At 44.5% G+C, this 72,089-nt stretch overlaps 1 protein-coding gene across 2 annotated transcripts; it reads right to left on the reverse strand.

The window, feature by feature from the left end:
- Positions 1–38,766: 38,766 nt before the first annotated feature.
- LOC140725337 (ciliary rootlet coiled-coil protein 2-like) lies at positions 38,767–57,992 on the reverse strand. 2 transcript variants are annotated; one of them, XR_012098321.1, is made up of 3 exons: positions 57,875–57,992; positions 51,430–51,580; positions 38,767–38,934 (listed from the first exon to the last, which is right to left on the reverse strand). XR_012098321.1 is itself a non-coding variant. In XM_073040682.1 (3 exons), exons 1-3 carry the CDS (start codon positions 57,917–57,919, stop codon positions 45,281–45,283), a joined length of 318 nt encoding a protein of 105 aa, XP_072896783.1. In that variant the 5' UTR covers positions 57,920–57,992; the 3' UTR covers positions 45,188–45,280. The 2 variants fall into 2 exon arrangements, 1 of the variants encoding a protein (XP_072896783.1); XM_073040682.1 differs by lacking the exon at positions 38,767–38,934 and adding an exon at positions 45,188–45,402.
- Between the last annotated feature and the right edge of the window lie 14,097 nt (positions 57,993–72,089).

Consider the following 72,089-nt stretch of genomic DNA (forward strand, 5'->3'; position numbering starts at 1 on the left):
GATTGGCGTATTGCTCATGTGGTTCCATTGTTTAAAAAGGGTTCTAGAAGTAAGCCTGGCAATTATAGACCTGTCAGTTTGACATCAGTGGTGGGTAAATTAATGGAAAGTATTCTTAGAGATAGTATTTATAATTATCTGGATAGACAGGATCTGATTAGGAGTAGCCAGCATGGATTTGTGCGTGGAAGGTCATGTTTGACAAACCTTATTGAATTTTTTGAAGTAGTTACGAGGAATGTTGACAAGGGTAAGGCAGTGGATGTAGTCTATATGGACTTCAGCAAGGCCTTTGACAAAGTTCCACATGGAAGGTTAGTTAAGAAGGTTCAGTCATTAGGTATTAATGCTGGAGTAATAAAATGGATTCAACAGTGGCTAGATGGGAGATGCCAGAGAGTAGTGGTGGATAATTGTTTATCGGGATGGAGGCCGGTGACTAGCGGGGTGCCTCAGGGATCTGTTTTGGGCCCAATGTTGTTTGTAACATATATATAAATGATCTGGATGATGGGGTGGTAAATTGGATTAGTAAGTATGCTGATGATACTAAGGTAGGAGGTGTTGTGGATAATAAGGTGGGTTTTCAAAGCTTGCAGGGAGATTTATGCCGGTTAGAAGAATGGGCTGAACGTTGGCAGATGGAGTTTAATGCTGAGAAGTGTGAGGTTCTACATTTTGGCAGGAATAATCCAAATAGAACATACAGGGTAAATGGTAGGGCATTGAGGAATGCAGTGGAACAGAGAGATCTAGGAATAACAGTGCATAGTTCCCTGAAGGTGGAGTCTCATGTAGATAGGGTGGTGAAAAAGGCTTTTGGAACGCTGGTCTTTATAAATCAGAGCATTGAGTACAGACGTTGGGATGTAATGTTAAAATTGTACAAGGCATTGGTAAGGCCAAATTTGGAATATTGTGTACAGTTCTGGTCACCGAATTATAGGAAAGATATCAATAAATTAGAGAGAGTGCAGAGACGATTTACTAGGATGTTACCTGGGTTTCAGCACTTAAGTTACAGAGAAAGGTTGAACAAGTTAGGTCTCTATTCATTGGAGCGTAGAAGGTTGAGGGGGGATTTGATCGAGGTATTTAAAATGTTGAGAGGGATAGATAGAGTTGACGTGAATAGGCTGTTTCCATTGAGAGTAGGGGAGATTCAAACGAGAGGACATGATTTGAGAGTTAGGGGGCAAAAGTTTAAGGGAAACACGAGGGGGTATTTCTTTACTCAGAGAGTGATAGCTGTGTGGAATGAGCTTCCTGTAGAAGTAGTAGAGGCCAGTTCAGTTGTGTCATTTAAGGTAAAATTGGATAGGTATATGGACAGGAAAGGAGTGGAGGGTTATGGGCTGAGTGCGGGTAGGTGGGACTAGGTGAGATTAAGAGTTCGGCACGGACTAGGAGGGCTGGAATGGCCTGTTTCCGTGCTGTGATTGTTATATGGTTATATGGTTATATAGGCTGGTGGTCTTTGGTGGTATTGCCACCGTCTTCAGCTGGTGGGCTGCCTGAGGTTTGGCAAGAAGCGCCCCCAAGCTGTGACAGCCAAGCCCACAGTCGGCATAGCCCAGACACTAGATTCCAGCACTGAGGAAGTGGAGCCGGGGGGCAGTGCTGCTCACTCTGGACTACCAGTCAATAGAATTTACACTGTGGATCTGAAGCCACAAGGTTAGAAGCCAGAGTATGGAGCAGGGGTATATTCAGTCAGAGGATGGAGGAAATGAGCAGGGGATGTCGTCACAGGGACTGGCAGATCGAAGTCCTGAACTTACCCAAACAAAGACAACTGAATCAGTGGACGAACATGAGAAACGAGAGGAGGAGAGGGAGGAAAACGACAAACGAACCATCAGAGATCAGGAGGAAAAAAACAATGAAGGGAGGCTGGGGGGTGTGTGGGGTGACTCCACCAATGTCCAAGTGGGCAGGAGAAGGGGAATAAAATTGAACAAGAGAAAGAGATCCCTGGCGAAGAAGATAGTTGGAGAGGGGAAGGAAATGAGGAGGTGGAAGACAAAACTTCAAAGGGAACAGGTCTTTCTAGGTCAGAGAAGTAGAAGGGGACAATGGAGAACTCGCAGAAGAGTTCTCAGGTTTAGTGAACCAGTGCCTGAGGCTCGGTCAATGAAAGGAAAATGGAAAGAGCAATCCTTTGGCCCTAGCAGGAACACATAAGACTGTGAAGCGAATGAAGGTAAAACTATTAGTTTAAATAGATGTGTCTGTGTGTACGTGTAAGAGTTTGAGAATAAATGTATAGGCACAATTGCTGTATCAAGTTTTTAATGTAAAGGGGTCTGTGTTCCAAAGACTTTGAGGCTCTAGAATATCTAAGTTGTAGAAGGCTACTGATCAAATGCTGATAACTGGGGCTAGTATGGATGACATCATTGAAATGATGGGTCCAAGGGCCTGATTCTGTGCAGATCTCTCAATGACATGTCATGACATTACAGAACCTTTGTTTACCTGCAGTCTCCCACCCACCTTCATTATCTAACTGCCCCTCACCTCTGGTACGGGGCAGTAAAGAAGCAATTAGTGCAGCACTCCACAGGGCCAGCGATCACCAATCAGGATACAGTTCCACTGCTCTCTGTGAGGAGTTTGTACATTCTCCCCAAGACACCATGGATTTCCTCCAAGTTCAATCAGAAGCTTCGAATTTCCCCACTTCCTGGTATCGGCTGTGCAGAGGAGATTCACTAAGATGCTACCTGGACTAGTTTAACCCATCCTCATGTAGTCTTATGAGGAGAGGATGAGCACGTGAGGGCTTTTCCCTTTGGAGTGAAGGAGGGTGAGAGGAGACTTGAGAGGGGTGTACAAGTTCATAACAAACATAGATCGAGTGGATAGCCAGAGATAGTTTCCCAGGGTGGGAATGGCTAATACCAGGGAGTGTACACAGAGAGAGGAGTGTGTATGGAACCACCTCAGGGGTGGTGGTAGAGGCAGATACATTGGGGAAATTTAAGAAATACCTGTACAGAGCACATGAATGATAGAAAAAGGGAGTGCTCTATCTGGGGAAAGGGTTATATTGATCTTAGAACAGGTTAAAAATTTGGCACAATACTGTTGTTCATCAGGAGTCACTCCTGTTGAAGGGTTTCGGCCCGAAACGCCGTCACTACCTCCTCCCATAGATGCTGTCTGGCCTGCTGAGTTCTGCCAGCATTTTGTGTTTTTATTTATTTCCAGCATCTGCAGATTCACTGCCTAAACTGTACACAGTACTGCAAATGCAGTCTCTCCCACTGCAACAGAATGCCCCAACTTCAACACTCAGTGTGCTTTCTCTGACGACAAAGAAAGAGTATTAGCTTAAGCAGTTTCTTCTGTGTCATCAAGCATCCACAGCTCATTAAGTGGTGCAAGAAGCACCCATGGGTGGGGTGGAAGGGTGGCAATGTGCATGCGCTAATATCTGTGAGCCTGGGGGTTGTGCAACCTGCCTGGTGGACTGGGACATCCGGGGGAGAAAGTGAGAGCAAGGGTGCCCTTCCAGGCTGTAGGCTCACACAGGTGCTTGTAGAACCGATTCCTGCCCCGTGTCCAAGGGTCAGAGTTACTCCAGCCCCAGGCTCTTGACAGGGTGCACTCGGGCCCAGTTAAAAATGGCTAAGGCAGCAACAGTGTTATTCACCACACCACAGTGAGGAACACACTGACCCAATCTCCACCGATCCTGATGAAGGGTCTTGACCCAAAATGTCAAACATCAACTGTTCATTTCCCTCCATAGAAGCCACCTGCTATGCTGTGTTCCTCCAGCATTGTGTGTGTGTGTGTGTGTGCGTACTGCTCAGGATAACAACTCTCCAATTCCTTCAGCATTCCACAGGCAGAAGAACTTTTAGACGATATGATCCACATGTTGCAATATTCTCCTCCAAAGCTCCTTTGTCACACACACACACACACACACACACACACACACACACACACACACACACACACACACACACACACACACACACACACACACACACACACACACACACACACACACACACACACACACACACACACACACACACACACACACACCTGTCTGCAGCATTCATCCTGATGGAGGATGTTGGCCTGAAGTGTTGACTCTTTACTCCTCTCCATAGATACTGCCTGACCTGCAGAGTTCCTCCGGCATCTTAGGGCACCACAATAGCAGAGGGGTTTGTGCGATGCTGTTGCTGCTCGGTCAGGGATGGGGGGGCAGGGAGAGGGCAGGTAATAATTCAGAGTTCAATACCAGTGCTGTGTGTAAGGAGTTTGTATATTCTCCCTGTGACCATGTGGGTTTCCTCCTGTAGTTCAAAAAAGGCTGATTGGTGATTGGAAATTTTCCTGCGGTTAGGCTGGTGTTAAATAGGTGGGCTGTTGGGCAATGTAGCTTTCTGGGGCAGAAGGGCCAGTTCTACAGAGTATCTCTAAATAGATAGAGTACTGTGAATAAATAACTTTGTGTGTGTTACTCTGAATTTCCAGCTTCTGCAGAATCTCTTGTGCTTATGAATGTGTCTGAATCTCTTGTTCTGATCTCTGCTGCTGTTTTGCTCCCTCCCTTGCAGTCTCAATTAATGATATCAAGGAGCTGAAAGCTGGTCATCAGACGCAGGGAATGCAGCGGAATGCCACAGACATACCAACCGACCAATGCTTCAGCATTGTATTTAAAGGCAGCCGGAAGAACTTAGATCTGGTGGCCACCAACGCCGACGAGGCCAGGGAATGGATCCGTGGCATTTCAAAATTAATGGAGAGAAACAACCTCATGAAGAGGAGACAATGGCTGCTGAAGCATTTATCCAGCAGTGTGCCACAGCACAGAGCCAGGGAGAGAGCACCAGGCAGAGCATCAAGTCCACCCCGAACCCATGTAGGAGGTCAAAGGCACCTCTCCATCTTACAATACTTCTCTGTTTACTTACCTATGTGACCTTTAGTTCCCTCAGGCCCTCAGCCTCCACAGATTCCATTAGTTACTAATTTTTTTTCAGTATTATTTTAATATATAGTCAATCTTTAGGTTTTAACATGTTATAGGTATTATAGGCTAAACTTAATTTTATAGGTGTTTATGAAATATAAAACTGTTTTTAAGCTCTGAATGAGATACTTTATTGATATAATATTCTTCCAATCATCAACAAAAATACACAATATTTTGTTTTTATAACCAATGCTGATGGTGGATGAAACCCTGTTTGCAAAATACAACAAGCACTGCATTTTAAATGAGTAATGAATCCTCTATGTCATCCTACCATCAAAGAAGGATGCTTCCTTACACAAGCTATGATATTTTCCAGCGGAATTTTGTTTTTCAAAAATAGTTTCACCTTTTGTATCTGTCTTTAACTGTCAGGAAAAAAGCATTTCCTCACTGGTGTAATCTCACGTGAAAAAGTATCAATATTAAATATACATGTAAAAATAAAACTAGCTTTTCAGGCAGGTTCTTAGACAGTGTCATAGAGTCTGAGCAAAGCACAGCACAGAAACAGGCCCTTCAGCCCATCTAGTCCATGCCTAACTAAGCTACCTTCTCCTATCGATCAGAGAAGATTCACAAGAATGATTCCAGGAATGAAAGGGTTGCCATATGAGGGACGTCTGGCAGCTCTTGGGCTGTATTCCCTGGAGTTCAGGAGAATGAGGAGGGATCTCACTGAAACATTCCAAATGTTAAAAGGCCTGAACAGATTAGATGTGGCAGTTATTTCCCATGGTAGGGGAGTCTAGCAAAAGAGGACCTGACTTCAGGATTGAAGGATCAGAGATGTGGAGAAATTACTTTAGTCAGAGGGTGGTATGTCTGTGGAATTTCTTGCCATGAGTGGCTCTGGAAGCCAAGTCATTGGATGCATTTAAGGCAGAGACAGATAGGTTCTTAATTAGCCAGGGCATCACAGGTTATGGGGAGAAGGCAGGGGAGTGGGGATGCCTGAGAGATTTGGATCATCCTGGTAGCTCATTCACAATCTCGCAATCCTAGACCCTAGGTTTAATCCTATAAACCTCAGGCGCTGTCCTTGTGGAGTTTCTGCATTCTCACTGTGACCATATAGACTTCCTCTGAGTGTTCCAGCTCCTATTGGCTAAACTAGGTCAAATTCTGCCGATATCAAAGACAGTTATTCCTGACCCTCCTATGGAATTCAGCTTTTCAGTGCCTCTTTGGACCAAGGGTGTGATGAACACAAGAACATTAGAACTAAGAGCACAAGTAGACCACCTGGCCTTTTGAACCTGCTCTGCCATTCAATAAGATCATGGCTGGTCTGGCCATGAACTCAGTTCCACTTACCACCCTTTTCCCCACAGCCCCTGCTATGCAAAACTCTGTCTATCTAAGTCTTATGTTACTGGGTGACCATCAAATCTTATTCATTATCGTTAAAAGCGTACTTAGGCATCCATCTGCATGCTTATTGTGAAAACTTTAAAGACTTGAGCTTTTACTATGTTACGCTCAGAGGACACACCAGTTGAATTTGATTTAAATGAGCAAATTAGGGAATTGCGTAGTAGGTTTGATGAAGCCATGGCAACCATAGATACATTAAGCAAAAGGTCCTATGTATATGGCCCAAGGGAAAAGACACATCGTTCCATTGATGGGGGTTGTTGAGAAAGCTGGGAGGCCTGTTGATGACTTTATTGAAGAAGTACAATGTGCACTTCATAGCAGAAATTAGTCTGACCAGGATCAGTATGACTTTGTCATGTCCCTGCTCAGGGGTGCAGCCTTAGAGGAAGCACGTATGCGCAGTGATGCTGAGGAAGACCGGCTGATGACTTGTTCACCTATCTCAGGGAAGCTTTTAGAGACAAGCGTAGTGCATCCCAGCTGTGGTCATAGCTTCTACAGTTGCAACCAACATGAGGGTAAAGATGGAAGAGAGTTTTCACATGCCCTAGCCCAAGCTCTTAACTTGATACTGAAGTACTCCCCTGATGCCGTGACCAATAAGAGGGTGGTACAAAGAGATCAATTTATAGAGGGGATCAGGGATTCTTCCCTCATAAGAGAGCTCCACGGATTTGTGCAGAACCACCCTGTGTCCTCAATGATAGAAGTGCGAGAGGAGGCTCGTCTGTGGCCCTGGGAAATACAAAGTCTGGAAAGTCAGAGTGTAGCAGTAGCCAGGCACAGTGATCGATTCTTGAAGCTCGGGAATCTGAATCTGTCGCACTAGATGACGTCCTTAAAGTAGTCGCAGAGCAGGGCAAAGCCCTTTGTGAATTGACTCGAGCAGTGAAAGATCTCACTGTACAGAGGGATTTTAAATGCACTACTAACAGCAGACATAATTTACACACTAGGTTCACAGAAAATGGGCAACCAATATGTTTCAAGAGTCAGCTGGGAGGGCATTTGGCCAAGAATTGCCCATGGAAGAGGGGTGCAAGGGAAGTGGAGTCTGCATCCTCCCGCCCTCAAGAGGTTGGGAGTCGGGCAATTCGGCGGAACCTCATAGGTACAGCGGATGTGCCACTATCCCGTGACCAGTTGCTGCAATTCGCCATAGGAACATGTCCAGCTGTTAAACTTGAAATAGCAGGTATCGCTCTCCATTGTCTGTCGAACACAGGTCGTTAAGAAAGCACCCTGACCGAGCAGTTCTTTTGAGAACACTTGAATGGAGAGGACTGCTGTCCTGGCTGTTGTCCACTGCTGGCTGGCTTAGTTTAACAGCTGCAAACGGTCTTGATACTCCCTACCTTGGGTATCTAGACCTAGAGGTTCAAGCAGTGGGCATGAAGATACCAAATTGTAGCTTTCTAGTAGTCAGGGATCCCGTTGGCACCGAACCACCTATCCTATCTATTGTAGACATGAACATTATCAGCCAGTGTAGGCAACTTGTCTTTGTAGAGTTTGACACAACCCTAGAAGGGAAGCTGGATTCTGATTGCAGAGATGTTTTCCAGAAAGTACAGATGCACACTACTGAAAAGAAAGCAGTAGTCCAAGTATTGGGAAAAGATACTGAGCACATACCTGCTGGAACTGTAGTAACCATTGCAGCTAGCAAGGCCACTGGTGATGCTGGCAGTGACCATAAAATGTTACTTGAGCCACTTAACAGCCCTTTACCTGGAGGTATTGTAGTCATTCCTGCGCTCATTGAGTCTGCTAATCATATAGTGCCAGTACAGATTTTAAACCTCTCTCGAGAGGATGTATGGCGCACACCTAGGACCTAGCTGGGTATCCTGTCAAAGGTGGAGTGCATAGATAGTGATCAGCAATGTGCAGTAAGGTTTCAGCGGATCTCAGCTGGCATTGATCACGTGACTGTGGGTTTAAAGGAGCAGTGTAGTAATCACAAGTTGAAGTCAATTCTAGACAAGCTCGACATTGGGGGTAGTGAAGAACAACAAGCTCAGCTAAGAGCTTTACTGGTTAAGTACCTGGATATCTTTGCAGTTGAAGAGGAAGACCTTGGGTACACTGACAAAGTCAAGCATGAAATTCAGTTAATTGATGACAAGCCTGTTTGACAGCCATACCGTCATGTTCCGCCGAATCAGTACAATGAAGTGAAAGAGCACATTGCAAAGTTGTTGAAGAAGGATGTGATTCAGGAGAGCAATAGTGCGTATGCCTCATCTGTGGTGTTGGTCCGGAAGGCTGATGGGAGTATAAGACTGTGTAGATTATCGGAGACTGAATCTAAGACCAGAAAGGACGCGTTCCCACTCCCACGTATTGATGAGAGTTCTGATGCCCTGCGGGGTGTGCAAATTTTCTCAACAATAGACCTCGCAAGTGGTTACCACCAAGTGGTAGTAGAGGAGCATGATAGGCATAAGACTCCTTTTTTGACCCTGTTTGGTCTATATGAATATCTTCAAATGCTGTTTGGGGTCTGCAATGGATCGGCGACTTTTCAAAGGCTCATGCAGGGAACCATGAATGACTTAGTCTTCCAAATCATGCTTGTGTACCTAGATGATATTCTGGTGTATTCACAGACTTTCCAGGAACACTTGGAGAGACTCAACACTGTGCTTAAGTGCCTCAAGGAGAATGATCTGAAGGTAAAATTGGAGAAGTGTCATTTTCTGCAGTCAGAGGTCAAGTTCTTAGGACACCATATATCAGCCAAGGGGATAGGCACAGATCCTGAGAAGGTCTCAGCTGTTCAGCAGTGGCCAGTACCATCTACAGTTAAGGACTTAAGATCATTTCTGGGCTTTTGCAGTTATTATCGATGGATTCAGGGATTCTCAAAGATTTCAGTCCTCTGCATGATGTAGTGAATTTGTGTACTAATGTAGGGAGTCCAAGTAAAACAAACTGGCTGTTACAACAGTCTTGGACAGAAGACTGTCAAACTGCCTTTGACTTGCTCAAAGAGAAACTGACCAGCTCCCCCATCCTTGGCTTTGCCGATTTCTCCCAGCCCTTTATTGTGGAGACCGATGCCAGCAATCATGGGCTAGGGGCTGTGTTATACCAACAGCAGGGAGTGGCAAAGAAGGTTATTGCATATGCAAGCCGGCGATTAAGGAATGCTGAAAAGAATGATAGAAATTATAGCAGCATGAAATTGGAGCTGCTTGCACTTAAGTGGGCTGTAGTAGAGAAGTTTCATGGATACTTGTAGGGTTCGAAATTCACTGTAAACACTGACAATAACCCCTTATCGCACCTGAAAACTGCCAAATTGGGAGCAGTGGAGCAGAGATGGATCTCACAGCTGTCAGTGTTTGACTTTGATGTCCAGTATCGTCCGGGTCAGAGCCAAACCGTGGCTGATGCACTCTCGAGGCAGCCATTTGCAGGGGAGCCTGAGCCTGTCTCAGAGGATGCAGAGTTTGATGGGTCTGTGGTGATCTGTAGTTTGATCAATCGTGGCACTGCTCTTGACCTGGTACTGGTTACTGCTGGTCTCAAAAGCTGTAGGGTTAAGCAAATTCGAACCTGGGAAGTGGTACAAGTGATGTAAGTGGTCCAATGCAAGGGAACACTCCAACCCTCCCAGGTTTATTCTAATAGGGACTTGCATACTTTTCAGCAGCAAGACCCTGTGTTAAGTGTCCTAAGAGAGTTATGGGATCAGAAAAGAAAGCTGAGTTGCCAGGAGTGTAAAACTCTGCCTAAACCTGTTTCATCTCTGTTAAAGCACTGGGACAGTATCAGGGAGCATAAATGGTTGCTGTATGGGTAGTTGAGGATGAAAAGCTTGGGGAGTGTTACCAGCTTCTGGTACCTATCAGTTTGAGGAGCAAAGTATTAGAATATGTACATGACATCAAAGCATAGAACTTTGTTGTTGAGAAGCTGATGCTTTTGGGTGGGCATACACGAGGATGTGGCATGGTGGATCAAAAATTGTCCACGTTGTGTGCTAACCAAGATGCCGCAGCCTAGGATCCGTCCCCCATGAAGTCGTTTCTGGCTTCTAGGCCGCTTGAAGTTGAGGCTGTAGATTTCACTGTGTTGGAGCTGGTGACTGTCGGGCGTGAGAATGTCTTAGTGGTCACGGACGTTTTCACTGAATTCACCCAAGCGTTTCCGACTCGGGATCAAAAGGCAGATACCACAGCAACAGTGCCCTTGAGGGAATGGTTCATGAAGTACAGTGTTCCTGAGGGATTGCATTGTGACCAGGGCCATAACTTCGAAAGTGAGGTCATAGCTGAGCTCTGCAAACTATACGGGGTAAAGAAAAGCCGTTCCACACCTCATCATCCTATTGGCAACGCGTAGTGCGAGCGTTTCAACTGGACCATGCATGATTTGTTGCATACATTGTCTCCAGGAAAGCAGCGCAGATGGCCAGAACATCTACCCAAGTTGGAGAATGCATATAATACGACCCCTCATGCCACTGCCGGGTATTCACCTTACTATCTGTTGTTTGTGGTGGATCCCAACTTGCCCGTGGATGCTCTGCTGGGACAAGAATAGACTGTGGACTGGAAACATGACTAACTAGCTGTACACCACAGCAACTGAGGGATGCACATGCCAGGGCAAAAGAATACTCCGAACAGAAGCCGGCAGAATGCATTGTCTGGCAGGAGGACAAAGTTTCCTGTCTCAAAGTTGATGTGAATGCGCTTGTTTACCTGGGGAACAGACCATTAGGCTGTAATAGGATCCAGGATGCTTGGAACTCGACCGTCTACAGGATGGCAGAGGTACTAGGCAACACATACACTGTGGAAACTTGGGAGGGTGGGCCTAGCAAGAGGGTGAACAGGGTAGACATCAGGCCCTTGAGAACCATCCCCATTCCACTGAATGTGAACAAAAAAGAGATGGTTGTTGGCTTCAGGAGAGCACAGAGCGACCACTCTCCACTGAACATTGACGGTTCCTCCATTGAGATCGTTAAGAGCACCAAGTTTCTTGGTGTTCACCTGGTGGAGAATCTCACCTGGTCCCTCAACACCACCTCCATAGCCAAGAAAGACCAGAAGCGTCTCTACTTTCTGTGAAGGCTGAGAAAAGTCAATCTCACACCCCCCCCCCCTCACCCGCTCCCATCCTCACCACCTTCTACAGAGGATGTATTGAGAGCATCCTGAGCAACTGCATCACTGCCTGGTTCGGGAATTGCACCGTCTCGGATCGTAAGACCCTGCAGTGGATAATGAGGTCAGCTGAGAAGATCATCGTGGTCTCTCCCCGCTATTACAGACATTTACACCACACGCTGCGCCCACAAAGCTAACAGCTTTGTGAAGGACCCCATGTACACCTCACACAAACTCTTCTCCCTCCTACCATCTGGCAAAAGGCATCGAAGCATTTGGGCTCTCACAACTAAACTATGTAAAAGTTTCTTCCCCCAAGCCATCAAACTCCTCAATATTCAGAGTCTAGACTGACATCTACATCATACATCATTTTACATAGTCTAGTGTAGTCTTGTGCTGTCTCACATAGTCTGGTGTAGTTTTGTGTTGTTTCATGTAGCATCAGGGTCCTGGAGGCACGTTGTTTTTACTGTGTACTATACCAGCAGTTTATGGTCGAAATGACAATAAACTTGACTTAACTTGATGACCTTGATGCACCATCAATAACTCACTCTGAGACGTAAAGGCGAGATATCGGCTTTTATTGACTGGAAGAAGGAACAAGCAGTGATTGACCACCATACTACATCCTGGAGACAGAGAGGCCGGGCTCAGACCTCCACCACCTTTATACAGGGGTCTGTGGGAGGAGCCACAGGAGCAGTCAGCAGGGTCTGTGGGAGGAGCCACAGGAGCAGTCAGCAGGGGTCTGTGGGAGGAGCCACAGGAGCAGTCAGCAGGGGGTGTGTCCAGACAGGTATATGTAGTTCACCACATTCACCCCCCCTTTGTTTTAAAAAGAGTCCCCATGTGGCGAAGTTTCTTACAAGTATATTTACAGGTTAAGTCTAACAGGTGGTCGAATCTGTCACTGCGATCTACGTAGCAACGGCTGTGATTGCACAGGTGCCGGTGGTGGTGATTGCACAGGTGCCGGAGGTGGTGATTGCACAGGTGCCGGTGGTGGTGATTGCACAGGTGCCGGAGGTGGTGATTGCACAGGTGCTGGAGGTGGTGATTGCACAGATGCCGGAGGTGGTGATTGCACAGGTGCCGGAGGTGGTGATTGCACAGGTGCCGGTGGTGGTGATTGCACAGATGCCGGTGGAGGTGATTGCACAGGTGCCGGTGGTGGTGATTGCACAGGTGCCGGAGGTGGTGATTGCACAGATGCCGGTGGAGGTGATTGCACAGGTGCCGGTGGTGGTGATTGCACAGGTGCCGGAGGTGGTGATTGCACAGATGCCGGAGGTGGTGATTGCACAGGTGCCGGAGGTGGTGATTGCACAGGTGCCGGTGGTGGTGATTGCACAGGTGCCGGTGGTGGTGATTGCACAGGTGCCGGAGGTGGTGATTGCACAGGTGCCGGTGGTGGTGACTGCACAGGTGCCGGAGGTGGTGATTGCACAGGTGCCGGAGGTGGTGATTGCACAGGTGCCGGAGGTGGTGATTGCACAGGTGCCGGTGGTGGTGATTGCACAGGTGCCGGAGGTGGTGATTGCACAGATGCCGGTGGTGATTGCACAGATGCCGGTGGTGGTGATTGCACAGATGCCGGTGGTGGTGATTGCACAGGTGCCGGTGGTGGTGATTGCACAGATGCCGGTGGTGGTGATTGCACAGATGCCGGTGGTGGTGATTGCACAGGTGCCGGTGGTGGTGATTGCACAGGTGCCGGTGGTGGTGATTGCACAGATGCCGGTGGTGGTGATTGCACAGGTGCCGGTGGTGGTGATTGCACAGGTGCCGGTGGTGGTGATTGCAAAGGTGCCGGTGGTGGTGATTGCACAGATGCCGGTGGTGGTGATTGCACAGATGTCGGTGGTGGTGATTGCACAGGTGCCAGTGGTGGTGATTGCACAGATGCCGGTGGTGGTGATTGCACAGATGCCGGTGGTGCTTGCACCGGAGACGGAGGTTGTGCTGGTTCCGGCCTAACTGGAGGTGTCAGCCCACTAGGCGTCAGTGATCCCTCACGCGAGGTGCCTGGTATATATGCGTACGAGGCGCCCGGTATATGAGTGTCGTGAGGAGTCTGTGTAGGGCTTGGTGTGTGCGGTGTCACCTCGGGTACAGGGTTCATAGTTACCGTGGAGTGTTCGGGGTAGTGGTCTGCTGCTCCTGTGGGCGCCAGGTCGTGGATGGAGACCGTGTCCTCCCGCCCATCAGGCAAGATCACGTAGGCATACTGGGGGTTCGCATGTAGAAGGTGAACCCTCTCGACCAGCGGGGAGTATTTATTACTCCTCACGTTTCCGGAGCAGCACTGGCCCTGGGGACGTCAGCCAAACTGGAAGGGTGGTCCCAGTGACAGACTTCCTGGGAAAAGAGAATAGGCGCTCATGAGAGGTGGCATGGGTGGACGTACATAACAGGGAGCGGATAGAGTGAAGTGCCTCAGGGAGGACCTCCTGCCATCGAGAGACCTGCAACCCTTTTGACTTAAGGGCTAAAAGTGTGGCCTTCCACACTGTGGCATTCTCCCTCTCCACCTGTCCATTTCCCCAGGGATTATAGTTCGTGGTCCTACTATAGCAATGCCCCTAGCCAGCAGGTACTGGTGCAGCTCGTCACTCATAAAGGAGGACCCTCTATCACTGTGGATATAGCAGGGATATCCGAACAGAGTGAAGAGCTGGTGCAGGGCTTTTATGACGGACATGGTAGTGGTGTCGGGCAGGGACTGGCAAAGGGGAACCGCGAGTACACGTCGATAATATTGAGAAAATAGACATTGCGGTCGGTGGAGGGAAGGGGGCCCTTAAAGTCACCACTCAGTCGCTCAAAAGGGCAGGTGGCCTTGACAAGTTGCGCCGTTTCAGGACGGTAGAAGTGCGGTTTTCACTCAGCGCAGATTTGGCAGTCTCTGGTCATCATCCTGATGTCCTCCAGGGAGTACGGCAGGTTCCAGGCTTTCACAAAATGGTAAAATCGGGTTACCCCCCGGATGGCAAAGATGTGCATGAAGGGCGTATAGCTGGTCGAGCTGTGCGCTAGCACACATTCCCCAGGATAGGGCATCAGGGGGCTCATTGAGTCTGCCAGGCCAGTACAGGATATCATAGTTGTAGGTGGAGAGGCTGCAAGTGGTGTCAGTAGCGCAGCTGTCGGCATGGTGCAGGGTGGGATGTGTGGGTCGGTGTGTGTGTGTGTGGTCAGTAGCAGGGTATGTGACGAAGTCCCACCAAACTGAGGATTCCTGACAGAGAGTGGTGGGAGGGGCCAGTCATATGCCATAGTCACACTTTCGAAATGGCTCTGGAAGTCCAGGCCCAATAGCACAGGTGCGCACAGTCGAGACATGACCAGTAGCACAAAGTTCCGATATTCTGTGCCCTGCACCACCAATGTCGCTACACAACCCACCCGGATGTCTGTGGAATGCGACCCAGAAGCCAAGGTGATCCTCTGACTTACCGGCCGTGTCACGAGTCCACAGCATTGCACTGTGTCCAGGTCAATAAAACTCTCAGTGCTGCCTGTGTCAAACAGGCAGTTAGTCCTGTGCCCCTCCACCAGGATGTCCATCATTGACCTTGCAAGTTGGTGTGGGGCGCTTTGGTGGAGGGTTACGGTGGCCAGAGTTGAGCCGTCTTGGTGCCCGGTAAACACCGGTGGGTCGGGGGTGGGGCATGCTGACGCCGACAAAGATGGCCGCCCACATCCGGACATGCAAGATGGCGGCCCCCGTGTCTCAGACGGGTCGGGTGTGGGGCATGCTGACGCCGACAAAGATGGCCGCCCACATCCGGGCATGCAAGATGGCGGCCCCCATGTCTCATGTGCAGCGTTGCCCGACCCCGCTCGTGGTTTAGACTTACAGACCTTGGCGAAATGGCCCTTCTTCCCGCAGCTGGAGCAGGTCGCTTCTCGGGCCGGGCAGCATTTTCAGGGGTGCTTTTCGAGTCCGCAGAAGTAACACAGCTCAGGCTTTCGCCTGGCCGCAGCCGTGGTCCGGTTCGGGAAGTTCGTGGAATCGCGACTGGCAGCGGCGTTGGCGAATTCGCTCGCGGGAACCGGCAGCGGCGGGGTCTGAGGTGTCCACGGAACCGGCAGGGGATCGCGCGACTGGACAGTGTCAGCGTTGTGCAGAGCAGCCTCCAGCGTGTCGGCCGTCTCGATCGCCGAGCGTAAGGTAAGATCGGCATTTTCCAGCAGCCGCTGGTGCACGTACCTTGACCTAATTCCTGTAACAAAGGCGTCTCGTTCTAGCAGCTCCGCATGCTGGTCCGCTGTGAGTGTTTTGCAGTCACAAGTTTGGACGAGTGTCTGTAGGGCTCGGAGAAATTGGGCGCTCGATTCTCCAGGCCGCTGTCGTCAGGTAGCTAAGCGATGTCTTGCGTAGACGGTGTTCACCGGCTGCAGGTACTGTCTTTTGAGGGCGTCCAGTGCCCCTTCGTAGGTCGACACGTCCCTGATAAGTGAATAAACTTTTGGGGTGACCCTCGAGAGGAGAATTCGATGCATAACTGCGGGGTCAGTTGCACGAACCTCCTCCAAGTGTGAGTGGAAGCATGCAAGCCAGAGTTCAAAGGCAAGAGCTGCTTCAGGGTCTTGGGGGTCCAAATCCAATCTTTCTGGACGTAAAACGGTTTCCATATTTTAAAACTTCCAGTCAATAAAATTGATGCACCATCAATAACTCATTCTGAGACGTAAAGGTGAGATATTGGCTTTTATTGACTGGAAGAAGGAACAAGCAGTGATTGACCACCATACTACATCCTGGAGTCAGAGAGGCCGGGCTCAGACCTCCATCACCTTTATACGGGGGTCTGTGGGAGGAGCCACAGGAGCAGTCAGCAGGGGGCGTGTCCAGACAGCTATATGTAGTTCACCACAGACCTACCGCACACAAAGTCATGTTTAAGATGCTCTTAGATGGTCACATGAACATACAGAGAATTAAGGGATATGGTTATTGTGTAGGCATAAGGAATTAGTTTAGATGGGTGTTAAATTATTACTTTAATTAGTTTGGCACATCATGGGCTGAGTGTCTGTTCTTGTGTTGCACTGTTCTCTGTTCTGTGTTTTATATTCTATGTTAAGCATCCCAAGTTCAGGTTTATTGTTGTTATAAGATATATATGCAAAAAGTATAGATGGCATGAAAATGAGCCTTGTGCAGCAGCAGTACAGTGCATTACAAAATGAGGAGAAATATACTTGTATATTTTAAGCAGAGGTTCATAGGTTCTTCATTAGTCAGAAAACAAAGATTATGGAGAATGGGGTCGAGAGGGATATTAAATCAGTCATAATCCAGTCATCAGTCATAATAGCCTAATTCTGCTCCTATGTTTTATGGTCTAATACACTGACATAAATTTAAATTTAACATAAATCATGCATAACTTACATTTGCGAACAAATCACCAACAAAGTAAACAACTTGACAGATTGAAACGGAGTAAAATAAAAAGAAGTCCAAAACAAAGTTCAGTTTCTTGTCTGTTCAAGAAGCTGATCATAAAAGCCCTCAGCCAGGTAATTGATTTTGTTTTAGATAATTAGCCACAATCATTTGCTACACCTTGGGGAAATCAGATTTCTTATCTGCACTCTTGTCTACATTGAGCCATCAATTCTTCATCTTGCAACCACACTTTGAGAGAAGTAACCAGCTTGTGCATACTCTATTGGACGTCTCTCTTTCCAACGCTTCTATAAGCTCTCCAAGTTGTGAACATCTAAGGATCCTGCCTCCTGTCATTCTCACTACCCTGCTCATCAATGGTCTGTCTGTAGGTCAGACTCATAATGGTGTTACGCCAGTAACAAGAGAGGAGCTAAAATAACTCTGCTGTTGAAAATAAAAAGTCCTTGATTCACATCCCAGACTCCAATGGTTCTCTTGGCACGTCCAGCTGGCAGGAATATTTTGATAAGTGAAAGAAACCGTTCGTATTCCTCCACTTCTCAAGCTTGCCATTTGCTCAAACAAACAAATATGCTATCATTGAATTATATTCCATAGAGGGTACCTGTTTGGTCTATTATGTCAGTGCTTGTGCTTGGCTATCGAATTGGTTGTTTTTCCTTTCTAACACTGGAGTTACAGTCTCAAAATAATTCAGGACATATAGTTTGGCATAATGAGTTGAAGAGAATGTAGTGAGTATAAAAAATAATGGTTTAGTATTGGATTAATATCAGGTTGAGTCGGTGGTGAGGAAAGCCAATTCAATGTTAGCATTCATTTCAAGAGGACTAGAATATAAAAGCAAGAATGTAATGTTGGGGCTTTATAAGGCACTGGGGAGGCCTCACTTGCAGTATTGTGCACAGTTTTAGGCCCTTACCTAAGAAAGGAACTGCTGACACTGGAGGTTCACAAAAATGATCCCAGGATTGAAAGGCTTATCATAAGAGAAGTGTTTGATGGCTCTGGCCTGTACTCACTGGAATTCAGAAAAATGAGGGGGGGTGGGGTCTCATTGAACCCTCTTGAATGTTGAAAGGACCACACACAAAATGTTGGAGGAAGTCAGCAGGTGAGGCAGCATGTTGAAAGTCCTTGATAGAGTGGATGGTGGGGGTGGTGGAGACCAGAAAAGACAGCCTCAGAACAGAGGGATGTCCATTTAGAATAGAGATGTGGGGAAATATGTTTAGCTAGAGAGTGGTGAATTTGTGGAATTCTTTGCCACAGGCAGCTGTGGAGACCATGTCATTGGGTATACTTAAGGCAGAGGTTATTGATTAATTGGGGCACAAAGGAATATGGGGGAAGGCAGGAGGTTGGAGCTGAGAGGGAAATAGGTCAGGCATGATGAAATGGTGGAGCAGACTCAATGGGCCAAATGGCCTACTTCTGCTCCTATATCTTATGGTCTTATGGTTTCATATGTATGGTGTTTGATGATCTGTGAGGACTTGGTGGGCCAAAGGTTCTGATTCTGTGCTGTATGGCTCCATGACTGCAAATCTCTCCTCCACCTTCCCTGATCCAAGGAGATAGATCACAATTACTCTCTTCCTTCCGTCAGAAGTAGAGAAAATGCAGGATCATCGGGAATATAGTGTTGAGATTTGAGAGGCAACAGACAGCAGCAGGAATTGAACCCGGGTCACTGGAGCTGTAATGGTGTTACACTAATCACCACACTACTGTGCTGCCCCACAGTTGGACATGCTACGACTTCTTGCTCTAGAAAATGGAGGAATGTCAGATCATTAGGAGAGTGATAACAGTCCTTTCCCCAGGGTAGGGGAGCCTAAAATTGGCAGGTGAGAGGGGGAAGATTTATAAGAGACCTGAAGGATAACCACCTTCAGAGAGAGCAGGGGTTCCCAACCTTTTAAATGCCATGGATCAAAACAATGAAGCAAGGGGTCCATGGACCCCAGGTTGGGAACCCTGACATAAAGAATTGTAGGTATATGGAATGAGCTGCCAGCTTAGGATTTTATTTAGATATTTAAACAGTAACATGGATAGTAAAGGTTTTGAGGGCTATGGACCAATGCAGACAATTGGGACTTGCTCAGGTAGACAACTTGGTCAGCAAGCACGAGCCGAGCGGAAGGGGCTGTTTCCGTGCTGTATAACCCTTTGAGTGACTGACTCTGCCCCTATTTTCTTACGTATGTTCTCCTGTACCTAATGACTTTCATGAGCAATGCTAATTTCTCAGCACGGGCATGGTTTTGAAAGAAGTAGAACTTTTGAAAGAAGTGGCGTCGTTAGGCACCTAATGGGAGGAGCCAACCATGAATCTTACTATCACCCAAGGAGATCACAGATAAGAAGAGATATATTATACTTCATTAAATATCCATGGAATAGGTTTTCAATAAATCTCAGTATTGATTAAATCCATTAAAGCAGCTGGATAAAAGTCATGAAGAATTAAGAATACGTATAGCTATGAAGGAGGTGGCACTTTGAGAGATATTCAGTCTCGTTTATTACCAAGCAGGGACCTTCTCCGAGTGCACCGACTCATGACAGTAGGTGATGCACAATGGTGTGGCATTACTATGATGGGATGAATGGCCTCTTTTTCATGCCATGGATTTGAACTTCGAGATTTTTTGATTTTCTTGGACAACCTTTTTCAGAGAAATTTGTTGTTCCACCTGTCACCCTCCCTGCTTTCTCTGCTACCTAGACTAAACTGCTCCTTCCCTTTCTCATTTCTGAAGAGGTTTCTCAGACCTGAAACACTTTTCGTTCCAGAAGCACACAGATTGTTTCCAGCCATGTAATTACAACTTTTAAACAAAACAAGACAGAAACATGGATCAGAAAGGTTTAGATGGAAATGGGGCAAGTGGGACTAGCTTGAACAGAAATTGAGCCAAAGGCCCTGTTCCAGGCTCTGTGACTCTGTGATTCTATTACTCGAAAAGATGTTGCGAGCATTGACAGGAATTCCTGTTTTTATTTCAGCTTCTGTTTTTATTTTAATTTTCAAGAAAGTTTGTGATAAGATACAGAAAAGATTCACAAAGATGTTGCTGGGACTAGAGATTTTTCAGTTATAAGGAGAGGGGGCTGACAGTAATGTATAGAATTTTGAGGGCACACACGGAGGTTAGTCACATTCCTTTTCCCAGGGTAGGGGAGAGTTTTAAGGTGACGAGAATAATTTAAAGAGCACCTGGGGACAGGTTTTTCACAGAGAGTGTGGTGAATTCTTGGAATAACCAGAGCAATACAATAAACCACATTCCTGGTCTCACCCCATATCCTATGACAAATCCCTCGAACGTAGAGTACTTCTAGAGATTTTATCTTAGGCTTATAATGACACAGAAGGTCGTCCATTAAGTGCATGGTTCCATACCCCCCCCCCCCCCACCCAGGGACAGTAGTCCATTCATCCCATACTCTTCACCCTTGTCATTTATCGCCTCACACACTTCTGGCATTCTTCTTTGAACCTTTTTATTGCCATTTACTGACTTGACTGAATTCTCTGAGGTACAGGTTAACTGATGTACAGCAGAAAATGGCTGTGCTGTGCTGTAGATTTGAACACTTTGATAAGGTCCTAAGCAAGAGGCTTGTACAAAGGAAGGTTATAAATTCAAGGAAAAAGTGATGGTATGAATGCTGAATTGATTCAGCGACAGGAAGGTAGGTGGTGATGTTCAGTTACTGGTTAATCTACTGGGATGTAGGAGGAAATGGCTGCAAACCCATGTGACTGTGGAGAGAATATCCAAACTCTGCACAGACAGTGCCTGAAGTCACTACCTAGGTCTGCCCATGCCACTGAGCTGTGAGACAGCAGTTCTATGGCACTGTTCCATAAATGTAATACCTTTATTCAAGAAAAAGGGGGAACTAAACCAATCAGTTCTCTTCAGGGCAGCTGTCAGAAAAATGCTGGAGTTCATTATTAGGACCGCTAACAGGACAGTTGGAAAAGCTTAACATGGTTAAGACAAATCATGCTACGACAGAAATGTTGCCCTGAATGAGCTTCATGTTTTGGAGATGTGACAGGTAGGATAATATTGGAATTAGAATTGGTTTAGTACTGTAATATGTAATAATATACAGTGAAACGCTTGTCCTGCACTCTGTTCATACGTATCAATTCATTACAATAGTGCTTTGAGGTAGTACAAAGTACAAGCAGGGGTCGGTGTTGGGACCAATTATTTTTATACTGTATCTCAATGATTTAGATGATGGAATAGATGGCTTTGTTGCCAAGTTTGCAGATGATACAAAGATTGGTGAAGGGGCTGGTAATGTTGAGGAAACAGGTAGGATGCAAAAGGACATAGACAGATTAGGAGAATGGGTAAGAAAATGGCAAATGAAATACAATGTTGGAAAATGCATGGTCATGCACTTTGGTAATATAAATAAATGTGTAGACTATTTTCTAAATGGGGAGAAAATCCAAAAATCTGAGATGCAAAGGGACTTGGGAGTCCTTGTGCAGAACACCCTAAAGGTTAACTTGCAGGTTGACTTGGTAGTGAGGAAGGCAAATGCCATGTTAGCATTCATTTCAAGAGGTCTAGAATACAAGAGCATGGAAGTGATGCTGAGGCTTTATAAGACACTGTTGAGGCCTCAACTTGAGTATTGTGAACAGTTTTGGGCTCCTCATCTTAGAAAAGATATGCTGGCATTGGAGAGGGTCCAGAGGAGGTTCACAATGATGATTCCTGGAATGAAAGAGTTATCATACGAGGAGTGTTTGATGGCTCTGGGTCTGTACTCGCTGGAATTCAGAAGGATGACGGGGGGATCTCATTGAAACCCTTCAAATGTTGAAAGGCTTCAACAGAGTGGATGTGGAAAGGATGTTTCCCATGGTGGGAGAGTCTAGGACAAGAGGGCACAGCCTCAGGATAGAGGGGGCACCTTTTCAAAACAGAGATGCGGAGAAATTTCTTTAGCCAAAGGGTGACGAATTTGTGGAATTTGTTGCTACATGCAGCTGTGGAGGCCTGGTCATTGGTATTTAAGGCAGAGATTGTTAGGTTCTTGATTGGACATGGCATCAAAGGTTACAGGGAGAAGGCTGGGAACTGGGGTTGAGGAGGAGAAAAAAAAGGATCAGCCATGATTGAATGGCCCAGCAGACTCAATGGGCCAGATGTCCTAATTCTGCTCCTATGTCCTATGGTCTAAAACAGTAACAGAATGCAGAATAAAAAGTAACAGCTAAGGAGAAAGTGGATGTGTAGGTAGACAATAAGATTATAATGAGTAGATTGTGAGGTAAAGAATCCACTTAGTTCAAGTAGGGAACCATTCACTAGACTTATAACAGCAGGGTTGAAGTGGTCCTTGAGCCTGGTGGTATGTGCTTTCAGGTTTTTGTAACTTCTGCCTGATAGGAGAGGGGAGAAGAGAGAATGTCTGGGATGGTGGGGCCTTTGATTGTGCTGGCTGTTTTACTGAAGCAGCGATAAGATTAGACGGAGTCCATGGGGGGGAGGATGGTGTCTGTGATGTGTTGAGCTGTGTTCATAATGCTCGGCAGTTTCCTTTGTTCGTGGGCAAAGCAGTTGCCATACCAATATTAAAGATTCCAGATAACTGGTACATGTATACATCAAGACAAAGAAGGGTGTGCCGGAGGCAGCCGGTAAGTGTGGCCACACATTCCGGCGCTAACATAGCATGCCCACAATACTCGGCGGAACAACACGGAACACAACAAGCAACAGAAAAACAAGCCCTGTTCCTCCCTCCCACCTACGCACTTACATACACAATCCTTTAACTCCAGGAGAGACCTCCGCATTCTAATGGACATAGAGCTTCAGACTTCAAGCTTCAACCTCTCCAGCGGACTCACGGGGATTCAGACTTAGCTCCGGACAACAAGCCCTGACTCATGGATTTCTGATTTACTCTCGGCCCACAACACTCGGGCATGTCGATCACCAAACGCTAGGCCGCGAACTCCAGACCCGCTAAGTCATGAACCCTGGGGGTGATCGGAACTTGTTCCTCTTGCCTGAACAGAATTCCAGAACTCGCTGACCTGGAAGACCCTCATTCACATCCAACATCTGACCACGAATGTCGCACATCCACATCGCTGGTCTTAGAACGAGGAGCGGCGATTTCGGCTCCACCCTGACCTCTAATAGCCCCACTTCTCAGTTACTAAAACCTAAACTGACCCCTAACTTCCCTCTTCCAAAAGTCCTCCATGCAAACCTGAGAAAATGAAAATTTGAACAAGTAAATAATTAACAAACTACTAAACCTGAGCTGTGACTCAGCAGAGGCTGCAGCTCAGCGGCATCTTGCCTTTTTGCATCCAGATAGGACTCTTTTAATGGTGCATCGATAAACATCTGTAAGTACCATGGGGACATAACAAATTCCTTTAGCCTCCTGGTGAGGCATCAGTGAGCTTTGTTGGCCGTGGCATCTGTGTGGTTGGCCCAGGACAGGCTGTTGGTGATTCTCATCAGCATTGTTAATGTAGACAGGAGCATGTGCACCCACCCACTCACCCCCGCCTTTTCCTGAAGTCAACGAACAGCTCTTTTGGTTTGTTGACATTGAAGCAAAGGTTATTGTCATCACACCATGTCACCAAGCTCTCTATCTCCTTCCTGTACTGTGACTCATCATTATTTGAAATATGGCCCTCTACAGTGATATCATCTACAAACCTGTAGATAGGTTTAAAGCAGGATCTGACCACGTGGTCATGGCTGTACAGGGAGTCGAGCAGGGGACTGAGGACACAACCTTGGGAGTACCCGTGTTGAGAATAATCCCGGTGGTAGTGGTGTTGCTGCCTCTCTCGTTACTCTTTGCAGTCTGTTGATTTAATAGATGAAATACTCTAAAGTCACTCCAAAGGACACTATGCAAGAGATCATAATGCTGCATTGTTTCAGGGACAATAAACAAGCACTATTTGAAATTAGAGGCACAAGTGGCTGCAGACGCTGGGATCTGGGGCACTAAGAAATCTGCTGGAGGAACTCAGCAGGTCAGCAGCATCTGAGAATGCAAAAGCACGGCTGGTGTTTTGGGGCAAGACACTGCATTAGGACTGAAAGTGTAGAGCGGAGGACAGCCTGCATGGAGGGTCGAGGCAGGAGCTGGCAGGTGGTACATGGATTTGGATGAGGAGGGGGGTGATGGGCAGGTGGAGGGGACAGGAGGGGAGGGGTGGTGTTAGGAGACAGCAGCAAGTGGGTGATAGAGAGGAAAATAAAGGGGGCAGGTGAAGGGAGAAGGGTGGAGGTATAGATAAACTCATATTTCGTATTCACATTATCAGATAATAAGGTGGATCAAGGATCAAAGCTTAGGCCTCAGCTACTTACAATCTGCATGAATGAGTTGGATGAAAGGACTGATTGTAATGTATCACAAGTTTGATGCATAGCTAGAATGAATCAGTGCAAAGAAACTGCTGTTGAACACTGAGGTGTGAGTCTTTAGGCTGCTGTACCTCCTACCTGATAGCATCAGCGAGAAAAGAGTGTGGTCAAAATGGTGGGTGTCCTTAATGATGGATATCACCGTCCTGAGACATAACCTCTGATAGATGTTTTCGGCGATGGGGGGAAGATGTCAACGATTGTGTGCATGGTGACTGTGCTTTAAGTAAATGCTATTGATTGATTCAGTGAAAATCTTGCTGGAAAACCAGAGATTTTTCTCCCAGGCACTGACAGGCGTGGAAATGGGTGCACTTTCACTCTACAGTAGGTTAAATTGATGCTCAATTGTACAACAATGGTTTGCACGGAATTTAACGGGAGATCACAGGGCCTGGGGTCCTGCTGTTATTTTAATATGTGCACAGAGTAGTGAATGTGACAAAACTGTTGGTTCTCGATCACAGGGTGCACCACAGATATCGTCACCAGCGACCATTCCCCGGTGTTTGCAACCTTTGAGGTGGGCGTGTCAATACAGTTCGTTTCTAAAACTGGTTAGTAGCTGCCAAGGTAACTTATTTCTCCTTTAAGTGCCACCGTGGTATGTTCAGTGCCAAAGTTCAACATGACTGAGGCACCTACCTAACATGTAACAAAATAACTGGCCAGCCAGTTAGCACAGATAGTCAGGATGCACCTCCCTCCTCCCTCCCCATCATGCCCAACATGGTTGCCCACCAAGGGCTGTGTGCTGAGCCCACTGCTGGACACTCTGCTCACACGACTGCTGATGCACCATCAATAACTCACTCTGAGACATAAAGGCGAGGTATCGGCTTTTATTGACTGGAAGAAGGAACAAGCAGTGATTGACCAGCATGCTACATCCTGGAGACTGAGAGGCCGGGCTCAGACCTCCATCACCTTTATACCGGGGTCTGTGGGAGGAGCCACAGGAGCAGTCAGCAGGGGGTGTGTCCAGACAGGTATATGTAGTTCACCACAACTGCACAGCCAAACACCTGAGTAATCACATTGTCAAGTTCGCCGATGACACAGTGCTGGGGCTCATCACCGACAACGATGAGGTGGCCTACAGGGAGGAGGTGGAAGAGCTCGAGATCTGGTGCTGGGCAAATAACCTCTTCCTCAATGTCAACAAGACAAAGGAGATGGTTATCAAATTCTGGAGAACTTGCACCACTAACACCCCTCCTTACATCGGCGACAGAGCAGTGGAAACTGCAAGCGGTTTCAAACTCCCGGGAGTGCACATCACACACAATCTCTCATGGTCCTGAACACATCTTACGCAGTCAGAAAAGCCTACCAGCGCCTCTTTCTGAGAAAACTGAAGAGAGCTGTACTGTGCACATCACGTCCTTCCACAGAAACGCAGTACAGAGCATCCTAAAATGGTCATCACTGCATGGTACGGAAATTGCACTGTGGCAGACAGGGAGACACTACAACGGGTTGTTAAAACTGCCCACCCACCATCGAGGAGATAATTACAGAAGATAGATGGCCGATGACAGAGTGTGGGGACAGACAGCAGAGGGTGAACTGATGGAGGGGAGTGTTAAGAGGGAGAGATAAACATTAATGTTCTGCCTCTGTCCGTTTAGAAAAGACCAATCACAGAGCAACGATAGTAGTGTTGGAGTGACTGAGTGATGTTAATAACTGATACCACACTAACTTGTCACGTTACTTCTCAGACCCAAACAATGCTGACTCAGCGGGCACTATCAACTTCCTCCACTGCGAAGCCACTCTGAAAACAAAATCTAAGACCAAGTTCTTCATTGAGTTCCACTCCAGCTGCTTAGAAGGTAAGAGCACTCCCAATGACAGGTTTTTACCCAAACCCCATGTTGTTTTGCTCCAAAATCTCTTCAGTTATCACTTTCAGAACTATGGGGTGTAGTCCATCTGGTCCAAATGACTTATCTACCTTCAGACCTTACAGCTTCCCTGCTCTTTAGTAATAGCAACTGCACTCGCTTCTGCTCTCTGACACTCTCAAATTTCCGGCATACAGCTAGTATCTACCACAGTGAAGACTGACACGTAATACTTTTTAAGTTCATTTGCCATTTCTTTGTCTCCAGTTACTACCTTTCCAGTGTTGTTTTCCTGCAGTTTGATATCCAATCTCACCTTTCTTTTCCTCTTTATATATCTAAAACAACTTTATGTATCTCTTTTATATCATAGGCTCTAACTATTATATTTTAAATTTGCACTAATTTTTGCAATATTATGTTTCCTTTATGTTGTTTTTTGATTTCCCTTGTCAGCCACGGTTGCATCACCCTCTCTTTAGGATACTTCTTTGGGATGTGTCTATCTTGCGCTTTCTGATTTGCTTCCAGAAATCCAACCATTTTTGTCCTGCCATCATCCCTGTTAGTGTCCCCTTCCAATCAACTTTGGCCAGCTCCTCTCTCATGCCTCTGTAATTTCCTTTCCTCCACTGAGATACTGATACATAGGACTTCATCTTCTCCCTCTCAAACTGCCTGACGAATTCTGTCTTAACATGATCACTGCTTTCTAAGGGTTCCTTACCTTAAGCTCCCTAATCAAGTCTGGTTCATTACACAACACCCAATGCAGAATTGCGTTTTCCCTAGTGGGCTCAACTACAAGCTGCTCTAAAAAGGCATTCCACAAATTATTCTCTGTTGGGATCCAGCACCAACCTGATTTTCCCAAACTACCTGTATATTGAAATTTCCCATGACTATCATAACATTGTCCTTTTTACATGCCTTTTCTATCTCCTGTTGTAATTTATATCCCACATCTTGGCTATCGTTCAGAGACCTGTATATAACTCCCATCAGGGTCTTTTTACCCTGGTAGTTCCTTTACTCTACCCACAAGGATTCATCATCTTCGGATCCTATGTCACCTCTTTCTAAGGATTTGATTTCATTTTTTTTTACCAACAGAGTCACCCCCCACTCCCCGCCTACCTGCCTGTCCTTTTGATACAAAATGCATTCTTGGATGTTAAATTCCCAATCATGACTTTCTTTCAGCCATGGCTCAGTGATGCCCGCAAGTTCATACCTGTGAAACTCTAACTGCTAACTTATTCCATATACTGCATGCATTCAGATAAGACACCTTCAGTCCTGTATTCATCACCCTTTTCGATTTTACCCTCACGTTACACTTTAGCTCATAGATTCATAGAAAAGTACAGCACAGCAATAGGCCCTTTGGCCCATCTAGTCTGTGTCAAACCATTTAAACAATGTACTCCCATCGACCTGTCCCTCTGACTATAATTTTGCCCTGTCATCTGCCTTTCTCACACTCACTACACACTGCATCTACTTGTAATACAACTGCCCCATCCTCAGTCCTATCACTTCAGTTCCCATCCCCCTGCCAAATTAGTTTAAACCCACCCCAACTGCTCTTGCAAACCTGCCCTCAAGGGTATTAGTGCCCCTTGAGTTCAGGTGAAATGGGTCCTTTTTGTACAGGCCAAACCTTCCCCAGAAGAGGTCCCAGTGATCCAGAAATCTCAACACCACCGCCCCCCCCCCCCCCCACTGCACCAATTCCTCAGCCACTCATTCATCTACCAGATCATCCTATTCTTATCCTCACTGGCACGTGGCACAGGCAGCAATCCAGAGATTACTACCCTTGAGGCCCTGCTTTTCAACTTTCTACCTAACTCCCCATATTCTCTCTTCAGGACCTCATCCCTTTTCCTTCCTATGTGGTTCCGATATATACTGCGATTTCTGGGGAACTCTCCCCCCTTTAGAAAGCCGTTGACTTGATCTAAGAAGTCCCTGCCCTTGGTACTTGACAGGCAACCTACCATCCAGTTGTCCCTTTCACGTCCACAGAATCTGCTGTCTGCTCCTCTAACTGGGCAATCCTCTATTACTACTGCAGTCCTCTTCCCCCTCCCCCTTCCTTTCAGAGCCTCAGGTAAGATTCAGTTCCAGGACTCTGGTTGATGAACCTCCCCCCTGGTAGATCACCCCACCCCCCATCCACCCAGAAGTATCCAAAGCAGTGTATTTAGTTGTGAGGGGAACAAAAGAGAGAGAGTGGATGAAGATGGATGGACACACAAATGCCGTGCTTTGTACCGGTTGAGTGATGGCTGGGTAATGCACCATCAATAACTCTCTGAGACGTGAGGCGAGATATCGGCTTTTATTGACTGGAAGAAAGAACAAGCAGCAATTGACCACCATGCTACATCCTGGAGACTGAGGGCAGGGCTCAGGCCTCAATCGCCTTTATACCGGGGTCTGTGGGAGGAGCCACAGGAGCAGACAACAGGGGGGGGGGGGGTGTGTCCAGACAGGTATATGTGTGCATCCAAAGATCCAATATTTAAATGAAAAGAGAAGGGAAACCTCCTCCTCACAACAACTTGGAACAAAGAGTGGAGCAGGGAGATGGAAAAGGAGGTTTCAGAGAGGAATTGGGTAAATGCATCTTAGAAGTGCAGGGGGAGGAGCAAGGGAGTGAAATGAATATTAGATCATTTGCAAGGTGGATTGGGTGGCCTCCTTGTTGATTATCAATACAAATAGCAATCTTTGATATGATTTGTGCAAATTGCTCAGGTCTTGTATAACTGTACAGCATAGAACGAGGCCATTTGATCTATCACATATTCTTGCTCCTTTGAAAGAGCCACTCCCTTGCGATCTCCCCAAAGTGAATCTTCCATCCCACTCTGCTGCATTTAACCCTGGGGATTTGCCCTGTGTTTTGTTACCCAGGTGAGGGATGCATTACTCTGCAAGCCGGCTCCAATGAGATAACGTTCAAGGTCCCGTTGGAACACCGTGGAGAGGAGACAGGGAAGTTCAGCGGCTCCTATAAACTGATCATGTCAGAGGGGAAACAGCGAGAGAAGACTTACGGTAATTTTCAGTGGTTGATATATTGGGACAGGGAGGGTGGTCTAACTCCAAGTGGAGAGCTGGGTCTGCCCAAGGGACCATCGATGGACAGGGTTTGGAACTCCTTACCAACACACCCAAAGTGCTGAGGGGACTCAGTATGTCAGGCAGCGCCTGTAGAGGGGAATAAAATGTCAATCTTTTGGGCTGAGATCTTTTAGCCAGTCTTGGGCTCCTCCCCCTTATCGCTTTTTCCATTCCCCATTCTGGCTTCCCTCTTACCCTTCTCTTCTCCTCACCTGCCCATCACTTGCCTCTGATACCCCTCCTCCTTCCTTTTCTCCTGGTCCACTTTCCTCTCTTTTCAGATTCCTCCTTCAGCCTTTACTTTTTCTGGTTATCACTCCTAGCTTCTCACTTTGTTCCCCCGTCTCCAATCACCTGATTTCACATCAGCTTGTACTCCTTTCCCCTCCCCTACTTTTTCATTCTAGCTTCCTCTCCCTTCCTTCCCAGTCCTGATGCAGGATCCTGGACCAAAACGTCGTCGGTTTATTTCCCTCCACAGATGCTGCCTGATTTTGTTGAGTTCCTCAAGCATTTTGTGTGTATTGCTCAAGATTTCCAGCATCTGCAGAACCTCCTGAGTTTATTACGAGGGGCGATAAAGGCACTGGAGAAGGTGTAAATGATATTTACCAGAACTTCAAGAGTATAATAATTACAGCCTTTTTCTGTAAATCTAAAGAGGAATGATGTTACCCAATACAGCCTGTTAAAAGTAGAAAAAGATAGAGGTAACAAAATTACTGCATGTGGGAGAGTTTAAAACTCGAGACCATTAAGCTGATAGCTCTAAGTAAATGGTAATAATCTAGTAAATAATTCAGGAGAAACAACCTGGAGGCTGATGGAGTAGAGTTTGCTATCAAAAGGAGCCACAGTGCTGAGTGGTATGGATTATGGATGTGGAAATAATATCAACTCAGAGAAGAATAGAGGTGAAGTTAAACAAAATTCAACACAATCTGTAGTGTGGACTCCTTGTACTGATTGTCTTATTTCTCAATTATAGACATAAAATATTCTGTTATATCATGTAACATTACAACCACCGATCTTCAAACACAAGCAGGTACTTTGTATGGTAGGAAGGCATTCTTTCTTTATCGGTGTGCTCCATGCATATAATAGAAGGTGCTGGGCTGGGATTGGCACAGGCCTGGCGTACTGATGCTGATTCTAAAGGAGGAGTTGAGGCCTGCTTTGATGCTGAGGTACATCCGAGGGTGTATGCTGGGACACAAGAGGGATGTGACCCAGGGTCATCAGGTGTTTCGGATGCTTCGATGTCAGACACTCTCACCCAGGCCACCCAGCCAGGGTTGATCAGGCTCTGGCTTGTGTCCCAGCTGCGTTGGTCCACGGGTCACACCTCTTGATCGTTAGTCATCTGGAGGCTCGCTCAGCAGCCCCTGTGATGGTCCTAATGGCTGCCCCCATAATGCTAAGGAGAGAGTAGGTTATTCAATAATCAGGTTAGGCCCAACCACTGGGTTTGATCCTCTTTCGGACAATATCTAGACTACATTATTTATTAGGACAATGATTAGGAGCAGAGGTACTCTCTGAATCCAAGGGCTGCAGATATGTTGTGGACGTAAAGTATGATAATGGCAACGTAACGTGAAAAATCCCTATTTTTTGAATAGGAAAATGGTGGTAAATCCAATGTAATGTAGGAAAATTTGAGATCAGCAACTTTGGACCTAAAGGGGATAGAATTGAGAACTTTTTGTATGATGATAAAATAGAAAGAGTGAAGACTTCTGGTAAGATGGCGATTGTTTAGTCGCTTCAAACTTTTGCTCCGTTATATTTCCTATCTTTGCGCTATGTGTCTCCCTTTTTAAACCTTAGTTTGTTATTTTATTAGTTTCCTTTTATCTGCCTGCGAATACACCTATCTCATAATGGCTACAAAAGGTACTAAAATCGAGAAAAAAGAAACTTCCACGGCTCTGTCGGCTGAGATTCTCGCTATTTTGGAACAACATCGACAAGATACTTTAACGGATATCAAGACTGAATTGAGAACTTCTTTCAATCAGCTGGAATCAAAATTGGATCAGATTAATGCCAGAGTGGATGACCATGCTGAACATTTATCTCGCATCGACCTAACCTCTGAAGATTTAGAACACCGTGTTCAACATCTCGAAACTTTCTGCTCCAACCTAGCGGAGGAGAACAGTAAACTTACTTCCAAAATGGTGGATCTCGAAAATCGGAGCAGACGCTGCAATCTGCGAATTCTCGGTTTGCCGGAGGCCACCGAAAAGGGCTCTTCCGTTGAATTTTTCTCTTCTTTTCTCTGTGAGATTTTCGGGAAAGAATTTCTTCCGACTCCACCTGAGCTAGAAAGGGCTCACAGGATTTATGTTCCTCGAGCAATTTTGGGTTCCCATCCACAGACAATTATTTAATGCTTTCATCGATACCAGGTGAAAAACCGTTTGATTATGGAGGCACGCCGCAGAGGTACTTTTGCTTTTCAAAACACGAATATTCGTTTTGTGGAAGATTACGCCGCCCAGGTTCTGAAGATGCGTGCTGAGTTTAAAGGTGTAATAAAAGTGCTTTTTGATCGTGGATTCAGACCTTCTCTCCGTAATCCAGCCGATCTTCGAATTACGCTTACTACTGGAGAAAATAAGTGGTTTAAATCAGTGAAGGAGGCTGAGTTGTTTTTTGGAAATCTTCCAGCCATCTTGACTTCTTCGGAACCGGTCTGACTTTCTAAAATGGCTGATAAGTACTTTTCGAAGTAAAGTTCTTTTTCCCCAACTCAGACTCTAATTGAATAATTCAGACATTAACTATTGAGATTCTAAGGGCTCTAGTTAATCTCTCCCTGGACTTGGTGCGTTTTTCCTAAATAGATGATTTAAATTTAATGTTTCCCTGCGGACTTTTAGATTTTACCTGTGTAATTTATTTTACTTCTGTATAATGTTATCTATAGAGAACTACAATTGATCTTAATTTGTTTTGGAGGCTTGGAGTTTTTTATTGAAGGCCTCCCTGTTGGTTGATTTATAGTATAAGATTTGTTTTTTTTTTGTAAACGGCTGATAAGTACTCTCTTTAAATTTATAATTTCCCCCTCCCCCCTTTTTATTTTTTTTTCTTTCAATTTTTCATAGTTTCTCGCGGGTAGGTTAGTTTTTTTTCTGATTTTTTTATATTAAGTTTTATACCTTTTCTGATGAAGTTGTTCCTATTTGTAATTTTGCTCTCTAGTGCATAAATTAGCTATTATTTGCTATATTATGTATACGGAACCTTTGTCAACGATACGGAACTGGAAGTCATTTTTGGGTTAATATTTTTCGTAGAGCTAGCTACTTTTTTGGATAGCCATCTAGTTTTGGGTTGCGAGGGTGGGGTGGATTCTCCAGTTCCAACACTACTCACTGTTTTTTTTGTTTTCCCTTGTTATTCAGGACATGTCTGTGTCCTGATTCTACTGATTTATGTTTACATTTTTGCTCCCAGACTGTTATTGTACTGTTTGATTTTTTATATGCCTACTACCTTCTATGCACTAACAATTGATAATGGTTAATACACTTAAATTTGTGAGCTGGAATGTGAAGGGATTGAATCATCCTGTTAAAAGAAGGAAGGTCTTCTCTCATATTAAACAACTCAAAGCTGACATTGCTTTCCTTCAGGAAACTCATATTCGTAGTTTTGATAATTCTCGGCTTTTGTCAAAGTGGGTGGGTCAACATTTTCATTCATCCTTTGCCGCCAAAGCTAGGGGGGGGGGTTCTATCCTTATTAATTCAAATATTCCTTTTGAACTCCATAATAAGATATCTGATACAAATGGCCGTTTTATTATTGTTTCTGGTAAATTATATAATACTGAAGTTGTACTAGCAAACCTGTATGCTCCCAATTTTGATGAAGTTAATTTTTTTGAATGTTTTTTCTCCTCACTACCAGATTTAAATTCATATTCTCTTATACTGGTTGACGACTTTAATTGTTGGTTAGATCCTAATTTGGATCGATCGTCCTCTGTTACTAGATCACCGACTAAGTCTGCTTTAGCTATTCACTCTTTTCTCTCTAATTATGGTATCTCAGATATATGGCATTTTCTTCATCCTACTGAGAGAGCTTATTCTTTTTTTTCACATGTTCACCATACCTTTACTAGAATTGACTATTTTTTACTTGATAATCAACTTATTTCATTTGTCTATTCTGTGATTATCAGAGTATACTGATTTCTGACCATGCCCCAATTACTTTGTCTTTAAACTTTCCTGGTCTCCCTCAGAGGAATAAACACTGGCGTTTTAATTCGACTTTATTATCGGATGATAACTTTCTAAAATTTATTAAGGATCAGATAACTTTTTATTTTAACACTAATACATCATCTGAAATGTCATCCCAGAATGTCTGGGATGCCATGAAAGCATATTTGAGGGGTCAAATAATCTCTTATACAGCAAATCTTAATAGAAAGTCCCGTATAGATCGATTAGACCTAATTAATCAGATTAAAGAATTAGATCAATTGTATGCTCAAACTAATAATCCTGAATTATACAAGAAGCGTGTAGAACTTCAAACTAAATTTGATCTTCTGTCTACTCAACCTGTTGAACACCAACTTCTTGAAAGTAAGAGTCGCTTTTATATTCATGGTGACAAATCTGGTAAATTTCTAGTTAATCAGCTGAGGCGTTCTAAAGCTAAACAACATATTACAAAGATCCAGAAGGAGAATGGGGATTTTACATCGGATCACTTAGAAATCAATGACGTATTTAAAAATTTTTACTCTTGGCTTTATTCCTCTGAATCTCTGAATGAGAATATTTCTGTTGATCTTTTCTTAAATAATCTGAATATTCCTTCACTTTCATCTGATTTTAAAGAAAAACTGAATGAGCCTATATCATCAGAAGAAATATCTTTTGCAATTTCTGCACTGTCTTCAGGAAAATCTCCTGGACCTGATGGGTTCCCCGTAGAGTTTTATAAATCGTTCTCTTCACTCCTTTCTCCTCAGTTACTCTCAGTACTATCTGACTCGTTTAATTATGGTAAATTGCCACCCTCTTTTAATGAGGCATCTGTTATTCTTTTATTAAAAAAGGGTAAAGACCCAACAGAGTGTTTCTCGTAAAGGCCGATTTCTTTGCTTAATGTTGATGTTAAAATCTTGGCCAAAGTTTTGGCTCATAGATTAGAAACTGTTATTCCCTCTATTATTTCTGATGATCAAACTGGTTTTATTAAAAACCGTCTTCCTTTTTTTAACATTCGGCGTTTATTTAATATTTTATATTCACCTTCAACTGGGATTCCTGAATGCGTTATTTCTCTTGATGCGGAGAAAGCATTTGATCGTATAGAGTGGAACTACCTCTTTGCAGTTTTAAAAAAATTTGACTTTGGTCAAAGTTTTATCTCTTGGATCAAATTGCTCTATCTGTGTCCTACTGCCTCTGTTTTGACTAATTTTCAGCTATTTAACCTCAAACGTGGCACCCGTCAAGGATGCCCTTTAAGTCCCTTTCTCTTTGATTTGGCTATAGAACCTCTGGCGATAACATTCCGAAGCTGTCCTGAACTGACCGGGATCTGGAGGGGGGTTTTGAGCATAATGTTTCTCTTTATGCTGATGATCTATTACTTTTTCTTTCAAATCCGTCCACATCCTTACCTCCAATGTTTTCATTTCTTGATCAATTTAGCCAGTTTTCTGGCTATAAACTTAATTTACATAAGAGTGAACTTTTCCCGATTAATAAAGAAGCACAAGTATTAGCATTTCGTGACCTTCCCTTTAAAGTAGTTCATAATCAATTTACTTACCTTGGGATTACAGTTACAAGGAAGTTTAAAGATCTTTTTTGTGAAAATTTTGCTAATCTTTTATATACTACAAAACAGAGTCTGTCACAATGGTCACCTCTATCTATGTCCTTGGTAGGTTGTATTCATGTTGTTAAAATGTATGTTCTCCCTAAATTTTTATATTTATTTCAATCTATCCCAATTTTTATTCCTAAAACCTTTTTTGATTCCTTAGACTCTATTATTTTGTCATATCTGTGGAAGAATAAGCATTCTAGAATTAATAAAGTTTATCTTCAAAAATCTAAAAAAGAGGGTGGCATGGCCTTACCTAACTTTCATTTATATTACTGGGCAGCTAACATACGTTGCACTACCTTTTGGTCTTTTTTTCATAGCCAACCCGAGAGCCCTAATTGGGTGGCAATGGAGTTGAATTCCACTAAAGATTTATCTATTTCTGCACTTCTTAGCTCTGCACTCCCTAGTAGTTTGTCTAGACTAATTGTTAATCCTCTTGTCAGACACACTTTGTGAATATGGGCCCAGTTTAGGAAATTTTATGGTTTTTATGGTTTTTTCCTTTCTAGTCCTATCTTACATAATCATCTTTTTTTACCTACTATGTATGACTCAACATTCTATGATTGGTATAGGAAGGGCAGTAGACATTTTGAAGATCTTTTTATCGATAATCGCTTCGCATCCTTTCAACAGCTCTCTGCTAAGTTCAATCTGCCTAATGCCCATTTTTTTTAGATATCTCCAAATTAGACACTTTATCAATCCTTTAATTCCTAACTTCCCTGAAATGTCCGAGAAAAATGTTATGGATTTCTTTCTTTCTATTAATCCACTGGGTAAAGGTTTAATATCATTTATTTGTGATAAATCAGCATTCTTACGGTGTGCCCCTGTAGATAAAATTAGAATGGCTTGGGAGCATGATTTAAATATCTCTTTATCTGATGAGATTTGGGACTTGATTCTCAAATCGGTTAATTCAACCTCTCTTTGTGCTCGCCATTTCCTTTTACAGTTTAAGATTGTTCATAGAGCCCGTATGTCCAAATCTAAATTATCTCGATTTTACCCTAATATTAGTCCTCTTTGTGATAAATGCAAAAGGGGCGAGACTTCTCTTATTCATATGTACTGGTCCTGTCCTAGTTTAGAGTAATTTTGGAAAGATGTTTTTATAACTTTATCCTGTATTCTGAATCACCACTTAGAACCTAACCCTTTAATTGCTCTGTTTGGTTTTTTGGGTGAGACAGATATACGTTTGAGTTCGACTAAGTGTCGAATATTATCTTTTGCTTCTCTCCTGGCTAGATCTCTAATCCTCCTTAGATGGAGAGATGTTGCCCCGCCCACGCATGCTCAATGGCTTAATGATATTATGTCCTGTTTAGACCTTGAAAAAATTCATTATTCAATTCTTAATTCAGATATAAAGTTTCATAAGGTCTGGGGACCTTTTATTGAGTACTTTCATAACTTTCCTCTTAATTAAGGTTTTTTTTTCAGTCCCTTACTTTCAGCTCTTCCTTTTTTTTTGGTAGTAGGCATTATTATCTTCTGTTTTCAAGTGTATTTACAGTTTTGGGGGTTTGAATGTCCTGATTTATATCCGCTATATTTTGTTGTGGTTGGTCTGGAGTTTTTTTTTGTTGTGGGACTTGGGGAGGATACTAACTTTACATGACTTCAATTTGGGTGCTTTCTCAATTATCTTTTTTGTATTATATTATTATTGTATGTTTATTTTGCACTGTATTAATTTTTTATTTTGGTTTGGGTCTTTTTTATTTGTAGTGTTGTAGAAAATGCATTAAAAAATCAATTAAAAAAATAGAAAGAGTGGTAACATAAAGAGATGGTCCTGTAAAATGTCATGGATATACATGTTAAAACATATTACATACTCCAGGACTTTTACAAAGGGGGCCATCATTAATTTAAATCTAAACAAACTCCTAATTAGTCTTGGGGTTCGGTGAGAATTTCTGGGCTTTGGAAGGAGTGCAGCGTGAACGTTGCAGAATGATACATGGATTCCACTTGCAGGGTGAGATTAACTGTCACTTTTGAGGATGACAGTAAAAGTTTTCAAAGTGTTGGGCTAAATCAAGCAGGCCTTCTCCCTGGACTCACTGCCATGGTCTCTACCAGGACAGCCATCTTCTAGAAATGGTGGCCACTTCAAGCTGATCCTCTACAACAGGGGTCCATGAAATGGATGGGGTCTGAGCAGCAAGCCAGGCTCAATCATTGGATCCTAGATCTTTACCTCTTCATCCACACTACTAATTGCCATTGTCAAAGGATTTTTAACTCTGTATAATGGTTAAACATTTAAAAGCTATTCAGGTGGATTTCAATAATTACAAAATAAATATTTAAAATGTAGAAGTAAATCAAGAAATGCATCAAAATATGACATCGTAAATGTAAAGTGAGTTTTTAAGCGTCACGTGCACTGACCTTTTGAACCACCAGTGATCTTATGCAGGTGATCACCATCCACACACCAGTCCTCCAGGGTATAAGGCTGAAGGACCAAATGGAAATTGTTCCCTCACCCTGGCTGTAGTAAGCCAGTGTTGTGTCACTGTGCTCGATGGTAATCAGTGAACACTCAGGTGCACCAGTGTCTGACCTCAAGCATGCCTTTTAACTGTGCATATTTCAAGGTGTGCTAACCTACAGAGGACAAAACCAGTGACTCCTTTGGTGCTGCTGGCAATATGAGTGGAGTTGATGGGATAAATGGAAACAATAAACTTCCATTGGTTGGAGAGTCTAGGTCCAGGTGATATTAGCTGAAAGAGAGAGCTAATTCTTTCAGAAGTGGTCTACACTTCAACATTAACTAGCCGGTTTAACACAATCATTCCACAGATCTAGTCAAAAACCTGGGCCTGACTGGAAGACCCCAGTCTATGCGGATTGGTACTAATATCTCTACCTTGCTGATAATCAACACAGATGACCCGTCAAGGAAGAGTGCTTAGCCCACTGCTCTGCTGTCTTTACACTTGTAACTGTGTGGCTAGGCACAGCTCAAGTGCCATTTTCTGATGACACTGCTATTGCTGACGGCATCTCAAATGATGAGAAGGTGTACAGGAGTGAGGTAGATCAGCTGGTTGAGTGGTGTCGCAGCAACGACCTTTCACTCAGCATCAGTCCCACCAAAGAATTGATTGTGGACTCAGGAAAGGGTAAGCCGAGGGAACACATGGTCTTCATCAAGACATTAGAGGTGGAAAGAGTGAGCACTTTCAAGTTCCTGGGTGACAACATCTCTGAGGATCTATCCTGGGCCCAACGTATAGATGCAGTTACAAAGAAGGCACAACAGTGACTATATTTCATTAGGAGCTTGAGGAGATTTGGTATGTCACCAAAGACATTCACAAATATCTCATTGCTACCTTCAGGGAGGAGGTACAGGAGCCTGAAGAGGCACACTCAATGATTCAGGAACAGCTTCTTCCCCTCTGCCATTAGGTTTTTGAATGGATATTGAACCCAAGAACACTACCTCACTATATATATCTTTTTTCTCTTTTATTTGTATGTATATACATTTGTATGTTGGCCAGTTGATCTGAGCACCCCGAGGCTGCATTTGGTTGCTCATGTTACATTGTTATTGTACTTGAGATCCACAACAAAAGGTGCAGGTTCCAGCATTAGTCCCATCGAAATGTTGTGAGAGCACAGGGATTCCAGGAAACTCCCCTACACCAACCTGTGTGGTACAGATATTCAAAGTATAGGGTTTAAGAGGACAAAGGAGCTGGTGCACAGAGCTTTATGATCCATAGCAAGAACTCAATATTTTCAGAGCAATATATAGATTGTATTACATCCTGACTGAATTGGTGCCCCACATTGAATGTGTTCCATGGCTCATTACTACATAGGCAATCCCTTTATATGCCAAGTCATCAGTATGCTCGATAGGTGTGATTGTAATGGATAATATTACATTGAGAATATCATTTTCTAAATTGTGCATGGGATTTTCTAAACAGTTGAAACGTTAACCTTGTTTTTATATTTCTTTCACTCAGTTGGCATTTCATTTAATTTGCTTCTTAATTGCAGATTTTATACAGTTGGAAAAAGATGATATGATTTCAGTTAAAGAAAACAAAACAAATACTTATGCAGAACCTCAAAAAACCGGAGACAGGTCCGCAAGGTAAGTTCCGTTTAGTTAATATAAGATTACATTTGTTTTAGATTTGAGTCGACGCTGGGATGGCTACATGGTGGATTTGAGATATAAGATGGATTTTAGGAGACTTGAGGGGCCGAATGGCCTAATTCTGCTCCTATATTTTATGGGAACCCTAAGATTCAAGCAATGGCTGCTATGGCATTCGGAGTTAGCTGGTCCTCTTTGTGCCTTGTGGCACATCAGGCGGCAACCATTGCCGCTACCTTAGCATTTTGTGTGTTTTCCACAAAGCCGAGTTGCAAGCTCGACACTCAACCCAGTACAGATGGAAAGTGTGCAGGAGCCGGCGAGATTCGAACCCAGGACCACTCACCTCGAAGTCCGGTGCTGATGCCACTACACCACCAGGCCAACCATTTGGAGTTTGGACACATAGAAATACATTTGGGACTGGAATTCGGGTGTTAGGGTGGATTTAAGGTTTAGGCTGAGATAGTGATTGAAGTAAACTTGGCATTAAGGTTGGGATAGCAATCAAATTGTTTCGATGGATTTGTTTCGAATTGGCATTGAGGCTAAAGATGTGTTTGGTAATGAAATTTGCACTTGGGAATAGAAGTGTGAATGGAATTTGTATCTTTGTTTCAATGGTACATCACAGTATTCCACTAGCTGTTATAACAGATCAGGCCACTGCCCACATCAGCAGTTTTTACAACTTCTCTTGTTCAGTAGCTCAGGAAGGCAGAGCAAAAATAACAAGATGGCTGGTGCATTATCCTACGGTTAGCTAGTTGTACTGAATTTTCCCCACTTTAAACTGGGCGATTGATTTATAAGGGGTCTGCATGGAGGGAGCACACTGATAAATTCATGCCAGCTCTTTAAGGTCAACCCAGTATGTCCCAGCGTTCAGTGTTGAAACGTAAGATCTTGTTAAATCATTGTGTTGCAGTTGACCTATTGGTGAGATTTCTAGGATTCCATTTGAGAAAACCATAAAAGACACTTTCAGTTTCTGGGTGAGAACTGATCTGCCCACAACACTTACTTCATTCAATGCCCAGATTATTGTAGTAACACCTAGCACCTTGAAGAGTTGATCTTTTCAACGATAAATATGGGATGCCTGACGTTTCACCTTGTATGATCATTATCTCTGAGAAATACCCACCACAGGATGTCATGATGGTAAAAGAAAAATAGAAAATAACAGCAGAGAAGGGTCAACAATAACGATTCCCGCTGTTGCCTGTAAGCCGTTTGTACATTCTCACTGTGACCGTATGGGTTTCCTTCGATGGTACGAAGACATACTCGTCAATTGGTGAAATTGGTCACATGGGTGTAGTTAGGCTGGAAGACCCTGTTACTATGCTGTATGTCTAAATAATAAAAGCTAAATAATAAAAAAAATTCTGTCAAATCCAAAACTCCCTCTCCACCTCCCACTCAGGCACTTAAGTGATTTTGAACCTCATTCTGATTAATCCCCCCCTCTCTCCCCTGTCCTCTCTGTCCCCCGTCCCTACAGCCCTTCCCCCCTGGACCCTCGGACCTCCACTGTCCCCCTCTCCAACCACCCCCCCCCCCCAACCTCCTCATCCAAACCTCCCTCCACCTCCCCTCTCTCCACCCCTCTCTACCTCCCTCCACTCCCCCCACCGCTGGTCCATAGACTGCCTTGCCTTGGCAGCACCATGAAAGCCTCTTGTGTCACCAGAATCTTCCATTTTCTACATTTCCAGGGCTTGCTTACTCCGCCAAGAAGTTTTTAGCTCCTTCGCCCGGTGCTGGACATTTGGCTTGGCCCTGGAGTAAAGTCTTCTTTTGGCTCTGCTGCCAATGTCATTCTGCCAAGGCAGAAAAGGCTTTCTGTTTCTTGGAGATAAATTGTTCTATCTCCCTGTCATTATCATCAAACCATTCCTGATGTTTCCTGGACTTGTACCATAAGGATGTTTTTGCAGGTATGAAAGGTGGTGGACTTAAGCAGACCCCAATGCTCTTCGATATCTTCCAGATAATCCTGTTGGAGGTTTTCCCCAAATGAGGCCTGAAGGTGCTTTTGGGTGGCAGTGTCAACCAGGCTCTTGCGTTTTAGTCTTGGCCTGGTCTCTTCTTATGAACATTTCTCTTTTTCATGAGTCTGATGGACACGATTCAAAGTTCAAAAAGTTCAAAGTAGATTTGTCATCAAAGCACGTGTGGGCAGAGACGTGGCAGATGGAGTTTAACACAGAGAAATGTGATGTGTTGCACTTTGGGAGGTCAAATATAAAAGGACAGTACAAAGTTCAAAGTACATATATTATCGAAGTATATAAACATTATACAACCTTCAGATTCACCGCTTTACAGGCAGCCACAGAACAAAGAAACTCAAAAAAACCAATTTTTGGAAAAAAGATTATTAAGCACCCAATGCACAGGGGGAAAAAATAAATCTTGTAAACAATAAAAGCAAGCAAATAGCATTCAGAACTGAAGTCCACAAATAGAGTCCGTGCACAGACCCTTAGTTCAGTGCAGAGCCGAGTAAACATCATGGAGCAGCAAGCTGAACCTCGGCCCCTGACACCCTGACCTTTTCAATCCAGCCCAGTGCCTAAATCATCATCCAAACATAGGGTTCAGTCGCTTTGATACGCAATGGGGCCTGGACCCCGCTGCCTGGATTCAACCCGCACCCAGTCTTCCTGATCCGGCCCGGCGCTTGTTGGAGCGGATCAGTCAATGATCTGTCCAGCTGTCTTCGGGGCCATTCCTGGCCTTTGTGATATTCACATCGTGCCGATCCCTAACTTGGACAATGACACAGTCAATGAGATGCCACTGCTCAGATCGGGGCTGCTGCCACAATGCCTTGAATTTGTTTTTCTGATGCAAAAGGGTTTTGGTGATCAGATCGTGCTCAGCACATGTGGAGAGAAGCAGTACTCCAATTAAGTTGAAGTTGCCAATTCCTTCCTTTCCTACGCTACTCTTCCAAAGCATGAAGTCCCAACCCCTAAAAGAATTACCTCATCCTTGGGGATGTTTGACACTGTCGCATCTAGGCAAGCATAGAAGGCCTCTTTTTCATACTCGTGCAAGTCCAGAGTTGGTGCATAAGCACTGATGATGGTTGCTATCTGGTTGTTGGCAAGTGCCAAATGGATCATCGTGAGACATTCACTGATTCCCCACGAGAAGTTCAGAGAGTTGACTGACGAGCTGGCAAACCCAATGCCATGGATGCTGGGCTTGATAGCTGTCTTCTTTCTTAACCGTAACAACACTGTTAGACTCACTGCTCCATAATTCCCAGGGCTATTCCTATTACCTTTATTTAGCAAAGGAATAACATTTACCATCTTTCAGTCTTTTGATACTACTCCCGTGGCCAGAGGACCCAAAGATCATCACCAAAGACACAGCAAGCTCTTCCCTCACTTCCTGCAGTGGCCTGCACTATATCCTGTCTGGCTCCAGGGACTAACCTATCCTGGTGTTTTTCCAAAGTTCATCCTCTTTCTTAATGTCAACTTGTTCCAGTAAATCAACCTTTTTCAAGGTGTTCTCACATTTGTCAGTATCCTTCTCAACAGTGAGTAAATTAACTACTTACCCTAGCTCCTCCAACACCAGACACATTTTCTTTTTTATCCCTCATTAATCCTATCCTCACTCTAGCCATCCTCCTGTTCTTTACATATGTGTAGAATGCCTTGTGGTTTTTCTAAGTGCTACTCACCGAGGCTTTCTCCACACCACCTTCTAGCTCTGAAGTATATTAGTCACAATGAAACGTAGAAAACTACAGCACAATACAGGCCCTTCAGCCCACTATGCTGTGCTAAACATGTGTTACTTTAGAAATTACCTAGGGTTACCCATAGCCCTCTATTTTTCTAAGCTCCATGTACCTATCCAGGAGTCTCTTAAAAAACTCTTATCGTATCCACCATCGCCGGCAGCCCATTCCACACACTCACCACTCTAGGTAAAACAGTTACTCCTGACATCTCCTCTGTACCTACTTCCAATCGCCTTAAAACTGTGCCCTCTCGTGATAGCCATTTCAGCCCTGGGAAAAAGCTTCTGACTATCACACGATCAATACCTCTCATCATCTTATACACCTCTATCAGGTCACCTCTCATCCTCCATCGCTCCAAGGAGAACAGGCCAAGTTCACTCAAACTATTGTCATAAGGCATGCTCCCCAATCCAGGCAACATCCATCCTCCCCAATCCTCCTCTGCACACGTTCTATAGTTTCCACATACTTCCTGTAGTGAGGTGACCAGACTTGAGCACAGTACTCCAAGTGGGGTCCTATATAGCTGTAACATTACCTCTCGGCTTTTAAACACAATCCCACAGTTGATGAAGTCCAATGCACCGTGGAAAAACTTTATGTTCTGGAAACAAGCCATTCAGGATTGTTTCAGGGCCCACTACTATGGGATGCAATCTCAGCATGGTCTTAAGGGCGGTATAGCCTGCTGTTAATGGATATGCTCCACTGGGCTTTACTAGCCATATAGACGAGTTAGTAGTGGCTGCAATCTCTCTGAGTATCCCCTGGTGTTTCTGTTCCTTCACTATACCCTGGACAGCTGTCAGTGTGTCAGTTTTTATAGAGTACTGCTTACGGAGTTTATACAGACCCTCCTCTAATAAAAACACAAAATGCTGGCAGAACTCAGCAGGCCAGACAGCATCTATGGGATCTATCCAGCATTTTGTGTTTTTATTTATTTCCAGCATCTGCAGATTCTCTGGTGTTGCCTCCTCTATTTTAACTGGGTTTATCTTTACTGAACCACAATCTTGCTTGTGTGGAGCCCACACTGCTGGAACTGCTGACAAAGTAACCCATAGACACCATCATGGCTCCAGTCTCTGGTGATCGGGGCAGCTGCGACTATGCGAGCCAGGTTGTGTATTCTGTTGGTTGTACACATTCACTGCCCCTGACTTGTCCATATTATTTCTCCCTTTCCCGAATCTATAACAGTTCCTGCTTCCCTTAGGATGTCTATTCCAAGGATAGTGCCCTCAATACTTGGACATACCCAGAAATACACTGGGAGCTGCACTCCCCCGATTTCCAGTATTTGTGACTCACTTTCACTGCTTTCCCTCCTACATCCCTAATATCAATGGCTTGTTCAGTTGTTGGCAAGGGTAGGTCTATAATCGATACTGAAGCCCCTGTGTCCACTAACATATCATATTGCCGTCCCCCTAACAATGCTGTTGTGTACATCCGCAGGTCACCAGCGCTGGCAGTGGGGCCTGCCGCCACATCTTTTTCTGACCTAGGAGCCACCTTTACTAGCTCTTTGATCTGATTGACAGTCAGATTGGTCAGACTGGGTGCCAGTGGGGTGAGAGATTATGTGTCTGCTGTGATATCCTCTGTTTTGGACAGTGCCTCCAACCATGTCCCAAATGGCCACACCCGTAGCCGATCTCTCTTGCACTTCCTTCGGTCTATCTAACTAGCCCACAAAACTACTGCAGAGTAGGTCAAACCCACTGTTTTGCCTAAATCTAAAAATTCCTGGTGGGCTGAACACAGGCCTTTGTTCAGTATTTTCAGGAAGACTTGGTCGTCCCTCCCTGGATTATCCAACCCGGAATACTCCTCATACGCTTGATATCACTGGACAACAAATTTTTTCAAAAGTGTTGTTTCCTCAGAATTTTTTTTGTTTGTGATAGACTTCTTGAAGATGAACACAAATATAATTTCAGAATACTTATATCACGTAGGAATTTGGAGAAACAACAAATTAACATTTATTGAATATAATGTGTTTAATTGCATAATGGTGCTGATGCTTTGCAATAGTTCAACTAAGATAAAATTATTTTGTTAACAATTTTCATTTGTAATCAGTGTCTGAGGCCTCTCGCCTCAGTGTCCAACAATAATCAGCCAGCACTGATGGAGGGATCTTTTCTCCATGACCGCAATGTCCTGGTGAAACTTTTCACCATGCTTGTTACTAACAGCACCAAGATTTGCAGGGAAGAAGTCTAAATGGGAATGGAGAAAATTAATCTTTAGTGACATGTTGCATTTCATGGTTTTATATGCTTGAAGCATGCTTTCAACCAGCTGCATGTAGTTTGGTGTTCTGTAGATGCTGAGAAAATTTTCAACAGCTTTCTTGAATGCCTTCCATGTGATTTTATCCGGTCCCACTAAAAATTCTTCAAATTGCCTGTCATTGATGATCTGTTTGATTTGTGGACCAACAAAAATACTTCTCTTAATCTTGGCGTCAATTATTCTGGGAAGCATCTGTCTCAAATATCAAAATCCTTTATAGAAATTTGTGTTTGGTGATAGCAAATCCCATCCTTACAGTCCTGAATGCAATAATTATTACTACAACCTGTCCTGCCATGCAGCAGCCGTGCCGCCTAAGCATGCCCAAGCATGCCTGGATGAGATAGGAAACTTTCCAGCTTACATTGTAGGCAACTTTTTATTTGACTTGAACAGTACTCAAACAGGAGTACTTATTGTTAAGGGGGGCAGCCACTGGGGTACTCTCTAGTATCTGACTCTTGCCCTTCCCTCTACTGACTGTGACCCACTTATCTGTCTCCCGAGGCCCCGGTGTGACTACCTGCCTATAGCTCCTCTCTATTACCGACTCACTTTCCCTGACCAGACGAAGGTCATCGAGCTGCATCTCCAGTTCCCTAACCCGGTCCCTAAGGAGCTGCAGCTCGACGCACCCGGTGCAGATGTGACTGTCTGGGAGGCTGGGAGTCTCCCGGACTTCCCACATCTGACACCCAGTACAGAACACCGGCCTCACAGACATACTTTCTGTTTCTATTCCTCACAGGTAACTTACCTTGCCTCGACCCATTATCGCTGAAGCCTGAATGAGCCAAAGCCCTAGCACTCTGCCTCAGACCACTCCGTCGATGACCACTCCGCTAGGTAGAGCCTCCCTTTTATGCCTGAACCTTCCCTGCTATCTAACTCATGAATGTTGCTCCGGTTATAGCCGCTGATAGGCCACATACAAAGGACGAGTGCTCTTGAAGCTCCCTTTTTAAGTAACCGCCACTGACCTGTGAGAAATCCCTCTTGGTAGAGCTCTGTTCACACCGCTGATAGGCCACATACAAAGGACAAGTGCTCTTGAAGCTCCCTTTTTAAGTAACCGCCACTGACCTGTGAGAAATCCCTCTTGGTAGAGCTCTGTTCACACCGCTGATAGACCACATACAATGGACGAACGCTCTCGAAGCTCCCTTTTTAAATAACCGCCACTGACCTGTGAGAAATCCCTCTTGGTAGAGCTCTGTTCACACCGCTGATAGGCCACATACAATGGACGAACGCTCTCGAAGCTCCCTTTTTAAATAACCGCCACTGACCTGCGAGAAATTCCTCTATTCTTAAGCTCCTTCCTGTCAACTGTGGTTCCAACTATTTTTTCTCTGCCTCAATGGGACTTATCTATCCAGATCTCCATGCAGGAACTCCGTAAAAGACCTCCACATTTCTGTTGAACATTTCCTTGACTACACTCAGCACCTGCCTAATACCATTATAATTCCGCCTCTCCCAGTTAAATACTTTCCTGTACCATCTTATCCCTTTCCAAGGCTATGATAAAGGTCAGGGAGTTGTGGTCACTGTCTCCAAAACACTCACCCACTGAGAGATCTGACACCTTCATTGTCTAGCACCAAATCCAATGTGGCCTTTCCTCTACTTTAATGACATATTGAATCAGGAACCCTTTCAGGACACACCTAACAAATTCCACCTTATCAAAACCTTTTGCACTAAAGAGATGCCTGTTAAAGCTGAAGTCACTCATGACAACAAACTTGTTATAGTTGCATTGTTACAAAACCTGTTCCCAGTCTGCTCCTTGGTATCTCTGTTGCTATTGGCGTTTCTATGGAATACGCCCAATAAAGTGATTGCTCCCTTACCATTTCTGACTTCCACTCACACCAACCTGGAAGACAATCCCTCCACAATGTCCTCACTTTCTGCAGCTGTGAAATATTTCTGATTAGCAATACCATCCCCTACCACTTTTATAACCACCCTGACGTCCCTGAAATTATCTAGTAGAGAACAGTGGTATTCTGCTTCATACTTTTCTGGGACCGCTGCTCTTTTGAATGTTATTAATGACTTGGATGAGGAAGTGGAAGGGTGTGCAGGTAACTTTGCAGATGACGCGAAGGCTGATTGAATTGTGGATGGTGCGGTAAACTGTCATAGGTTACAAGACAGGGTAGGGTGGAGAGCTGAACTGAGAAGTGACAGATGGAGTTCAATCTGGAAAATTGTGAAGTGATACACTTCGGAAGCTTGAACTTGAAGGCAGAATACAAGGTTAATGGAAGGATTCTTAGGAGTTTGGAGGGACAGAGGGATCTTGGGGCCCTGGTCTATCGATCCCTCAAAGTTTTTGTGCAAGTTAATAGGTTAAGAAAGCATATGGTGTGTTAGCCTACATTAGTCAGGGGAATTGAGTTCAGGAACTGCAAGGTAGTGTTGCAGTTTTATAAAACTCTGGTTAGACCACCCTTGGAGAATTGTGTTCGGTTCTGGTCACCTCATTATAGGAAGGTTATGGAAACTTCAGGGAGTGGGAGTGGAGATTTGCCAGGATGCTGCATGGATTAGACAGCATGTCTAATGATGAAAGGTTGAACAACCTCTGGAGAGTTGTGAGGTGACTTGATAGAGATGTGTAAGATGATTAAAAAAAACGTAAAGTGGAGAATCAGCACCAGCTCGCAAATGGCTAATACAAGGGGGCATAATTTAAGGTGAATGGATGAAAGTGTAGGTGAATGTCTGAGGTAGTTTTTTTTTAGATGTGTGGAGCTCACTACCAGATGATGGGAAAGGCAGATACATTGGAGGCTTTATACAAATCTGTGAAGCAACTAGTCAGAACAGTCTCATCTTACAGCTATAGAAATTTTTATGAGTCTTTGGTGACATCTTCCAGCTCCCAAAGAGGTACAGCTGCTGCCATGTCTTTTTTGTGTCGGGCCCAGGTCAGATCCTCTGAAATGCTGATGCCTTGAACTTGAAGCTGCTCACCGTTTTCACCACTGAACCCTCAATGAGGACTGGTGTGTTCTCTTGAGTTCCCTTTCCTGAAGTTCACAATCAATTCCTTAGTCTTGCTGATGTTGAGTGTGAGGTTGTTGTTGGAGTATCACTGAACCAACCTGATCTATCTTTATGCCTCCTGTTGCCACTTGAGATTTTACCAACAACAGTGGTGTCATCACTGAAATTAGACATGAAGCTGTGTTTAGGTCTTGAGTGTAGAGAAAGTGGAACTGTGGGCCAAACACTCATCATTAAGTCAGTGTTGATGTCAGTGAGATGTCATTTCCAAACTGATGGTGATCTCTCAATAAGGAAGTCCAGGATCCAGTTGCAAGGGAGGTACAGAGGCCCAGGTTTTGACACTTGGTTATTGGTGCTGAAGGAATTATGATGCTGAAAGCTCAGCTGTAATTGATAAACAGTGGCCTTATGTAAGTCTTGTTGCTGCCCAAAGCAGAGTGAAGAACCACTGAGATTGTATCCACTGTAGAATTACTATGACAGTAGATGAATTACAATGGGTCCAGGTCCTTGCTCAGGCAGGGGTTAATTCTAGCCATAACCAACTCTCGAATGACTTCATTAAGGTAGATGTGAGTACTAGACCGGGCAATAATCATTGAGGCAATTCATCCTTCCTTTCTGGCACCAGAATGATCGATGCCCTTTTGAAGCAGGCAGGAACCTCCGACTGCAGCAGCAAGAGTTGGGAGATATCCATGACCACCCCTGCCAGGCGGTTGGCACAGATTTTCATACAGGCCCAGGTGCACCACCGGGACCTGATGCTGTGTGTGCAATGATTTACCCTCTTGAAGAACTTTTGGATACTGCCCTCCAAGACAGAGATCTCAGTGTCACCAGATGCTATGGGGATTCACACAGATCTAGTGTTATTCTCCCATTCAAAGCAAGCGTAAAGGTTCATCAAGGAGTGAGGAATCACTCCCATTTATGCTGTTAGGTTTCACCCTATAGGAAGTAATGGCAGGCAAACACTGCCACAAATATCATGCATCTGATTCTGTCTTCAGCTTCACTCCGAATTGCCTGTTTGTCCTCACAATGCCTTCTGCACGCTGTACCTGGATATCCCACAGTTAGAGCAGAGTGCATCAAGTGAAGGAGAAGAATAGTACTCTATGATAATGTTCGCTGACGGTCACGTTCAATCCCACAGTAACCCAATAACCTATTTACCACTACCCTGTTGCGTACTGGTAACATGCTTTCTTTCTACTACAGAGTAGAGTGTATGGAGTATCCAGGGAGGGGTAGCACCTCCGGTGGCAGGTTTGTCATCTGTTACGTACCCCGTAACTGGGTCACTTACCAGCAAAAATAGAGAGGTCCGTTGAAGTCTGATGGTACTATTTTTAACTGTATTTATTGATAAAATACATAAAAATAATATCAATGCAAACATACAGATAATATACGTCGTCGATACTAAATCTAAAAGCGCGGGTATAATAATAATCAATAAGAAATGGCTCTATCGTTGTCTAGGGGATAATGTATTGTCCGATGGAAATATAAAAGTTACTCAAGTTCATTCAAGCTGCAGCTTTTGGTTGGAGAGAGAGACGAGGTTTTTAGAACTTGCCCGGTTTTCTGTTTTATGGTGTCGATCTTTCAAAATGGCGTCGGTGGTGATCTCTTCCTTAGCTAAGCCGACTTCCGTGGTAGGGCCTCAATCCCGGGGCAACGGGAAAGGACACACGTGGGCCCTCCACTGGCTATTGCTATTAAACGCTGTCACGGAACTAGCGTTTCTCCTGGTGCGTGTCAAGGGCCGTTCCCCAGTCTCTCTTTTATCCTGACTCACAGGGTCTCAGATGTCAATCAGGGTGGAATGATGCCATCCCCCCAACCAGCCCACGTTGCCTGAGGGCTTTCCATGAAGTACAGTACTCAATACACAATCCCGTCTCCAAAAGACAATGACCTGTTCCGTGGCTTTGTATCGCTGGGGCCAGGACATTCCAAACGTCTCTCTCTCATTTCCTGGGTCTTCTGCCCTGACTTAATAGCGATCTTGCGATTCTCAAAAAGGAGGGGGGGTGGCACAGGCATAACACATCTTCCACTCCAGGGGCAGCTCGGTCACCTTCGGTCCCCACCTGACACCCAGTTCTTACCTGTATCTCCAAGTAACTGTTCACAATAGCCACAACCTGGCACACCACATCTACAGGCAGGCTAAACCAGGTGAGGATAGCCTGGAACCTCCAACCCCCGTGAGATAGGGATATGCCTACCCCAGCAGGTGAAGCTAGTTCCAACAGTGAAATCAACTACAAGATCCAACAGCCAAGAAGACGGTGCTGCAACACTTTGTGGAGAGTGAAGGGCATGACAAGGCACACAAGGCATCATGCCTGTCCACTGCAGCTGAAGAATTCTCTAGCCATGACGATTTTGCGTACCATTGGGCCAAGACGGTGGAACTGCCCCAGTGCAATGGCTTTTTCACTATAAAACTCCTCCTGTGCAGGTTATGTCATCATCGGAAATGACGGACCACCAACACTACAGAGTAGTAGACACAACGAGGTCCATCGGAGGCATGGTTCTTCCCCTACCACTGCCATTCACAACATCTCCAGAAGGAAGTCCTTAAGAAGGCAACAACCATCATCAAGTATCACCACCATCCAGGTTATGTCCTCTCCTCACTGGTACCAACAGGCAGGAAGTACAGAGGCCTGAAGTCCCACATCATCAGGTTCAGGAACAGCTACTTTCCTAAACCAACCTGCCTGAGGTAACTAATCTTACCTCAGAAATGGAACACTATAGACCACCTCCTGCACCACCATGGATGTGTCTCTTTTTTTTGCTCTGTGTGTTGTCTGTGATGTTCTTGCAAGCAAATTTTTCATTGTATCAGTACCTCCCTGTACTTGTCCACATGACTTGACTTAGTTAGAACAGTGCCCACTAACCTTCCATGCTTTCCTCGGATAGATTCTTGGTAATAATCTCTCGGATTCGAGCAGTGACTGGAGTTGGGACAGAGTCCTGCCCCTCACCACACACTGTCAGACTTTTGTCCTCTTCGGGCACCTCTGGATTCAGGACAGTCTCTTCGAGTTTCTGAAACAATAACAGAATAGTAAGCTGAGAGCCATGCACGTCCAGAGCAAACACCTCCAAAGCCATCACTGAAGCTTTCCGGAGTAGACAACCTGGTCCCATTGCCAACATGTTGTCATTGCCTTGGCTGTTCACGAAAGAAAAGTGGATGTGTGAACTTAAGAGGAAGGAATATCATACTTAACTTTTTTCAGTCACATGGACAGCGTAGATAAGCTTGGAGTATTTCTCTTGGAACAGAGGCAGCAGAGGGAAGCTTACAGAGGTGTACATTACTAGACAATAGATAAGGTAGATAGCAGTGAACCTTTCCCCACAGCACATATAGTATTGAAAACCATAACTACTATTGTGGTGTGGACTGCTTGTATAGCTGCTACTTCACAGTTCCAGTGGCCAGGGTTCAATTCTGACCTCAGGTAATGGGTGGGATTTGCACAAACTCCCTGGATTTCCCAGAGTGCTCAGGTTTCCTCCCATATCCAGATGACATGGATCAACTGGTCACTGCAAATCACTCCTGGGTGAATGGTAGAATCTGTGAGGCGAAGCAAGTTAATTGGAATGTGGTGATTAACAAAAAGCGATTTGTGTCGATGGGTGGGTGATAATTAACATGGACTTGATGGACCTAAGATCATGTTTGTGTAACTTGTGATTCCAAGATACAGGCAAGAATAAGGGAACACAGTTGATTTACTATTTCCTCAGATCAGAGAGACGGGGAATGTAAACCTTGCTGTTAGATCAAGGGGAAGGTTGCAGTTTCTATTGTTAATACCAGTGAATCACCACACCTCTCAGCCATTAAGAAGTAAGGTCAGTACAAAGGTCACACCTCAGCTGGATCACTGGCAGAGTAGACAGCAGGAATTACCGCAACCACTCTCTCTCATTTAAAGGTATTCTTTATTCCCGTTATTCAGAGAAAAGCAGAACTGAGAAGTTTGGGATTCTATCACTGCGGTCAAACATGTAACTGCAGCAGAAGTGGGAAGTCTGCAATTCCACACTTTATACATTTTATTAATGTTCCTTATATACACCGTACCAACTAGTTTTGTCTTTATGGAAAACTTGGATGTGATAATCCCCAAGTACTTGTTTAATTCTTAGAGTCATCGAGTAGTACATCACAGAACAGGACCTTCAGCCATCTTGCCCATGGCAAATGTGATGCAAATCTACACTAATTCCGCATTTAGCCCATATTCCATTACCCCTCTCCTATCCAAGTATCTGTCCAAATCTCTTTTAAATATTGTAATTGTACACACCTCTTCAAATTCCACATACCCACCACCCTCTGTGTGAAAAACCTGCTCAAATCTCCTTTACATTCCTCCCCCCCAACTTAAACCTACACCCTTTAGCTTCAGAGTCATTCACCCTATGAAAAAGACTCTGTTTACTCTGTCTATGCCCCTCAGTTTTATAAACTTGTATAAAGACATTCCAGTAAGAATAAACCCCAGCATATCCAATATTTTCCTAATAGTAAAAACTCTTCCATTCCAGGCAAGGTCCATGTGAATCTTTTCTACACTCTTTCTAATGTTACCATATCCTTCTTCTTGTTGTGCAGTGACCAGAACTGTACATAGTGTCTTTAGTGTAGGCTGGCCAGTGTTTCATACAGCTGCAACCTGACATCCCAACTCTTCTACTAATTATAAACGCCTAGCAATGAGATTGGACAAGGACAAGAAGTGGAATTTCGTTTTATGTTAAGAGGGATAATAAAAACAAGTTTGAAGGAAGAAAATGAACTGTTAACTACATGAGAGAATGGTCTCATATAGGTAGCAGCAGTGAGTGCTGCGACCTCGTAGCCACAGAAACCCAAGTTCGATTCAAACCTTTGCTAGAGTCCATGTGCAGTATGCACGCTCCCTGTATGGCTATTTGGGTTCACTACTACTTCACTATCTAATGCTGGAAGGTTGATTGGTTACAGTAAATTATCACTTTGTTAGGTTAATGGTAAAAAAAAATCACTCTACCTTGAAATCAGCTTGCACTAATGTCATTATGTTATATTTACTTATTGTGATATTTAAGTGACATATAATTTACAGCAGTTTATATTTATATTTCCCATGTTTGTGCCATACTCTGTTGTGGCTGGTGCTGCAATAAAAGCTACGTATGCTCATGATAACATTCTTGAATTTGAACTTCAAAAGATTCAAAGGGCATGTGTGGGAGAGAATAATTGTAGGGGTACAGGAAAGCAAGGAAAGGTGGAATGGGATTGCTGAGGTTATTCCAGTAAAAACTATTATAGACCAAATAGAGACTTTCCTTGCTAGGACCCACCTGCCTGTTCTCCTCTGTGGCCAGTGTGAGCTGCAGCAGGGTATACTGTACTGGGCCTCAGGAGTGTCATTTAAAAATTATGGACAGACCTTTCAGGACTGAAATCGCTAAGAATCGCTTCTACGTAAATAGCAAGGTGGAAATATTTAATCCTCTGCAGGCAGCATTTGGGATTAGTGAAACAGTAAGTTTAAATTTTGCTGCTGGATTTTCGCTAGGCACAGATATTAAAGAAGGGGGAAAGGAGTACCATGTGTTAAATTACAACTCAGTCACTGAATGACTGAACAGCCTTGATAGGTGAAATGGTCTCTTCCTATTCCCAGGTTCCTATAATTGGCTTGTGGTGAGCTGTACATCTTCACAGGCATGGCATTCCAGTACTGTAGTCAACAGAGAAACATTGATCAGCATATCATAGGCCAGCAAACCTGGATGGAAGATTATAGGCTATGAACCATGATAAATCAAACCATTTTCTCCCTGTATTGATACTGCCTGACGAATTTCCCCAGTGTTCCCTTATTTCTGATTTTCACAACCGCAATACAGTTTTCAATGTTTCTACAGTTGCAATGGGTATACAATTCCTAGGATTATCTCCCATTGACAAACCTTCAGAACCCTTCATTTATCTTCTACTGGTCTCCCCACTATCAGACATCCCTTTTATTCTCTCCTTTCCTTCCCTCTCTCTGCCACTTCCAACATGCCTCGTCTAAATTTTTCCCACTTCTGATTACCATGAAACATCAGTTGAAGTTTTGCATCTTGGCCTGAAAGGTCGACTGATGTTTGCTTTCCATTGACGTTGCCTGGCCTGCTGAGTTCATCCAGTATTTTGTGTGCTGCTCTGGATTTCCAGCATCTGCACAATCTCTTGTGACCATGAAATCTCAACTCCTTCTCTCCACTGCATTTTCTGTTTTTATTTCACATCTCCAGCATTGGCAGTTTTGTTAATTTTCAGTGCTAGATGTAACTCTTGTTTTTAAATTTGGTCTCTAGGAACATTAGTGGGACCAGTCGAGCCATTTCATTCAGGACCTGAATGTCATTGAAGTAATTACTGTACGAGTAATCATTGAGTTATTACGTTACTGATCCTCACAGTCACTCTAATCTTTACCAGAGGGCACTTACAGTCACAGATTCAGGTACATGCACTATAGACTTCTCCACAACCTACTAGCCTCCAGGTTTAGAGTTAACTGTGAATTTGTAATGGTACTTTTATCCCAGCAGCTGGGAGATAAACAGTTAATGCTTCAGATTGAAGACTCGGTCAAAACCAGGAAAGAGAAATTGTAAAATGGGTAGGTTAGTGAATAAATGTGGGATAAATGTCACTGGATGCCTGGCAGTCTGGACAGACCCAATGAACCAAAGGTATGATCTTTGTGTAGACCTCTATGACGACCCGCAGTAGCAAATGCAGGGGCTTGTATTTGCATATTTGCACCTTCCCAGGAACTCACAACTCCCAGGTGAGTAAAGAAGGGACAAATAGAACAAAGAGAATGTGTTAAGGCAAAGACAGTGTTGTCATGGAGATGAGTTGTCATTGGGGCAATTAAAAGCAATGCAAGAAGTGTGATGTGTTTCATATGGAAAGTCAGAAAATGCATATGGACCAAGACTGGCAATGTTAATTCTGACGAAGAGTCTCGGCTCGAAACGTCGACAGCGCTTCTCCTTATAGATGCTGCCTGACCTGCTGTGTTCCACCAGCATTTTGTGTGGGTTGATTGAATGTTAATTCTGCTTCATTTTACATGATGCTGCCTGATAGATTTTCAATGTTGGTGTGTCAAACACAGCCCGTGTCTTCCGGAGTACTTAAACTGTTCCCTGGTCAGAGTGCATCATGTTGAGGGGTGAGGTGCGCTGATATCGGTGTCCCGTTTGTGTGCCATGTTTGGGTAACGCTGTGTTACAGCCGATTGAGCTACTGCCTCAAAGCACCAGCATCCTTGGCTCAATCCTGAACGGGTGTTTGCACATTCTCCCTGGGATGCAAGGGTTTCCTCTGGGTGCTCCAATTTCCTCCCATACCCAAAGGACATGCTGACTGTAAAATGGGTAGGTTAGTGAATAAATGTGGGATAAATGTCACTGGATGCCTGGCAGTCTGGACAGACCCAATGGACCAAAGGTATGATCTTTGTGTAGACCTCTATGACGACCCGCAGTAGCAAATACAGGGGCTTGCATTTGCATATTTCCACCTTCCCAGGAACTCCCAACCACCCATTGATGAGCTTTGTGAAGTGTAGTCAGTCATTCTGATGGACTACCGATGATGGACAGCTTACTCCCATGAACTACAGAGAGGATGCAGAGGATATTTACAAGGAAGTTGTCTGGATTGGAGAACGTGCCTGATGAGGATGGATTGAGTGAACTTGACCTTTTCTCCTTGGAGCGACGGAGGATGAGAGGTGACCTGATAGAGGTGTATAAGATGATGAGAGGCATTGATCATGGTGATAGTCAGAGGCTTTTTTCCCAGGGCTGAAATGGCTATCACGAGAGGGCATAGTTTTAAGGTGCTTGGAAGTAGGTACAAGGGGGATGTCAGGGATAAGTTCTGCACACGGAGAGTGATAGGTGTGTGGAATGTACTGCCAGCGAGGGTGGTAGAGGTAGATAAAATAGGGTATTTTAAGAGACTCTTAGGGAAATTCTAGGCAGTTTCTAGAGTAAGTTACATGGTCAGTACAACATTGTAGGTCAATGGGCCTGTAATGAGCTGGAGATGTCTATGTTTCTATGTAACAGCAGGGACAATGGACAGAATGGCCTGCAACCATGTGGAAAATAATATCATGATTCAATTTTAAGAGAGGAGATCTGAGGGCTTTGCATTTTTGTCTTTCGATCTCGAAACAGGAAGTGAGGTTCAATGGAAAATCTTCAAAAGGCAGGCCATCTGGGATAGATTGACAATGGTGGGGTAGTTACCTACAATAAAAGTAGAAAATGCTGGAAATAATCAGTGATCAGGTGGTATCTGTGGAAAGAAAAACAATTTCAGGTCCAGGACCCTTCACTGGATCTCAGAAACAGGTGGAAGTTTCCAATGTCTTCACTGTGTGCCAGTAAACCTCTTTGAACAGTAGATCTTTTACCAACAGCAAGCCTTACAACTCACAATGTCTATGCAGACCTTGATAACAATCAAACTCCATTGGTCTGCACAGAGACTACCATCTATCCTTCAACACACACAGAATGCTGGAGGAACTCAGCAGGCCAGGCAGCACCTATGGAAAAAATGTACAGTCGCCGGTTCGGGCCGAAGCGTCGACTGTACTTTTTCCCACAGATGCTGCCCGGCCTGCTGAGTTCCTCCAGCATTTTGTGTGTGTGTTGCTTGGATTTCCAGCATCAGCAGACTTTCTCTTGTCTGTATATCCTTCAATTCCTTGCAAATTTGCCTGTCTTATCTAAGTGCATCTTAAATATTGCTGTCCCGTCTGCTTAAACCACTTCTCATGACAGCGCATTTTAGGACCCTACCACTGGTAAAAAAAAGACCTTGCTTCGTAAATATTTTAGCTTTCCTCCTTTCGTTTTAAAACTGTGGCATCAGTATCTGATATTACCACAGTGAGAAAAAATGTTCTACCCCATCCATGACTCTCCAAATTTTATAAACTTTTCATTCAGGTGGTCCCTCAGCCCCCACAGCGCCAGAAAAAACAGTTCACATTTGTCCAATCTCTCATATATACTTTGCAAATCCAAGCAACGGCCAGTACCGTCCATCGGCAAGAAACGAAGCCCGTCATTGAGGGGGGCTTTCAAGGTGTGTGGGAGCAAGACTATTTTGCCACTGGACTGTACAAATGCACAAGTTACTCGCAATGCAATACAGAAAATGGAACTTGCTGGGATCGCAGGCTTTGGCCATTTGCCGTTTGCAACGAGCCGGCCACCGGATTAAATTTTGCCCTGAAGTTGGCCGCCTACCTGGATCACAGCCTCCAGCTTGACCTCGACCCCCGGCGAACTCATGGGGACTGTCGGCTGCACGGGAGCCCGCTGCGGCCACTCGCCAGCTCAGCTTCAGTCAGTCGATCCTTGCACCCTTCCCATCGCCAGCAAACCACCACCCTCCCACCCCCAAGCCCGGTGCAGGTTGCCATCGTAACCGGACGCCCAGCGTATGTTGCCGCAGAAACAGAACGCTGGGAGCAAGCGGTTGCCTGGCGGCGGGGACGCTGTGGTCGGCGAGGAGCCTGGAGGCGAATACTGGACAGGAGGCGGGATATAGGCAGCTGAGAGCGGGATCTTGCAAGCCCCCAGGAGGCATAAACTCTGAAACACTGCACCATTTAATAAGCCCACCAAGAAGCTGCAATGCATATTGAAGTGTTAAAGGAACTTTTCCGGTACTGTACGTAGGCTTCTTGCAATCAAAGCTATATCCCAGCGAAATGAATCTGCGAAACGATTCCAGTCGGTGTTTTAGCTGCATGATTTAAATGAAGCAACGCGCATTCAGGATTCATCTATGCAGAGCCCTCTCGGTATTACACGGAGTGTTATTCCCCCTACCCCCAACTAGGACAGTGGGCATTAAATGTGGTCACCAAGTTTCATCATACAAGAACATAGACTCTGGGCCAAACACAATGCTAAATTAAACTAAACCCCTTTGTTTGCACGGGCCATATCCATCCCTCCAACCCCTACAAGTTTAAGTCCATTGAAGTGCCATCACCAGGATCCAGCAGCCTTTTCCAGTCACCGACAAGGATGAAAGATCATTGGCCTAAGATTCTACTTTTCCACCCCATCCAGTAACTTTGGAGCTTTGAAGAATAATAGGCAACCTATTGAAGAGGGCATAACAGAGCAGATGCTGAGATGTTGTCAGTAATGGGAGAATCCCAAATGAGGGGCCTCTCAAAGTCCAATGGTATGATCCCATCGTTGAGAGGTGGAAATGGGTAAGGCTGGCCAAAATGGCTCTGGCTCCCCCTCTCCTGGTTTCACCTATCACCTACTACCTTGTATTTCATCCTCTTCTCCCCACAACATACTACTCTGACTTCTCCACTTTCTTTTCAGTCCTGAAGAAGGGTCTCAACCCAAAATGCTGACTGTTTACTCTTTTCCATAGATGCTTCCTGGCCTGTTGATTTCCTCCAGCATTTTGTGTGTGTTGCTCAGACTTCCAGCACCTACAGATTTTCTTGTGTTTGTGAACTCTGGATTTAACCCTAGCCTAATTGTGGGACAATTTACAATGACAAATTAACTTACCAAAATCTTTGGAATGTGGGAGAAAACCAGAGCACCAGGGAGACAGGGAGGTTGTACAAGCTCCTTACAGACAGTAGTGGGAATTGAATCAGGGTCACCGATACAGCAAAACATCGTGCATCACTACATCACTACATTATTGTGCCACCCTTCTTAACCACTTATCAGCCTGAGCAGCAACTTTGACAGACCTGTGGATTTGGACCCCAAGTTTCATCTGTTCCTTTACACTGCTAAGGAACCTACCATTAACCTTGTACTTTACCTTGAAGTTTGGTCTTCCAAAGTACATCCCTTCACACTTTTCCGGATTGAATTCCATGTGCCATTTTTCATCACAGCTCTGAATCTTGTTCATATCTGTTGAAACCTCCCAATCCATCCACACCACAAGTCTCCATGTTATTTGCAAACTTATTCACCCACCTCTCCATTTCCTCATCCAAATCATTTATAAAATTGACAAAGACAGGGGTCCGAGAACTGATCCCTGCTGAACACCACTAGCCACCAATGTCCATCTTATTATCCTGCTTTGTTTTCTGTGGGCTAGCCAATTCCAAATCCACACAGTCAAGTTTCCATGGATCCAATGCCTCCTGACTTTCTAAATGAGCCTACCATGGAGACTGTTGTCAACTGCCTTACTAAAATCCATAGACACCACATCCACCACTCTGCCTTTATCAATTTGTTTTGTCACCTCTTCAAGAAGCTCAGTCAGATTAATGACGCAGTCTGCCCCTCACAAAGCCATACTGAGTATCCTTCATCAGACTATGCTTCTCCAAATGCTGTCCTTGAGAATCCTCTTCATTAGTTTGCCCACTATTGATGTAGCTTTCACTGGTGTATCCAGGGTTCCCTAATACACAGGATTATCCTTATTACCTTGAACAACAGAAGAATATTTGCCATCCACCGATCATCTGGTACTACTCCTGTGGCCAGGGAGTACTTGCATGGGATTGTGGATGGGTTTGTCCCTCTGAGACAGGGAAAGGACGTTAGGGTAAAGGAACTACAGTTGACATGAAAGGCAAAGCATTTAGTCAAGAGGAAGATACTTGAGATTTGATTTAGATTTAGAGATCCAGACTCTTCCAGCCTCACCACCTAATTAGACCTATGTGATCAATTAGCCTACTGACATATACATTTTTGGAATGTAGGAGGAATCCCACAGTCATAGAGAGAACATATAAGCTCCTTTCAGACAGCGGTGGAATTTGGAATTGAATCTGGGTCACTGCCACTGTAATAACATGTTAACCACTGTGTTGACCCAAATGCTTCTGTGCTTGTATTGTCAATGCATGCCTTGCCAACCAACAATCTACATCAAGAAGTTATGAGCATCTGACAATGGTGTCCTGCGAATCAAGAATACTTCTGATTTATAGTTTCCCCTTCAGCTGAGTAAGGTCATAAATTCAGACGGTCTCATTCATGCTAAAGTTTACTATGTTTATTCACAACAGGTGTGAATGGTAATCTTTCTCCTTCTTAACATTTTCTCAAGGTCTAAAATTCAATGTAAATTTATTATCAATGTACACATATATTAACATATACTGCCTTGAGATTCATTTTCTTGCAGGCATGTACAGGTAAAAATAAATACAATAGAATTCTAGTGTGTTACGTATCCCGTAACTGGATCACTTACCAGCAAAGATAGAGAGGTCCACTGAAGTCTGATGGTACCATTTTTAAACCTTTTTATTCATAAAGGGGCACAAAGAGGAAGGTTAATACAAACATTCAGATACCATAAGTCGTCAATACTCAATCTAAAGCGCAGGTATAGTAATGATCAATCAGAATTAAGCTCTATCGTTGTCTAGGGGATAATATCTTGTCCATTTGGAAAAATATAACAGTCATTCAAAAGTCGGCAGGCTTCAGCCTTCTGGGAACTGCTGAGTTTCCCGTGTTGGAGAGAGAGAGAGAGATTGGTGAGAAAAGGAACACTTGCCCAGGTCCTTACGAAGCAAAGCTGTGGAATCAGGAGAGTAGGCTTTCCTGTTGTTAGTTAAAAGCGATTGTCCGTGATTCCAGCCACAGACTCCCGATTTGGAATCTAACGCACGTGGCTTCCTTCAAAATGGCTTCCCGCTACGACGGGATCGCTATCGTGTCTCCTTGGTGCGTCTGAAGGGGTCGTCCCCCCCAGACCCTCCTTTATACTTCCTCACGGGATTGCCGGTGTCAATCTCTCTCTCAACCAGCCCACTTTGCCCAAGGGCTTTACACGTGGTCTTCATGAGACAATGGTCAGGGTTGCTTTATTCTGCATCCCGGACATGGTATTCAGCATGTCTCCCTCTCTCTCCCATTTCCTGTGTCTATTCAGCACGTCTCTCGCTCTCTTGGGTCATTGACCCCCCCCTTCACTAGGGCTCTTGCGATTCTCGCAAAGGAGGGGGCTGGTATCATAACACCTCCCCTCTTAAACGTTTTTTACCAGCGGTTAAAAACAGTGGTATAGCGTCTTACAGGATATTTGGAACCTACCACCATACACAAGCTTTTCTTTTCACAGAGTACTACTGTTATACATTCAAGTCAGTATCTAAACAGTTAACGATTACAGTGTCCCTTTCTTTAATATCTTAACATTGCGTACCGTACTAAAAATCTTGTAGCATCAGACTTCAATTAACTGTCGCCTCTTTTTCAGGGAGTCCCCCCGTGGGGAACTTGAGTAATTTGGCGTGGTGAACTCCTGCCCGTCTCGTTCATCGGGGTCATCTTATCAACACCACTCAGACCATTTCCACCCAATTCTGTAATTTTACCCAGGCGGCTAGCCCTTTTGTCAGGACCATGCAGGCCGATGGGCTTCAGTTCGAACCTTTCCCTCAGGCCGCATTTAAATTCCGGCTTTTTCACAGCGCGCTCTTGAATAACAACAGCGTGTGGGGCACCTTTATATTCCAAATCAACCTGTAATCGATGCGCAGGCACCGAGTTACCAAGCCCTCGTTTCTGTAGCTTGGTTGCTTCTTGTGACACCAATCTAAACTTTAAATTTTCTTCATTCGATTTGGGAACTACAAACTTCCCGTTCCCTTCAATAATGATGTTTAATCCCCCCATGGTCAAGTTCCACTTTAAGGTTCACCACCCCTTCGTGTACCAACACCTGGGAACCCTCCCTTCCACCAATTACCAGGGTTAACCCTGTCTTCACTAAACCCAGTCCATCTGACCCACAGGGTCTGCATTCCTTTTCAACTGAATCAAATACCTCAGACTTTTTCTGAGCTCCATTACTAGGTTCAGTACCACGTGCATCCACATCTTGGACACACTCAAACGGGACATCTGCCTCTCCCAGGCTTTCAATACCCGTACCCTTTTCAGATTCTAAATTTTCCTGATCCTCCCAGTTCCTCTCTGGGCAACTCCCTTCCGGAGTAAACTCAACCCCGCGGGCTGAAACAACCTCGTCTGCCAACCCAGCAGACCTCTCCAAGGTAATGGCATCCTTTTCATCTAGGACTGCCTTCATCTCATTATTGGGAACACCTTGATAACTCTCAACTTCTTCAAACAGGGCTGCCACCCCCGACAGATCATCCATGTCCAACTCTGGACCTTTTAACAGCTTTTCCCGTCTCTCATCTTTATTTCCTACCTCTAGGACCTTTCTCTTTGCTAAGGGAAGATCTCGCTCCTCTCCCTTAACCCCTTTCACTTTACTACTCTTCGGTTTACCACCCTCAGAACCCCCATGGTACAGGGTCGGTAGGACCGTCTCGGCCAAATCAATACTGGCCAGATTTAAACTGCTCGCTTTCTCAGCTGCTTCATTTTAAATTCATGTTCCATCCTTAATTTCTCCAACTCTAGCTGATCCATTCCACTCGCTGGTACTTTTTCAGGGATATTTTCCAAGACCTCAGCTTCGAACACTTTCTTCCCAATGTAATACTGAGTTATGGCCCCTCGCACCTCCCGCTTTTTCATGGACGACCTCACTTCTGCGAGGTCCAATCCCTTCGCCAAATTTAACAAGTCTGATTTGGTGGCCGCCTCTAGCGCCTCCACAGTCGGGTTTTTCATAAATTCACCCACGTCCATCTTTGCTGGTTTCCCGTCTGGCTACCCGTGTAGCAGATCCAAATTTGTTTATTTATTTATTTATTTTGACTTACAAACCCGATTCACTGCCCTCCCAATTAGGTTTCAAATCCTGGACGAGCCCCCACGTTGTTACGTATCCCGTAACTGGATCACTTACCAGCAAAGATAGAGAGGTCCACTGAAGTCTGATGGTACCATTTTAAAACGTTTTTATTCATAAAGGGGCACAAAGAGGAAGGTTAATACAAACATTCAGATACCATAAGTCGTCAATACTCAATCTAAAACGCAGGTATAGTAATGATCAATCAGAATTAAGCTCTATCGTTGTCTAGGGGATAATATCTTGTCCATTTGGAAAAGTATAACAGTCATTCAAAAGTCGGCAGGCTTCAGCCTTCTGGGAACTGCTGAGTTTCCCGTGTTGGAGAGAGAGAGAGAGATTGGTGAGAAAAGGAACACTTGCCCAGGTCCTTACGAAGCAAAGCTGTGGAATCAGGAGAGCAGGCTTTCCTGTTGTTAGTTAAAAGCGATTGTCCGTGATTCCAGCCACAGACTCCCGATTCGGAATCTAACGCACGTGGCTTCCTTCAAAATGGCTTCCCGCTACGACGGGATCGCTATTGTGTCTCCTTGGTGCGTCTAAAGGGGTCGCCCCCCCCAGACCCTCCTTTATACTTCCTCACGGGATCGCCGGTGTCAATCTCTCTCTCAACCAGCCCACTTTGCCCAAGGGCTTTACACGTGGTCTTCATGAGACAATGGTCAGGGTTGCTTTATTCTGCATCCCGGAAAAGGTATTCAGCACGTCTCCCTCTCTCTCCCATTTCCTGTGTCTATTCAGCACGTCTCTCTCTCTTGGGTCATTGACCCCCCCCCCTTCACTAGGGCTCTTGCGATTCTCGCAAAGGAGGGGGCTAGTATCATAACAAGTGTAACACCCTGGTTAAGATTTCTACTGCTATGCTGTGAGGTAGTTTATGTTAGCAGTTTTCTGTAAAAGCAGTGTGCCATGCTGGAAAGTGTGTTTTGGCTTTGGTTAGGGTAAGGACCCGTGTTGTCCAACTTAGGAATGTGAGTCAGCCGTGGAACGTCACAACATTCCTGTTTGGTTGAACCCCAAATCATACTGACCCTAGACGTACATTGTTCATGAAAGGTGGCCTTCTCTTTGGCTAAGGTAATGACCCATGTTGTCCAACTTAGGAATGTGAGTCAGCCACGGAACATCACGACCAAAGGTTCCTGTTTGGTTGAACCCCAAATCATATCAACCCTAGACACACATTGTTTATGAAAGATGACTTCACTATATATTGGTCAGGTCTGACCAATATATAAAAGACCACACTGGGAGCACCGGACGCAGTATACCACACCAGTCGACCCACAGGTGAAGTGTCGCCTCATCTGGAAGGACTTTCTGGGGCCCTGAATGGTGGTGAGGGAGGAAGTGTAAGGACAGGTGTAGCACTTGTTCTGCTTACAAGGATAAGTGCCAGGAGGGAGCTCGGTGGGAAGGGATGGGGGGTGGGGGGGGGGAACGAGTGGACAAGGGGGTCGCGTAGGGAGCGATCCCTGCGGAAAGCAGAAAGAGGGGGTGAGGGAAAGATGTGTGGGATCCCACTACCAAGCACTACGGAAACCAGAAAGTGGTGTGGTATACTGTGTCCGGTGCTCCCGGTGTGGCCTTTTATATATTGGTGAGACCCGATGCAGACTGGGAGACCATTTCGCTGAACACCTACGCTTGGTCCGCCAGAGAAAGCAGGATCTCCCAGTGGCCACACATTTTAATTCCACGGCCCATTCCCATTCTGATATGTCTATCCATGGCCTCCTCTACTGTCAAGATGAATCCAAACTCAGGTTGGAGGAACAACACCTTATATACCGGCTGGGTAGTGTTCCAACCTGATGGCATGAACATTGACTTCTCTAATTTCCGTTAATGCCCCTCCTCCCCTTCTTACCCCATCCCTGACATATTTAGTTGTTTGTTTTTTCTCTCTCTCTCTCTGCCCATCACTCTGCCTGTTCTCCATCTCCCTCTGGTGCTCCTCCCTCCCCCTTTCTTTCTCCCGAGGCTTCCTGTCCCATGATCCTTTCCCTTCTCCAGCTCTGTATCACTTTCGTCAATCACCTTTCCAGCTCTTAGCTTCATCCCACCCCCTCCGGTCTTCTCCTATCATTTCGCATTTCTCTCTCCCCCCACTACTTTCAAATCTCTTACTATCTTCCCTTTTAGTTAGCCCTGATGAAGGGTCTCGGCCCGAAACGTCGACAGTGCTTCTCCCTATAGATGCTGCTTGGCCTGCTGTGTTCCACCAGCGTTTTGTGTGTGTAGATAGATAGGTACTTTATTGATCCCAAAGGAAACTACAGTGACACAGTAGCATTACAAGTGCACAGGTATAAATATTAGAAGAGAAGTATAAAGAATAAAAATAAGTTACCACAAACAGTCTAACAGGAAGGGGTCATCACTTCCCTGGCTATAGGTTAACTCATTATTGGGTCTAATGGCCGAGAGTAAGAATGACCTCATATAACGCTCTTTGGAGCAGCGCAGTTGTCTTAGTCTATTACAAAAAGTGCTTTTCTGTTCAGCCGAGGTGGCATGCAAAGGGTGAAAAACATTGATGAGGGCAATGTTTGGTGTACTTTGCCCATTCTTTGGGGATGTGCATTGTGACCCATCAAATATGCTCCACCTTAGGTCTTGCAGATGAAATGGAAGACAGGAATGGATAATAAAATTCAGTGTCACTTTCAATGCTGGCTTTGCACCACTTATTTGATTTTACGTATAAAATTGTATTTTATAGAACATAATATGTATTATACTATACAACCGCTGCAAAATAGCAAATTTCATAATGTTGGTCAGTGATAACAAACCTGATTCTAAACATTCTTTGCTTTATCTCATATTTCTGTTATCTGCAGGCCACAATGCATTTCTCGTTTGTTGTGCTCTAAGAGACATGCAAAACAAACAACCAGGAACAATAGAAATAAACCAGCCATGTTATCTCATTGGCCCCTGCAATGAGATTTACTTCATGAGGTCTTGCTCTTTGTTAGAGCCTACCAATGGTTGCTGGTTCGTTCTGCGATCAATAATTTTATTTCATATAACTAAAGGCCTCATCAAATTTTGCTTTAATATTCTATATTGAGCTAATACTAGCCAGGTCCATATTAGTGATACCTATCATTTTTGTTTTTAGAACTTTAGTTTACTCTAAAATATGCTCATTTTTGCCAGGACATGATCTCAGTGGTGTCCCAGATTGTATACTGTACTTGAGATTGGACCACTGCTTTATCTTGCTGGAGTCCTTCCCTTTATATTTTCCTCTTTAGATTTGAGCATTCATTCTTTTGGGCTTTTGGAATAGTTCTCTTTAAAAAGAAAATACTGAATGTGTAAAACAAGTAAAGATTCTTACACTGGGTCAATGTAGCTCTCAAAAAACCTTTCCAGTTGGAAAAATCATGACAGTTGTTCTTCATTCTAATTGGATGGTAATCTGTCCAGCACAGTTCTGACTATTTGACTTACCTGCAAGCTTGTCTTTGTAGTTTTGTATTCTTATGGCTTAATATTCCAGCAATCTTTAGCCTCACTATCAAACCCACAGATAAGGGAGGTGCTGTAAAAGTCTGGCGTACTGACCCCTGCCTTACTGAGGCCCAGCGCCAACTCTCAGACACCTCCTCTGATTGGTCCTTCGAACAGGACACCACTAAGGACCATTGTCTTCCACACCATCACTGACCATATTAATTCAGGGGAACCCCACCACTGCCACCAACCTCAGGGTTCCTGCACCCTGCACCTCCTGTTTCTACCTCCTACCCAAGATCCACTAACCTGTTTGTTCAGGTAGGCCCATTGTTTCAGCTTGTTCCTGCCCCACTAAACTCATATCTGCATACCTCTCCCTCCTGCCTACTTAAGACCATAGGACTTAGGAACAGAATTTGACCATCTACTCCTTCGACTCTGCTCCACCATTCAATCATGGGTGATCCCTTTTTTTATCTCCTCCTCAACCCCAGTTCCCAGCCTTCTCCCTGTAACCTTTGATGCCATTTCCAATCAAGAACCTATCAATTTCTGCCTTAATACACCCAACAACCTGGCCTCCACAGCTGCACATGGCAACAAATTCCACAAATTCACCACCCTCTGGCAAAAGAAATTTCTCCACATCTCTGTTTTAATTGGATGTCCCTCTATCTTGAGGCAGCGCCCTTTTGTCCTAGACTCCTCCACCACGTGAATCATCCATTGCACATCTACTCTGTCTAGGCCTTTCAACATTCGAAAAGTTTCAATAAGATCCCCTTCCCCCATCCTTCTAAATTCCAGCAAGTACAGGAACAGAACCATTAAACATTTCTTGTATGATAATCCTTTCATTCCTGGAACCATCCTTCTGAACTTCCTCTGAACCCTCTCCAATACCAGCACATCTTTTCTTAGATATGGAGTCCAAAACTGTTCACAATACTCAAGGTGAGGCCTCACCAGTACCTTATAAAGCCTCAGCATCACATCCTTGCTCTTGTATTCCAGACCTCCTGAAATGAATGCTAACATTGCTTTTACCTTCCTCACCGCCGACTCAATCTGCAAGTTAGCTTTCAGGGTGTTCTGTAAACAGACTCCCAAGTCCCTCTGCATCTCAGGTTTCTGGATTTTCTCCCCGTTTAGAAAATAGTCCCCACATTTATTTCTACTTCCAAAGTGCATAACCATGCATTTTCCAACATTGCATTTCATTTGCCACTTTCTTGTCCATTCACCTGATGTGTCGAAGTCCTTCTGCATCCTACCTGTTTCCTCAACACTACCTTTCCCTCCATCAATCTTCATAATATTGCAAACTTGGCAACAAAGCCATCTATTCCATCTTCTAAATCATATATATACAGTATAAAAAGAAGTGGTCCCAACACCGACCCCTCCAGAACACCACTAGTCACTGGCAGCCAGCCAGAAAAGGATCCTTTTATTTTCACTGTCTGCCTCCTACCAATCAGCTAATGCTCTAACCATGTTAGTAATTTTCCTGTAATACTATGGACTCTTAACTTGGTAAGCAGCCTCATGTGTGGCACCTTATCAAAGGCCTTCTGAAGGTCTAAATATACAACATCCACTACATCCCCTTTATCTATCCTACTTGTAATCCCCTCAAAGAATTCCAACAGGATCGTAAGGCAGATTTTCCCTGAAGGAAACCATGCTGACTTTGTACTATCTTGTCCTGTGTCACCAAGCACTCTATCAACTCATCCTTAACAAATGACTCTAACATCTTCCCAACCACTGACATGAGGCCAACTGGTCTATTATTTCCTTTCTGCTACCTTCCTCCTTTCTTAAAGAGTGAAGTGACAGTTGCAATTTTCCAGTCCTCTGGTGCCAGTGTCCAATGATTTTTGAAAGATTATTTCTAATGCCACCACAATCTCTAATGCTATTTCCGTGGCACTTCACATGCTCTTGATCTTTTCAAAGATTTCAGGTTCCCTGTGCCCCATCATCTTATTTTTACTAATGATGTCCAGTCCCTGACATATCTATCCCCACCAGTAAGGCCTCAAAGCTCTACTTTTTTTTCTGGACAATAGACCTAACCAGCTTCCCTCCACCACCACTCTCCTTTGCCTAGCAGAACTTGTCTTCGCTCTTAATAATTTCTCCTTTGGCTCTTCCCACTTCCTTCAAACAAGATGTGTAGCCATGGGCAGTCATGTGGGTCTCAGCTATGCCTGCCTGTTTGTCAGCCACGTGGAACAGTCTATGTACCAAGCCTACACTGGTGACTGTCCTGCACTTTTGCTACAGTAGATCAATGACTGCATTGGTACTGTATCCTGCATCCATGCCGAACTCACTGACTTCATTAACTTTGCCTCCAACTTCCACCCGGCCCTCAAATTTACCTGGTCCATTTCCAACACTTCCCTCTCCTTTCTTGATCTCACTTTATTTCTGAAGACAGCTTATCTACTGATGTCTATTATAAACCCACAGATTCTCACAGCAGTCTGAACTATACCTCTTCCCACCTTGTTACTTGGAAAAACTCCATCCCCTTCTCTCAATTCCTCCATCTCCATTGCATCTGCTCTCAGGATGATGCTTTTCATTCTTGAACAAAAGAAATTTCCTTTTTCAAAGATAGGGTCTTACCTTCCTCCACCATCAACGCTGTCCTCCACTGCATCTCCTCCATTTCATGCGCATCTGTTCTTACCCTATCCTCCCGCCACCCTACCACCTTACCTACCACCCCACTAGCTTCTGTGTCCAGCACATAATTTGCCAAAATTTCTGCCATTTCCAATAGGATCTTACCACCAAGCACATCTTTCCCTCCCCCCTCACTTTCTGCTTTCGATTCCCTTGTTCATTCATCCCTCTTTATTTATTGATCTCCCTTCAGCACTTACCCTTGCAAGTGGAACAAGTGCTACTACACCTGCCCCTACACTTCCTCCCTCCTCCATCCAAGGCCCCAAACAGTCCTTCCAGGTGAGGCGACACTTAACCTGTGAGTTTGTTGCAGTTGTATACTGTGCCCAATGCTCCTGGTGTGGCCTGCTGTATATTGGTGAGACCCAATGTTGATTAGGAAACTGCTTCCATGCTCCGTCCACCAGAACAAGTGAGATCTCCCAGTAGCCACCCATTTAAATTCCACTTCCCATTCCTATTCTGATATGTTCAACCATGGCCTCTTCCATTGTCATGATGAGGCCACACCTAGGTTGGAGGAACAGACCTTATATTCCATCTGGGTAGCTTCCAATCTGATGGCATGAGGACATTATGAGGATTTCTCAAACTTCTGGTAATGTCCCCCAACCCACTTCTCTTTCACCATTTCCCATCCCCTTTTCCCTCATTCACCTTATATCTTTACCTGCCCATCACCTCCCTCTGGTGCTCCTCCTCCCTTTTCTTTCTTCCATGGCCTTCTGTGTCTTTCACTCATCAACTTCCCAACTCGTTACCTCATTCCTCCCCCTCCAGGTTTCACCTATCACCTTGTCTTTCTCTCTCCCCTCCCCCCATCTTTAACATCTACTCCTCAGCTTTTTTCTCTGCAGTCCTGCCGAAGGGTTTAGGCCAAAAACATCGACTACTTTTTTCCATAGATGCTGCCTGGCCTGCTGAGTTCCTCGAGCCCTTTGTGCGTGTTGCTCGAATCTTTAACTCATTGAATTTTTAGTGTATGATCACCTTGCGATAAATGTAGTGAGATAGTTAAGTCATTGCATGATCTTTGAGAGATTAATTCCTTATATAAAAATTGACCCTATGCTCTTCAGTCATCACTAAGAAATTACTCTAATTTGCCCTACATACATGGACTATTTTTAATTGATAATGAACATTAGGGGCCTCGGAACCTTATGGAATGACTTTTATAAGGCAGTATAATCCTTAACTATAAATGTTTTGCAGTCCACTATTTTGGTGATTATTTGGGTTTTATCATGAAATATAACATTTTAATAACTCTTACCATTCCCAAATCTGAGCAAATCTATCAAAGCTAAACATTCAAAGTTCAAAACTCAATGTAAATTTGTTATCAGAGTACTTGTATATCACCAGATCTAAGCCTGAGATTCATTTTCTTGCAGGGCCCCCAGTCTTTAACCAGATTTCCAGTCAATGTGGGCTAGAGCAGGAATGAGATCTGCTGATTTCTCTTTTCCATCTTTCTAGGGCTCAGGGAAAAAAAAGACCAAATTTGTAGCTATCATCCTGGTTCTTCTATGAAAACAAATTGACACTGATTATTTTCAGTGCAAACATGTGTACCACTCATGGCCAAAGTAAGTCCTTCACTTTTGTGTTTCTCAGGTAATCAGAAGGAATATCTCAGCATCACTACATATTTTTTTGTACGAGGGCTGCTTCTTCATTTTCATTATAGATTTGGTGTCCTGTATAGTTATAAGAAGATGGACATTTACCTATCCATTCAAAATTAAATCTTTAAACTATCCTAGAAAAAAGACAAAGAAGTTACAGAGGTTCCTAATCCAAGGAAACACCAGGGATTATATTTATGGAGCCAAAGGTAATTATTATATTCAGAACAAAACTCAGGAGTATCCTTGGTAGAGGGTAATTCTGGTGCTAATGTTTACAGACTTTCATTGCCAACCACAAAACCTGTGGTTGTGGGGGTGACTGATAATGTAGAGCCAGTATCATTGACAGTGTGTTCAGTGGAGTCTGCTGCTCGTCTAAACCCAGACAAACCAATCTATTACTTCACAAAGGGGTTCAGCAGTCACCCGAGCCAGCATCCACAGCCTGAGTACAGAGTCATTCCTTTCCTCCCCTCAGTGAGGAATATTCTCACTCTACCCTTAAACCCCAGTGAACTACTTGGAGTCCCACCATTGGAAGGCTGTTATCAGAAGGTAATATTCATGGAAGGAACTATTCTGAGTAAGTAGAAAAATGGCAGTCGCTATACGATTGTCAGAGTTGTAGATTTGTCTTTAAAAAGCCACTGAGTGAAGGGATAAAGTCGCAGATATAAAGAATAATTCTCATCACTTTCACTGCCATTAATGTGCAAGCTATACAGTGTTGTTGGTATAACAAAACTTGCTAAGTAAGTTTGCTATAAAACTCAGCAAGTCATTCCTGAGCAATTGGATCTCTCCAGCACCTGGAATCCAGAAGTGGATACTGTTGTGTATTTAATATTTCAATAATATTCGAGTGAGATTGTAAATATGTTGTTGATTGATTAAGCATTCTCGTTCGTTTAAA

The sequence above is a fragment of the Hemitrygon akajei genome, chromosome 3, assembly GCF_048418815.1.
Source record: "Hemitrygon akajei chromosome 3, sHemAka1.3, whole genome shotgun sequence".
NCBI classification, from domain to species: Eukaryota; Metazoa; Chordata; class Chondrichthyes; order Myliobatiformes; family Dasyatidae; genus Hemitrygon; species Hemitrygon akajei.

Excerpts from the sequence above, each read along its gene's own strand:
- LOC140725337 (XM_073040682.1), bottom strand. The coding sequence starts at position 57,919 with ATGAGTTCGCCGGGGGTCGAGGTCAAGCTGGAGGCTGTGATCCAG. Across the intron at positions 51,581-57,874 it reads AGCTGGAGGCTGTGATCCAG|AAACTCGAAGAGACTGTCCT; the intron begins GTAGGCGGCCAA and ends TTATTGTTTCAG. Across the intron at positions 45,403-51,429 it reads ATCCGAGGAAAGCATGGAAG|ACTTCTTCCCTGCAAATCTT; the intron begins GTTAGTGGGCAC and ends ATTCCCATTTAG.